Below are 72,089 nucleotides of genomic sequence, written 5' to 3'. Positions count from 1 at the left end.
CATTGCAAAACTCTTTTGATAAACCTGTCTATCTTTTCCAAGGGGGGAATACTAATTTTTTTTTAAAATAAAAATAAATAAATAAAAAACTCTACACTTCCTAGTCTTGCCCAATGCAAAACCCATATTTCTTTCTTTCTTTCTTTCTTTCTTTCTTTTTTTTTGTTTTTTTTCTTTTTTTTTTTAATTTATTTATAAAAAACAAAACTAATACCATTAACTACTAGAGGCTAAATCAGTTGTAGTACAAAAAAAAATGTATAGCGATACATTTTCCATCCAAACGAATAAATCAGAGGATAAAAGCAAAGCTAACTATATAGTCTAGATACCTAAAAGAAATGAGGTTTGAGATTATAAAAAGTTTTATATAAGCTTAAATAAAAAGACCCTATGATTATTGGTATTAATATATAGGAGAGTAGTTTTGTACTCAAGTCGATGTCATATATGCATGCATCATGTGAAACTGAAAGTACGTGGCCATTAAAATAATAATTAAAAATACCACGTCAGCATTTAAATTAAAAAAATTAATTTATTAATTTTAACTAAATAAAAAAATTAAAAACAGAATTAAAAACTAAAAATCATATGAATTGAGATCTAAGTGTGTGTCTTGAACAAGATCACAAGCCCAGAAATTATTAAAAAAAAAAAAAAAAAAAAACCAAACCCTAAGATCAAGAACACAGTTCAAGATCTAAGAACAAACAAAGAAACAAACGCCCACATACACAGACTTTCTTTCCTTCACTCAAACTCACTCAAAAAAACAACACCTAGATCCAAAGTAATGTCGATCCCGGTCCAATTCGTCGAGTCGGGGCAGAGCATAGTCTAACTCGTCGGCGTTGAAGATCCAAAAGGTGTTCCGAGGGTTTCAGGTGAGGAGGGGCGTGAAGAAGATCGCAACGATTAGGAGAGAAGTCAATGAGGTGGAGAGGCAGATCTCGAGGGAGGTGGCACTGGAATCGATGAAGAAGGACCCAAAGGAGAGGCTGAGGGTGAACGAGACGCTGATGAGCTTGCTCTTCAGGTTGGATTCGATGAGAGGCGTCGATTCGGGGGTTAGGGATTGCCAGAAGAGTGTGATCAAGAGGGCGATCGTGTTGCAGGAGTTTTTGGACTCCATTGTTGCTGATGGACAAACCTTAACCCTAGGAGGTGAGGTTGATGAAGCTTCCGATTCCTCCGAAATCGGGGAAAAGGAAGGTAAAGTCTTTGAGTCTGAGGTTGAAATTTCTAGTGCTAATTGAGCTAAATTTGTATTTGAGCTAAATTTTTTGGGTTTATTTTGTGTTTGTTTCCTAAGAAAATATAGGTTTATGGGTTTGTTGGAGATTGGATTGTTTACTGGGTTTATGGGTTTGATTTGCTGGAGAATTCGGTGTTGTATGGTTGATTAGTTATTCAATTATGGACTTTGTGAAAATCATGAGGATTAGTGATTTGCTGGAGAATTCGGTGTTGAATGGTTGTTTGTTGGTTTTTTTTTTTTTTTTTTTAAATAAATTTCAAGGTTTGTGTTCTTAGATGTGGGTTTGTGTTCTTGTTATTCTTGTTCAAGACACACACTTAGATCTCAATTCATATGATTTTTAGTTTTTAATTCTGTTTTTAATTTTTTTATTTAGTTAAAATTAATAATTATTTTTTTAATTTAAATGCTGACGTGACATTTTTTATTATTATTTTAATGGCCACGTCAGGCCAGCAGTGCATGCCGTTTGCCAGCTGTGCAATTTCCATCTTGATGTAACGTCAGGGACAAAAACAAGACGCGTTTTCTAGGAAAGGGACTAAAATCGGTGGAAAAAAAAGTTAGGGACCAAAGTGGAAATCGTGTGAAAATGTAGGGACTAAAATGGGTTTTTCGCCAACTTTAAATTGTATACACCAAAAACTAATTAATGTCTTGAACCGATGATAAAGAATAATAATTTTGGGACAAACAGTATAGGTTGGAAATGCTATCATATTTATAATAAAAAAATAAAAAAAGGGTAGTGAGCAATTTTTTTTTTTTTTTTTTGAAAAGATTTTTATTTTTAATTTTATTGGTTAGCATGATTGGAATTTTTTTTTTTTTTTTTTTTTGGGTAAAAAGGAAAATTGAGGAATGGGGATTGTCCATAGAGACAAAAAAAGATGTACGAGATTGAAGTTCAAGTTTGAGTGAAAATGACTGAAGTTTTGGTTTCTTTGGTCAATGGTTGGTCTGATTTGGGCAAAAAAATAATTTGGCAAGTCGACATTGGATTTATATATATATGAAATAGGTTCAAGTTACATTTTTTAAACCATTAGATTTAAGTAAATCCAATGGTAAAAAAAAGATCCTCATTAATGCTAATATTCTAATTGATCTCATTTATTATCCCCTATTTAATACATTTCATACTTATTTCTAAAAATAAAAATGAAACCTCATTAATAATTATTACTTTAGTTCTTTCCACATGCATAATGGCACAAAAAAAAAATTGGGCTTTAGTAATAATCATTTTTGTAGTCGAAAAATAATGAATCTAACTATTAAAGTATAAAAACATGTGTGATGCTCACAAAAAGACACCAACAAAAATGTCTAGAATATTGTTAAAGGAACTACGTTGCCATTATTACTGAGATTTTATTTCATGAGACAAGATCTGGAGTGTTCATGTTGATGAGGCAAGGAGCATGGTGGTGAGATTGGAATTAAGCAATGGAATTGAGTTGGAGAAAAGCAATGGAGGAAAAAGAGAGAGCAGAGAAAAATGTGATTATGGAGGAGAGAGAGACATAGACTTTTTTTTTTGGGTTTAGAGATAAGTATGGAATGTATTTGTAGGGTCATGTTTTTCAGCCCAGGCCCAAGATGCATGGGACCTTAGACCAGTAAGTCTGGTACAATGAATTTGTAGAGAGTGGATCAAAGAGCTGGGCTTTAGTGTATGGACAACGGTTAACAAGGTGTTCTTCACGATCAAGCTGAGGTGAGCTGAGTTTACCAAAGAAGATTGGTCATCGGCATGGTCCGAGGAGCTTTTTCTGATGCCTCTCTGGTGTGTTAGGGGTTTCAGCCCCCTTTTCTGTCTCCCTCCACCCCCTTTTTATAGTAGTTTCCTTCCTCCTGAATGGGGTTCCTAGGGTAGGTACTTGTCCCATCAGCCCTTCCCTCCAGTTGTTGGGGGTGGTTGTAAAGGCAGAAAAATATGGCTATGTTAGGCACAAGCCACTGAATGTAATAATGACAGTCTTTCCCTTAGACATTTCCATTTTCTCCGTTGTCCTTTTCTGCTTTAGTACTTTTTCTGTTCCGTGAAATGATCTGGAGCGTCACTACCAGTAGCAAGTTGCTCCCTTTGTCCTTGGCTACATCCATGCCGAGGAGGGTTCTTCCCATGGCCGAGGAGGAGTTTTTCCTAAGACTGGGCCCTTGGCCCTATGTAGACATTGACATGGACCTCCTGGTCTTTTATCCGCCACAGTATTAAATAAAGGATAATAAATGAGATCAATTAGAATATTATCATTAATGAGAGTCTTTTTTTGACCATTGGATTTACTTAAATCTAATATTTTAAAAAATGTATAACTCTTGTAACTTGAACCCATCTCTCTCTCTCTCTCTCTCTCTCTCTCTCTATATATATATATAATTTAAAATTATTTTTCACGTTCTACGATAATTCATCTTGAGAAATAATATGTCTACAATATTTTCACAACATTTTCACAACAAATCTTAAGTGGTAGGTTAAACTAGTTGTTATTGTTGGAGTAAAAAAATAATCTTGGTGTTAGGTTCAAATTTGAATCAATAACAACTAACCACCTATGATTTGTTATGAAAATGTTGTAAAAATGTTATGGACGTAGCACCTCTCATTCATCTTTATCATTTAAAACACCAATTTTTCTCATTAAAAAAAAGTTTAGATGAAAAATTTTACCTGTTAAAGTAATTAGAACTCATTATTTTTAGAAGTGTCATGCTAACGAGTGCCCTTAGAGTACTGGTTAAGAATCCAATTAAAGAAAATTTTTATGGGAAAAGAAAAAAAAGGCAATAAATGTTTTGACAGTTTTTTTCATTTCCCATAAAAATGATGTCAAAACTTCCTTTAATTGGATTCTTAAACAGTGCCCTAAAGGCACTCTAAGCATTTCCCTTTTTAGAAATATTTAAGTCATATCTTCATAAAAACATATAAGTATTAATGTCTGGCCCACTTCATACTATTAAAAAAAAATTGTACTCACACTCAATTAATGTCTTTTTCTCTTCTCAAAAAAAAAAAAAAAAAAAAATTGTTCTCACACTCAATTAATGTCTTTTTCTACTTCATACTATTAATGTCTTTTCCTTTTCCTTTTTTAATTCTAATATTCTTCACTTTTTCTTTTTTTTCTTGAGAAAATAATATTCTTCGCTTTTGTTTTGTCATGTGTACTCATGTATAACACATTTATTTTAGGAGTAGTTAGACTTAAAGCATTTGTTCAAGAAAATATATAATTAAGTAAATTTTTTTAGCAAGTGTCTCTTTTTCTTTTTTACTTACATATCTTTTTCATTTTACATTTAGAGTTTTTTTTTTTTTTTTTTTTTTTTTAGAGAATTTCAATTATGACGTCTGTTCTTGATGATAATTCTTTATTATTAGACCAAAATACCGATCGGTTTTTGGTGTAGGTGGGAATTGAATCTCAGATCTCTTATTTAATCATCAGAAACTTTACCAATTAAATTAACTAGAACTCATATTTTACATTTATTATTTTACATTTATTCGGGCATGTGTCATCTTGATCAGACTTGCATTTTATGTGAATACAAATAGTAGTGCTCTCTTTAGTCTCTACACTCATGTAAATGATGGATCCCATCATTGGGTATCAACCTAGCTAGGATTCGTTTTTTATTTTTAATAATTAGGAATCGGATTTACGTGAGTATAAAAAGTATTATTTTCTAACCTCAAAAAAAAATAAAAGTATTATTTTCTTTAAAATTAGGGATATAGGAAGGTTCTAGACTTCTAGGGATCATACCAAAGTTAGGTAAAACACCAAAAAATTAGTTAAAATTTTTTAGATGACGTGGCTACCTCCCTCCCTATGTGGTACGCAACTGCATGTGCATCGCTTGAAAGAAAATTCAAAGAAAATGAAATGTAGAAGAGTTTCCAAAAAGTTGGGCTTTGGAAATTGCAAAGAGCTTGGAAGAATAACCATTCACAAATAAGGTGAGGAAATCCAATGCTAATTTCCATGTGGAGGAAATTAATTTTCTTCGGATAAACGCGTGTTCTATCTCCTCAACCAAGAGAAAATATGGGCAAGTTATTGAGACATTGAATTTTCAAATAAGCAGACAAAATAGACAGTAACTATCACAATTATTACTGGCTGCTTCAATGTGGCAATTTGGCAAATGAGAATATATATGGGATAATGTGGATTCTAATTAATTCAATTGATAAAGTCTTTTATCGTTTAATCTAAAAATTGTTTACATCAAAAATTAATTAATATATTAGATCAATGACTAAAAAAAAATAATAATAATAATAATAATAATAATAATTTTGAAACAAATTGTATAAGTTGGAAATATTATCGTATTTATAATTAAAAAAAAAAAAGATGGGACAGTGGTTAGAGATTACCAAGCTCTGGTTGGATCATGTAATTAATAAATAAATAAAGATAATGGAAAGGATATTGAGCAATTTTTTATTTTTAATTTTTTTTGAGAGGATTTTTATTTTAAATTTTATTGGTCAGCGTGATTGGAATTTTAACTTTTTTTTTTTTTTTGGGGTTTGGAAAGGAATTTTAAGTTTTAACATTGAGGAATGGGGATTGTCCATAGAGACAAAAGAAGACGTACGTGATTGAAGCTCAAGTTTTAATGAAAATGACTGAAGTTTTGGTTTCTTTGCAGTGGCGGCTCTACTTGCAAGCCAAGGTGGTCACATGACCACCTTGACTTGAAAAAAAAAGAAAAAATGTATACATACACTTGTCAAAAAAATGTTATAAATGTTATATGCTAAACTAACTTATCGTGACTATCCTAATAAAAATTTTGAACACCTTGACTTGAGAATTACAAAAATTTGAGTTCACAATATTTTTACAATAATTTTACAACAAATCTAATGTAATAAGCTACTACTAATTCTAATTTAGGTCAAATACTAATATTATTTTTTTACCCACCAATAACAGCTTTTTGTATAAGATTTATTGTAAAAATGTTGTAAACGTAGCATTACTCCAAAATTAATTCTACATCCAAACATAATTCTTAATCCCTTTTTTTTAAAGCTTAAATAACAACAATAAATATTAGCTCAAATAACAACAAACATAAACCAAACAAAAACAAGACAAGACCAAACAACAACAAATGAAAAAATTATTCAACAAAAAGCCTATTATAAAACAAAAAGATAAAATTTGTAATTCGTTCAACCTATTCAATAAAAATAATTTCTAATTTCATTTTTCATTTTTCTTTAAAAAATTATACCAATTAAAATATTGTGGTAATTTAAATTTTTTAGTGTTCACCCTAAAAAAATTTCTAATGCCGCGGCTGTTTCTTTGGTCAATGGTTGGTCTGATTTGGGCAAAAAATTAATTTGGCAAGTCGACATTGGATTTGGACCTTTGCGATATCGTTCTCTTGCAAAACTGTTGGCCCTTATTTATTTATTTTTTAATGGGCGTTCATTTAAACATCTGGCATATTACAAAACACAACACAAGGTTTCAAAGAAACACAACACATGATGGACCAACCAATAGCCAGACGAAAAATAGATACAGCTAGTAAGCCGCGTTTTTTTTCTTTTTTTCTTTTTTGGTGAAATACAGCTACGCAAACCTACAAATCCACACGCACACGCAAAATAAAAAATAAAAAATAAAAAATAAAAAGTTTTAAAATTGGTGTAAACAAAAAAACATAGAATCATACTCACAACTTCACTTTTTAACTTTATGAAATGTATCTCTGTTGGATAATCTTAAAATCACTTAGTAAAAAAGAATAAAAAAATTTACATGACATTGGTCCGAACTACAATCTAAAAAGTTTCTCAAAAAAAAAAAACTACAATCTAAAAAGGGAAAAAATTTGGTACTGGATGCGATCTATGAAAAGAAAGAATGCAATGCTTCATTTACTAGTTACAATCTAGAAAGAAAGCAAACTTACATTAACATGGAATCAGTTTATAAACCCAAGATTTAAGTTCAAAAACTAGGTTATAGAATGGATCTAAGCCTTTAAAATCAAACCATGTTAACTCTCTCTCTCTCTCTCTCTCTCTCTCTCTCTCGTTTCAGATCGTTCATATGGATAATTAGACCTCCTTTTGTTTCCAATGAAAACGTTCAAGATTCAAATCTCATTTCCTTCGTTATTATTATTATTATTATTATATAATCTCTTTTTATGTTTCTTTGCTTTAGGTCAGAAGCCCTATCAATTGTGTAATCTAGCTAATCAATATGTAACGTAATATTGCATGCGCACTATGCAACAATGAACCTTGTGCATGTAACATTATAATTTTTTTATAAATATTTTAACATTTTTCTACCTTTTTGGCTGATACTTACTCTTTTTAAGTTCTCATTGACAACTAGAGGTTTAAGTCGTTGGTGGTACAAAATAAGGTGTTTATATATAGTTAGCCTTGTGGGCCAAATCACATTAAAACTTTGATTTGTGTCTCTCTTTGTATCTTTTCTCACAAAATTGACCTCAAAATTTCATCTTAAATTGGAGGGGTTTGTCAGAAATATTTGTATAGGTTTATTGTGTAAACCTAACTAGTGGTACACCTTAAGATTAGTATCTGAATATTTCAGAGCCAGGCTAATTGGCGCATTGGATAATATAGATCTCAATAGTAAAGATGTAGCATTTCAAGCTATACTTGTATGTAGGCCTTCAAGGCCGAACCATGCTAATGATCTCTCTCTCTCTCTCTCTCTCTCTCTCTCTCTCTCTCTCTCTCTAATTAGGCAAACAAATTGCACTGTACAAGTGAGATTATTATTGTGAGAATTGTTACTTTCGAAGTCCATATCACTGAATAACTGTAGCCTGTACGTGGCCAAACTCTCTATTAGAAGTAAAGCCCAACTTGTGGGGCTAAGTTAATTCTAGTAAGGTGTTGCTAATTTGTATCCTTCCCAACTTCCAAGCAAGCTTGCAGTCAAATTGGTGATAGTCATTTGCCTTGAGCATCTCTTGAAAGCAAAGTTCATAAAAAAATGACAGGTTTATAAGAAATCAGGCTTGAAAATTGTTGAACCCTATCAAGGAAAAAAATGTAATGACTAATAATGAGCACAATCACGTACGTGCAACAAGGATATGGAAAATGTGGTGTGATGATTTCTAAGTGATAGAAAATAGCTTAGAATAACAATATTACGTTTGTTCTTCTCAACCAATAGAGCCAATTAGGGCACCAAGTGTGAGAGTTTCTTAGCCACACCAAATTTAAGAACAAACAAGAAAGCAAGATTTTAAACATCACACACTATTGATGGCTTAGTGTTATCGCAACTTGGCAAGAAGAGGAACATATTCATGGAGCCATCGAAATTTATAATCTTGACTTGTGCAAGGCTCCAAACAAACACTAGCTAAAGTATGTTATATATACTGTCAAGAAAACTGGCAAAAAAAGACCGACATGGGGCTTTCACTATCTTTTTCCTTGGACTTGGATTGGTTTGTGTGAAGAGATATTCGGATCACATTGCAGAAGTCTCCCAGTACACACATGAATAGCCCTATTCTTCTTGCCATATAATTGGATTTGGCCCCCCACATACCTTTTTATGGTGTGCGAGTGAACACATATGTTGCAATTCAGGTGGCAAAGTGCTTGGCTGGGTAACTAAATAAACAAAAGGAAAAATGTTTTAAGGTATTGCAAATTGACATAATTTTTTTTTTTAAATTAATAAATATGATAAGATTTAAACCACAACCTACAATTAACATGGTTGTTGAGTTGTCACTTCTCATTATGTTATCATATATATAAACTGTGGGGGCCAGTTAATCAACAGGCCCATTAAGGTCAGGATCATTGGGCTTGTGGCTCATCCGAGGATACATATCCGTCCGAAGAGGCCAAGTCAAGTCATAAGGGTAATTACCGAGGGGGGGTGGTAGTTAATATCATGAAAGTAGAGTTCCGTATTCGTCCGAGGATACCATACTCCTCGGCAGTATGCGTCCGAAGACGATCAGGACGTAGTCCTGTTACAACCGGACCTCAGAATTATGTCACCACTGAAGAGGGGATAACAAACCAAGGGTAAGAAAGAAAAAGCAAACAAATATCTATAACTACAGCTGCCTCCGCATTAATTACCTCTCAACCAACTCTCTGGCCGCATTAATGTAGAGGTGATACCTGAACAGTAAGGAGGCAGCCTCACAGCTGCCCATAGGAAGTTCCAGGAGGCGCTAGATGGGACAAAAAGAAATCCCTCAAACCTAACCTACACGTATGTGGTGAGGATAGAACACAGAGGGTGGTATATAAACTAAAAGAAGAACATGCAAAAAAGGGATCGGAACATAAGAGAGAGAAAAAAACATAGACTGAGGAAGAAGAACGTGAAAAGCAAAAGAACTGTATCGATTACCAGAAAAAGACCAATTGTTGTGCCAGCTCCGAACCTTCAATATACGTAAGGGTGAATTTTTTTATTCCACAAAAGTTAATCTAGTTCTTAACACCCACGCTCTACAAATTATATTGTTTGGGCCTATTTACGTGCGAACCCAGTATCATTTTGGGTTGTTACAAATCGAATCCTTACATAAACCAATCCATAAATTGGAATATATAGTGTGACCTTCTCGCATATTACACCCTATATATAACTGTAATTTCCTAAATACAAATCATCTTGCTCACATGTTGTGCTCCACTAAGATTTGTATTATAATCTTTTTATCTGCACTCCTTTGTAATAGGAAATACTTTGATAACAATTGAATTCAATAAGTAACAGCATTCAAAGCAAACACTTAAGCTAGCTACAAGAAATAAATTACCGAATTTTGTGTGGGGAACCGTTGCCCTTTAAATTATTTGGGATCTTTGAAAAACTTAATACTAAGAAAAAATATATATATTGAAGCACACCTATGACTTGTTTGGATTGAGGGGGGAGAAAGGGAAGGAAAGTAAAGTTGGCCAAAAATTAGGTTAATTTTCAATCAACTCAACTCTACTCTTCTCTACTCTCCATCCCTCTCTCTCAATCCAAACGGACCACTAATTTCCTAGTGTTTCATTCATACAGTCTCTAAGACTGTGAAACATGTTCAAAAGGCTGATTTTTTACCAAGTTCGTGTTTTGCTGTAAAACTTTTTTAATAGACGTAAAATGCAAATATAAATGGCTCATGATATCTTTTCCTTTCCTAATGGTGGATTCCATATTTCCAAGGATCAGCAAGCAAACATTGAAGATAAAATCAAGCACAAAGTCCACAATTTAGGGAAAAAAAAGTCTTTAGTCATGAAACACTTCCTTTTTTTTTTTTTTTTTTTTTTTGTGGTGAATAAGAGGATTCATTGAAGAAAAAAAAAATTAAATAAAAGTGTCCAAAAGACCGGGGAACCTTGCCCATACACACAGGGCCTGATGCATCCCACCTTCTCATACAAAAGGGCCCAGTGGGCCAAATAATGGGCCAATCCATGAGTCTCTCTGAAAACATGATTTACAAACAAAAGGGGAAGGACACGACAATCTCTCTTAAAAGAGTTAAATCTCTAGAGTAATGCTCTCAATTGGATCGGTTAGAAATAAACTAGTGGAACACTTCAATTTTTAAACCAGTTGAATTGGAACTATCTGGATGATAACACATGGCATCATTCAGATGGGTATAGTACAACTGGACTCTAGATCCAATCCTTACCATTAATAATATACTAACTTGTAACTTCATGCATATACATAAATGTAAATTGTCCATATTTTTTTAAAATTATTGTGAAGCACCTTTTTTTTTTTTTTTACGATTTATTTATTCTAGACTTTTTGGTTTTTGTACTTAATAACTTATTTGGATGAATATTTATGATACGGTCCTACATTTTATTCTAAAATTAAGTAAATAAAACTCTTTAAGAATAAATAATTTAGGACGTGCAAAATTGGAATTAAAATTTGAGTTTTTCAAAACTTTATCTATTATTATTATTATTATTATATAGACTAGATTGAATAAAGCTTAAATTATTGTTCAATAAAAGCAAATTAACGAGTTTTGATCTAGTTTCATCAATAAAACATTAAAACAGCTAAAGAAGCAACCTCTTTACTTTGGTCACTAAAATCTCAAAATCTTCTTGCATTGCTTCTGTGCACATTGCCTCCGAAGCCCCTTACAACTTCAAGATACAATTTTCTAATAACAAATTTCTTTTTATTTTTTGTTTGGTCTCACACTTGTAGGCAAAATCAAATAAAGAACAAAAGCAGCATAACACCAGAGGAAGCATGTAAACAAGAAGTTCCTGCTAATTTGGATTAGAATCTAGAAAGCTTAACAAATTTCAGATTTATTTAGCATTTTAAAGTAAAGTAGCATGGAATTGGAATACTATAAAATGGTGCCCCTTGCACTCTTTACCTTTGGGCAGTGATTTGAGTGAAACTGAATTAAACCAACAAATGAATCTTTGTTCTCCTCCCCCAAATGGCTCTTGCTTACCAAGTTTTTGTAGGGAATTTAACCAAAATTCCCAACCTATGAGGAACAAAATAAATAGAGAAAACACACGCCAAAGAAAAAATAATCACACGCACAAGACAATATTTACGTGGTTCGGCAATTTGCCTTCGTCCACGGAGTTGCAGGGATTTCACTATTATCAGGGAAAATACAATAGTGCACAAGAATACTCTCAAGAAACCCAAGTCCCAATTACACCCTAGCACTCTCTCACAGAAAAATTAAGAATAAAAGCTGACTGCCTCTCTTTTCTCTATTTTCTCTCATGTGGCTTGCTCACTAGGTTAATTGGGATTTTTCTTGAATCAATTCTATTTAATCTCACGGCACATGGCTGCATTTAATACAATATATATATGTATATGTTAAAGTCGGCAGGAGCATTCCTTTTACAACTAGGATTCTATTTACGTCTATTGGTTTTCTCTCGCTAGTGCTGTCTCTGGACGGCGCTCTCGATGGTGAAACTCTAGCACCTATCAGTGGATAGGCCCCATTTCCCCTCTCTGGTGGAAAACCGGTCCCACCCCATCCTGTACCTCCTCACCTTTTTCCTTACACTCTCTGCACTCATACCATACCATTGACCCGACCTCTCCTTCTATCCTTTCTCCTCACAATCTCTGCACACTCTCTGCACTCACTCCATACCTTTGCCCCGTCCTTTTCCTTCTTATCCTTTCTCCTCACCGACTGCACTCCCACCATGGATGACCTGGCTGGCAAGTGGGCCCGTTTGTCGCTCAATACACAAGAGAGTCAAACGGTCCCACTGACACCAACCACAGAAGACAATACCAGAGTTCTAATCGCAAAACTCTTCACCAAGCGCCGAGTCAACATCGAGGCGCTGTCTAGAACACTCCGAAGCATGTGGCGTTCTATCCAAGAATTCGAGATCCGTGACCTTGGCTCCAACACGGTTTTACTTCTCTTCTCTGATGTGGCGAATGCTCTCAAGATCCTGGCGCAGCAACCATGGTCTTTTGACAAGTACCATATTGGTCTCTATAAACCTACGGAGCATGAATCCGTGGAAGCCGCCACCTTTGACTACGCTACATTCTGGATCCAACTGCACAACATACCCATCACACGCATGAACAAAGCCAACGCAGAGGCCATTGGTCGAACCTTGGGAAGAGTTGAACAGGTTGATACCTCTCCGAATGGCGAATGCCGAGGAAAATATATCAGAGTTCGGGTCACTCTTGATATACGCCAGCCCCTCTCACGTGGCCATTTCGTCGACATGGGAAGCTCTGAACCTCTGTGGATTTCAGTCCAATATGAAAGGATGCCGATTTTTTGCTACTAGTGTGGCTTATTAAACCACGACGAGAAGGACTGTAAAGCCTGGCTTGATAGTAACGGCACTCTGAATAAGGATGATCAGCAATATGGTCCTTGGTTGAGGGCCAACACCACCAACATACAACAACCTCAGGTAGTAAACAGTAGAACCTCCCACACTCCACCGCCTCCTCCAAACCACCGCCCCACACCCTCACCACAAACAAAACCGTTACCTCTGTCACCCATAACCGCTGTCCCATCACAGCAAACACCATCATCAATACCACCCGAGAATCACGCTACACCATCATCAATACCACCTGTAACTCATGCAACACCCCAAAAACCGCTGCTTACACCATCATCAATACCACCCGTAACTCATGCAACACCCCAAAAACCGCTGCCTACAAATAAGGAAATATTATCTAACCCTGATCTTTTCCATGCACACATCACGGACATTGACCATGCATTAAACTCCTCTCCAAATCAAAATCCCATGACCCCAACAACACAGTTGGCACATGACCCTAAACCCGAAACTCATGCCCTCTCAAATAACCCCAAGTCAACTATACCACACAAGGAAAGCTCCAACTTTGAGGAAACCTCCCACCAGTACGACCAGCACACAATCATTGCGCCGAAATCCCATGACTCACAACACGACACCAACACCTCCACTCACCTCAGCACCATACCAACTCTGGGCCCAAAACTTGCAACCTGGCGTAGGATTGGCCCACCCACCCCACATGCAATGGAATCCTCAAATGAACCCATACTGGGCCCAAAACGTAAAAGTCAGGCTCTTGATACTCAGAACACCATTCTCACTCAGAAAAAACACAGGACCTTGGAGGATGAAACAAAAGTTTTGGGGAAACTCATGGCTGACAATCTGGGATCGGCGGTGGCTGCTAGGCAGCACCGCCGGGAACAATGAGTGTTTTAAGCTGGAACTGTCGGGGGCTTGGGAACCTCCGAACAGTTAAAGCTCTTAAGAGAGCAATGCAGCAAAAAGATCCCATCTGTGTCTTCTTGATGGAGACAAAGCTCACCACAGAGCAACTATACGACATGAAGCAAGAATGGGTTTACAACCAAGGTCTCATAGTCTCCAGTACTGGCCTCAGTGGCGGCCTTGCTCTTTTATGGAAACCCGGAACTCAGGTACACGTCCAAAATTTCTCCCGATGGTTTATTGATGCACATATAATTTGTGACAATACAGGTACAAAGTGGAGACTTACCGGTTTTTACGGTCACCCCGAAACATGCAAACGTGAGGAAACGTGGACTTTGCTTGAATCTTTGCGGCACTCCACTGACCTTCCCTGGCTTTGCATTGGCGACTATAATGAAATTGTCAGTCGCATGGAAAAGAGTGGCGGCTCCTTACGCCCTACCAGACAAATGGATCGTTTTCGCTCTGTCATTCATACATGCGGCTTCATTGACTTAGGCTTTGTTGGCCCTCCATACACCTGGTCTCGAAATCATCATGTTGAAGGCAGAATACACATTCGCCTTGATTGAGCTTTAGCCACAACTCCATGGAAAACTCTCTTCCCGAATGCCACTGTCCACCATATCTCCATGTCCACCAGTGACCACTCCATGTTGGCTGTCCAATTGCAACCCCACAGACACCTCCCACAGCATCGAACCCAACGACCATTCCGCTTTGAAGCAATGTGGCTAAGGGATCCTCGGTGCGCAGAAGTTGTCCAGGAAGCTTGGAGTGAGGGTCTATGCAAGCCTGTAGGTGTGCCTATCACCAATTGCCTTGACAGTTGCAAAGCCCGTTTAGCACATTGGAACAAAACAGAATTTGGCCACGTGGGAAGGCAGATCACTCGGTTGGAAAAAGAACTACAAGCCCTTGAACACAACCCGCAACTTAACTTTGAACAGATACAGAGTGTTCGTAAATCACTCAACTCTTGGCTGGATGCTGAGAACACTATGTGGCACCAGAGGGCAAAACACATGTGGATCACTGATGGGGATCGCAACACATCTTTTTTCCACCAGAAAGCATCGAACCGCAGACAGAGAAATACCATCCACGGCCTCACTGATGATTCTGGAGTGTGGCAAGAGGATGGCCAAATTGTGGAGAAAATAATATTAGATTATTTTTCTAATATTTTCAAAACAAACGGGCCCACTGACACATCTACAGTTATTGATGCCATTCAACCAGTGGTCACTGCCTCCATGAATAGTTTTTTATGCCAACCTTTCCGAGCTGATGAGGTCCACAAAGCACTCAAACAGATGCACCCAAAAAAATCACCAGGCCCTGACGGTATGCCACCCCTCTTCTACCAACACTTTTGGTCTCTATCTGGTGAGTGTGTCACAACAGCTGTACTTGACTTTCTCAATCTAGGCATCATTCCCCCAAAGTTTAATGAAACTCATATTATTTTGATCCCAAAAATAAAAAACCCCACCAAGATAACACAGTACAGGCCTATTAGCTTGAGCAATGTCATCTCCAGGCTAGCCTCTAAAGTCATTGCTAATAGATTAAAACGTTTCCTCCCAAAAATTATCAGTGAACATCAAAGTGCTTTTATGTCTGAACGCCTTATTACTGATAATATTCTTGTTGCTTTTGAGACCATGCATTATTTAAATCAAAAGAGGACTGGTAAAAATGGGGAAATGGCCTTGCAACTTGATATGAGTAAAGCTTTTGACAGAGTAGAATGGGGCTTTCTTAGAGATGTAATGATAAAAATGGGTTTTGATGATAGATGGGTAAACCTTATGATGCAATGTGTTACTTCTGTTACTTACTCAATCAGGTTAAATGGCAGCCCCCGTGGCCACATTGTCCCATCTCGGGGCCTGAGACAAGGAGACCCCATCTCCCCTTTCCTCTTCTTATTTTGTGCAGAAGGACTCTCATCTCTTCTCCAACAAGCCACGTCAAATGGCACACTTCATGGAGTCGCAGCCTGCCCACAAGGCCCACGGATCTCACATCTCTTTTTTGCAGATGACAGCATCATTTTTTGCCAAGCCACAAGGGAAGAATGCACCCATCTTGAGCAAGTCTTGGACACGTATGAACAAGCTTCTGGCCAAAAAATAAACCGGGACAAAACTGCTTTATTCTTCAGTCACAACACCACACAGGACATTCAGGAAGACATCAAGCAACGTTTTGGAGCCGAGATCATAAAACAACATGAGACATACTTGGGACTACCTTCCCTGGTGGGTAGATCGAAAAGGAACACCTTCCGGGCACTAAAAGAGAGACTTGATAACAAGTTGTCTGGCTGGAAAGAAAAAATGCTCTCACAAGCAGGAAAGGAAATACTCATTAAGGCGGTAGCTCAAGCAATCCCAGCCTATACTATGAGTGTCTTCAAGCTTCCGGATACACTTTGTGATGAAATGACTGCCATGATCCGTGCTTTTTGGTGGGGACAATCCAACGGAAAAAATAAAATGGCTTGGCTATCTTGGGACAAAGTCTGCACTCCTAAGGAAATGGGTGGCTTAGGTTTTCGTCACCTCAAATCTTTCAACTTGGCACTCCTCGCCAAACAAGGATGGCGACTGCAAACCAACACCCACTCTCTGGTGTCCCGTGTTCTAAAAGCCCGATACTTTCCACACACTGATTTTCTACAAGCTGAGTTAGGCCACAAGCCATCCTTTGCATGGCGAAGCCTTATCGCAGCACAGTGTGTGGTTAGAGAAGGATGCAGATGGCAGATAGGTAAAGGTGACTCTGCCCGGATTTGGCATGACAAGTGGCTCCCACGACCATCGTCTTTTCGCCCCACAACACCGCCAAACACCTTGCCTGGAGATGCAAGGGTCAGTTCACTACTGGATAATCTTACAGGCGAATGGCGGAGTGACTTGGTTAAGCAGATTTTCATGCCCGATGACTCCAATGTGATCCTAAGCATACCACGCAGCCATAATCGAGCCAACGACCGACTGGTATGGGCATACACTTCAAAGGGCACCTTCACAGTTCGTAGTGCCTATAAGTTAGCTCTTTCATTATCAGATCATATCCATGCAGCAAGAGCGTCCAATGATGAGTCCCAACACTTGTTCTGGCACACACTATGGAGCCTCAACGTCCCACCAAAAATTAAAATTTTTGCATGGAGAGCCTGTCGCAATATACTCCCTACCAAAGGCAATCTCTGTCATCGTGGGGTTTTAGATGATGCCACGTGCGAAGCTTGCCGCCTGGGGGAGGAAACTAGTGGACACATGTTCTGGGAGTGCATCAAAGCTTGTGACACATGGACAGCTACGGGTCTACCACTGGACACTAGAGGCGTGCGCTTCAGGGAGTACGTAGACCTCCTATGGCACCTTATCTTCATTCAACACGCAGGTAAGGACATGCTTGAGTTGATAATAACGATCTCATGGTGCATGTGGTACAATAGGAACAAAACTCGACTTGGCTCTCCTCGGCAGTCCAGTCAAGACATCATCATGAAAGCCAGATCCATACTAAATGACTTCCACCTTGCCCACTTTCGGTACTGCAATCCCAGTCCTGCAGAGGAAGTTAGGTGGACCCCTCCTGAGTACCCACTCTATAAAGTCAACATGGATGCAGCGATTTTCAAAAGCACGAAGTCGGTCGGCATTGGAGTCATTGTCCGGGACCATGTGGGTGACGTGCTTGCTGCTTTGAGCACGCAACTTCTGCTGCCACTGGGTCCACTTGAAGCTGAAGCCAAAGCAATGGATATAGCCATCTCTTTCGCAAAGGACATTGGCCTACAAGAAGTCATTTTTGAGTCAGATAATTCGGTCCTAATTGGAGCTCTCTCGGACAAGTCAAAGACACCCCTCAGTATTGAAAATATCATCACGGGTATCCACACCAAGCTACAACACTTTAGACAACACCAAATGCTGCACGTCAAGAGACATGGAAACAGACCAGCTCACTGCTTGGCACGTCACGCCAAAGGCCTTGATAACTTTGTAACTTGGATTGAAGAAACTCCATCTTTTATTGAATCTGTTGTGATTCAAGACGCTTTGTTATGTTTTTGAGTATTAATAATATCCACGTATTTCTCATCAAAAAAAAAAAAAAAAAAGGATTCTATTTACGTTGACTTGGGCTTGGCAATTAAAGTCATACACACGGCCCATTTCAACAGGTTTTACGTTTTCATTGACACTCTTTCCACATTCTTCTTCAGAGATTTGTAACACGATACAATATAAGCTTTACTAAAATAATTCCCTAGTAGAGCCAAGGGGCTTGACAGCTGATAAAAGAGCTGGTATTTATTTATCTTTTCTTCAATCATATCCTTCAATATATGCCACATTTCATCTTACGCTCAGTGTCAGATTAGATTTTGAGTTCAAATTCTTTTCGTGTGACTTATGTTAGTATGGTGCTGACAATTTGATAAACTTTCTTGCAACAAAAAATTTACAATTTACTAAGATAATTTTGTTTTGATAATTCACCCCTAAATTCATTGATATTATTTTTAAGCTAAATTCCAAACTACATCCCTAAATTTTGGAAGTGTTTACATTTTACACTCTGAAATTTCAGAATTTAAAGGTGTAAAATTCAAACACCTTCAAATTTTAAGAGATAAAATCTAAATTCCAAAACTTCAAGATATAAAATCTAAACACTCCTAAATTTCAAGAAGTAAAATCCAAATTAAAAAACTTCAAAACGTAAAAATTGTGAAATATTATCTGTAAGGACACGTTTTGCAGCCCAAACCCAAAAATATATGAAATCTAGGCCTAATGAGCTCAGTACAATAAATTTGTAAAGAGTGGGTCAAAGAACTAGGTCCTAATAAATTGGACAATGGCTAGTATGAATTTAAATGATGATCAAACAAAAACAAGGAGCATTAATCTGAATTAATGTATTGTTCGAGGAGATAAGTCTTCATATAAATCAACTAAACCAAATACAAATATAATTTTGATGGCTACAGTGTTCTCTCTCTATTTTTCCGATTCATTCCTCATGGAGGGTCTCTTACATTATATAACTCCCTTTTGACCATCTTGATCCTACACTTATTGGTCATCTGAGCCCTTATTTGAGTACCTGTCCCATCAGACACCCTCTTTGGCTTTCTGTGAGTTGTGGTAGCCAAGGTAGCACTGTTCATAAGTCTTCTCCACATAAATACGGCCAGAAAAGTAACTGCAATGCATTCAATGCGATGATAGCAGTTTTTCCTTAGATATTTTTGAGTTCCCCTCCTTCTCGTATGTTCATGATGCACGTCCATATCACTGGAGTTTCATAAATGGTCACTCTGATCATTGGAATACATATTTGAACTGTACTTATCGTATCCGAGAAGATATTCCTCTTCGGGCAACATTCCCATTTGTATCTTACTCATTAAATCCTGAATCTGAATCATTCATTACCATTGATTTCTCCTCGAACCACTCACGCTCTTGGCCAAGGTTTAAGACCCAATATATAATTTGGGCCATTAATCCTACATTATCCAATAAACAAAGGATTGTTAATTCGTTATATATTTATCTAGAAATAAATGAATAATTAAACAAGGGATGTTATAACAATGGGAGTCTTTTTTTAGTTTTTCTCTTCTTTTTTATTTTTTATTTTTTTGATGGAGCATTTTTGCACTACCATCACTATGACAGAACTGAAATTATATATGTCATTGTACAAACATTTTTGGCTAAATTGCAAAGTACACCCCTAACGTTTGGGGGTGATTGGATTTTACACCCCAACGTTTCAAAACTTTGATTTGACACCCTAACGTTTGATTCCGTTAGCAAATCACACCCCCGGTTAGATTTTGCTGTCAACTGCCAAGTCATCTTGATGATGTGTTTTTTATTTTTGCCAAATAAGCTCAAAACGACACAGTTGCAACGGAGATGATGTGAGGACTTGGCACCTGCTAAACGCACCGTATTACCCAAAGAAAAAACCAACAGAAAATCTGAAAATCCTAAATCTAAACACACGCACCATCCCTGAGCTCTCTAACCCACGCACCATCCCTTAGCTCAGCAACCCAGGAAACCCAACCCTCCCTTCCTAACCCTTATGAACCCAGAACCAATCGGCTCTGACCCCATGAACCCAACCCTCCCTTCCTAACCTTTATGAACCCAGACCACCCATCAGCTCTGCAACCGGCTCCGCAACTGGCTCCTTGCATCGTGAACCCAGACGGAGTAAGTTCATCTACGGCTCCAGGTCAGCTCCAAGGCGGTAGCAGCGGCGGCGACGGGTACAGCCAAAAATTCTTTGGGATTTCGTTGGGTTTGTTGAGGTTTTGTTCAATTTTTTTTGCTTGGGATTTCGTTGTTGGATGCACAGAGTGATTGGGGTTTTTGTTAATTTTTTTTGGGTGATGGATTTGTTGAGTTTTGTTGTTTGGGTTTGTTGAGGTTTTGTTCAAATTTTTTTGTTTGGGATTTCGTTGTTGGATGCACAGAGTGATTGGGGTTTTTGTTAATTTTTTTTGGGTGATGGATTTGTTGAGTTTTGTTGTTAGGGTGTCAAATCAAAGTTTTGAAACGTTGGGGTGTAAAATCCAATCACCCCCAAACGTTAGGGGTGTACTTTGCAATTTAGCCAACATTTTTACAAGAAGATCCCAAAAGAAGCCAAACGTTTTCTTTCACGCTTATAAAAACCAGGCCTCTTCCGTAATAGCCTCTCTGCTCTTCAGCCCAAACACTATACCGACGATACACAGCTCTGACTCTGTCTCTTCCTAATTTCATTTTATTTTAGTTTTCCCTATTTTACTTTCATTTCCCATACACCATTTGATTGATATGCTATAGGAACTAAAATTTCCTTCCCCAAAAAAAAAAAAAATCACATTTATCAAATCGTTTACTCATATAATTCCTCACTATCACTGTGTAAAAAAAAAAAAAAAAAAAAACCCAAAAAATTAATAAATAAATAAAAGAAAATAAAGAAAACCCTTTTCTTCAAATTTCAATACAGCTTTTGACAAATTTTTGTGTAGCTAAGCTGTGAATCTGTGATTCTCGTTTTCTTTTGAGTTCTAGAATTGGAACCCATTGTTTTTATTAGCAAGAAGATTGTGTTTTTCTTTTTTCTTTTGTGGGTTAGAATATTCTGTAACGTTTCTGGGATTGTTGAACTTTGTTTCTGAGAGACTAAAAGAGATGGAGAAGAAGAAGGTGGCGGTACCGCTTGTGTGCCATGGCCATTCACGACCTGTCGTCGACTTGTTCTACAGTCCGATCACTCCGGATGGGTTCTTTCTCATCAGTGCCAGCAAAGGTTTTTATGTCTCATTTTGCAATCTCTTGCTGTGATTTTTGGATTCAAACAATTTTTCTCATCTTTGTTTTCTTCGACTTTCTGTTTTGCTGTGTGTAACTGCAAATTTGGATTGAAACCCATTGTTCTGAAATGGGTTTTCTTCGAAAAGGTTGTTCTTTTAGTAATCGCTGGCTTTTTGATGGATTAGGACTGTTAACATTTTCTTAATTTGATTTGTGGTGAACTTGGTTTTGTTTTGTAGCACTTTTTTTTTAATTGGGTTGTCTCTTTTGTGTGGTTTTGAATTGTGACTTTAAATTGTAACACATTGTTATGAAAATGGGTTTGCTTTATATTTATTTGTATTTGTATAATTAATTACTTCCTATTGTGTTGGTTTATGACTGTAAACTTTCATGACTGGCTAGTAGTGTACTTAATTTTGGTTAGTTATAGAGCTCATGATTCTTCAACTGAAATTGGTGCTGATTTTGAAATTTAGATGGTAGTCCAATGTTGAGAAATGGGGAGACTGGGGATTGGATTGGGACCTTTGAAGGACATAAAGGTGCAGTGTGGAGCTGCTGCCTGGATACTAATGGTCTACGAGCTGCATCTGGCTCTGCAGATTTTACAGCGTATGTAATTGTGCTTATTCATATTGAAATATGTTATCCTTTTCATTAGCTACATGCCTGCTCAATTTTGGTAGTTCATATATATATATGTTAGCAATAGATTCTATTTGAAAAGTTTGTGTAAATTTAGGTTGCGCAGAATAGGTATTGATGTTATGTGGTACTTGATATATAACTCAAGTGTTACTCAATATCATTCTGAATGATAGTGCTACATATCAGTATGCAATATTCATTGTACTGAATGACACATTGCAATATGTACATGAAAAAATGTTTTTTTTTTTTATTAAACTTTTTCCTTAGACGATGTAATTCTTTTAATTTAAATTAAAGTATTTGACTTGTCATGCATGGTATTGTATAATAAACAATATAGCAAATACATATAGATACACGGCATTACAATTATGATGTACCATCTGGCAACAACATACCTCTGAATTATATATGTGGACAGAAATCTCATTTTTCAAGTCTGTTGTTTGCCTATGAAGATTGTTGTTTCACAAGTGTGCTTATTTAAATGGCATCACTAGGTAGATTTAATTTCTCCATTAGGAGACATCAAGATGTTTTACAATTAAGATCATTATCATACCCCTTCCACCCCCTCTCTTCTTTGTCTCTCGCTTTTTATCATGCTTCCTTGCAGCAGCAATTGTTAATATGATAGCATTTGTAGCATTATGGAGATTCCTTATGCTTATATTATACATGCAGGAAATTATGGGATGCATTGACTGGGGATATATTGCATTCTTTTGAACACAAGCACATTGTTCGGGCATGTGCATTTTCAGAGGTAGACTTAAATTTTGATTTTTCCCCTGTATAGAATATCTCTGTTTGTATTTGATCTCTGGAGAGTATTCCTTTTTGCTTCTTTAAGATTTTCAGAAGGGGAAATTTTGCACAACTTCTTAAATGACTATAAAGATGGATTTTTAAAGATCAATTCAATATAAGGCAACAAAGGGATATGAGAAGGGTTATTATTATTCTAAAGGTTTTTCTTTTTTTTGGTGGTGGGTGTTTTGGGGGTGGGGGTGGGGGGGTGTTTCGGGAAGGGAGGGTTTAGGGAAATGGAGCATTATTTTGTAAATGCTTTGATAATGACTAAAATGCGGACATATTGGTAAGGATATTTATACAACTAATAGGAGCAACTGTGCCTTCTCCCTCAATGTTTAGTCTGAACTAGAATTCAACTGAGTTGCGTTTGTACAGGATACACACCTTCTACTCACTGGTGGATTTGAGAAGACACTGCGTATTTTTGATTTGAATCGTCCTGATGCACCACCGAGAGAAGTTGATGATTCTCCTGGTTCAGTTAGAACTGTTGCATGGCTTCATAGTGACCAGACAATATTAAGTTCTTGTACTGATAGTGGTGGTGTCCGGTATGCCCAGTTGTTAATGATTGATCAATGTTAACACATTTCAATTTGTGTCTGTTCTTTATTTCCTAGGTTGCTTAGCGTGAAGTTAAGAGATGCTTATATGTAAAGAAATGGATCTAATACATGTCACATATCAGAAAATTTTTAAGTTCTGAAATTGATGCTTTGTAAATCAAGACAAATAAATGAGATGACATATAATGTTTAAAATGTAAGTCAGTTCTTTATTATATAATGGAATTCTTTAGATTATATACTATTTAGAAGTAAATCTTGGATTATTGAAGAGTTTATGTCAAATAGACTTCTTTTGAAAGTGTTCATAAAATTCACTAACCTCCTTGACACATATTTGACTGTGTATCTATGATACAAAGGAAGCCACTAATGTATGTGTGCATCATAGAGAAGGTCATCAAACAATGCTTAACTGAAACATAAGGGAGGAGCAGTTTAAGCAATTTTCTCTTTGAATTTGAGTTGGCTGTGGAACTCCAGTAAGACTCCCAGCCATGGTTCTTTCAGTTGGGTGTGGAAACCTCAGCTATACTTTTATAAATAATTCTTTATGTAGGCACAATGAGACCTTTAGTTCTAAATTGCAGAACCTGTATTTTGTCATGCTTGGTTTCTAGCTAGTGGAATTTTTCCTCGTCTACTGCCTTGATCTTTATTTGTTTCGAACCCTTACCCTTATAATAATGGTAGAAGACAACCACCACATCCTCTTTCAATTGTAGACTAATTTGATTGCAATTGCAGTTTATTTGCAACATTTAGTGTGCGTTTGGATACCGCTTATTTTGCTGAAAACTGAAAACACTGTAGCAAAATAATTTTTAAATGAGTAGAGAGACCCATTTTTAATAAAAGTTTTGTTGAAAGAAGAGGTTTGTGGGTCCCGTGAACAGTGCACGGGACCCACTGCCAGACTTGAAATGCGCTTCTCCCAAAAAAAGAAAAAAGAAAAAGAAGCCAGACGCAGACGCAGACGCGCATGGGAGAAACGCAATCCAAACGTGCCTCTAGTCTTGCAGAGATAACATTAGTTTGAGATTATACTCTTCTTCTGTTGAGTTGGATCTGTGTTTAAATTTTTGTATCACTAACATTATCATCTTTATCTGGCTCTACAGGTTATGGGATGTAAGAAGTGACAAAATAGTTCAATTACTTGAGACCAAGTCACCCGTAACTAGCGTTGAAGTGAGTCGGGATGGCCGCTATATAACTACCGCTGATGGGTCGACTGTTAGGTTTTGGGATGCAAATCAGTAAGTTTTAAATTGGGTATTTAAATTTTTGTAATGCTTGTGATTCTGCATGCTTGCCTGATAACTTATTTGCTTGTTAATCCATCAGTTTTGGATTAGTTAAGAGCTACAACATGCCATTCAATGTGGAATCAGCTTCATTGGAACCAAAGCTTAGCAACAAATTCATTGCTGGAGGAGAAGACATGTGGATTCATATGTTTGATTTTCATACAGGAGAGGAGATTGGTAGTTTATAAATACCTTTATTCAAGTTCTATTGTCTATCGTCTTTGTGTTATTACTAAGAGGGCTATACATCATGCCTTGTCCAAACCTTTTCAACTTGTCAATTTCATTTTGCTTCTGATTTATGGTTTCTATTCCTAATTTCTGCTGCATCCATTTGGGAACATGCATATCTAATTGTTGAGGGTGTTTGGATACTGTGTGAAAGTGCCTAATACGCTTTTTTTCTTTTTTTTCATTTTAAAAGTATCATGCACTTGCAGAACAATATTTCATAAACCACACATATTTTGTTGTCTGTGAAAAATAGATAATTCAGATTTGTAAGTAATAATTTTTTTTTTCACCAAATAGCCGGGGCTATTGTCAATTTAAGGGTAGTGATATTTGTTAATTTTCCTGTGTTCAAAGTAATGGTCTCCATTTATAATGAGCCTTTTCACTAATTTAGGATTTGCATTGTGGTTGTAGGATGCAACAAGGGTCATCATGGTCCTGTCCATTGTGTTCGCTTCTCACCTGGAGGGGAATCTTATGCTTCTGGATCTGAAGATGGAACCATTAGAATATGGCAAACAGGCCCTGCAAATCATGATGAGAATGATGCACTTCCTGGGAATGGCCCAGCTGGGAAAGTGAAGGTTGGGGATGATGAGGTTACTAGTAAAATTGAAGGCTTTCATATTAACGACAAAGGGAAGAATGAAGAGGAAAAGGCGATTGATATCTGACTTAGCCTCAAGATTGTCTGGAGCATTTACCATGTGTTACAGCATTTTGCCATGATTCTATATGCATTTCAGTTTTTGGTTCTTGATCAATGTACACTGCATGTCATTTCCACTGTAAGCTACATGTGGTTCCCATGTAAAGTATATGTTGTTTTCCTGTTTGGTCAGTTCCATTTCAGTTTTGGTCATTGTGAACCTTAATCAATTTTTGTGTAAAACGTGCATGTTTTCGCCTTTTGAATACGTGATACATGCAGGTCCTTTTTTTTGAACTACTTGTCAATCTTATCTTATCTGGTTGGTGATTATAAACCGCCTATTGGAAGAAGTGTGGCTTATAAAGGAGGGGTGTACTGATTGCTATATATACTGGAATTCAAATTAGCAATTAACAACTGAAGTTAAGTTAGTTACTAGTCTTTTAGGCAATTGAGGGTGGACTTCATGTGTACCCGGTAACTGACTGGTCCTAGAGCAAAAAGATACATATCCTAGACTGATTCTTCTTTGTTTTGTCACTTGTAATTCACTAGTTTTGGGTTTTGTATTAGGTGTTAATGCAAAGATGTTGATTTCTATCTGTAGTTCTTTTAATTAGAGCTTTAGTTGTTATATTTACTTTTGGGGGAAAAAGAATTTTTCCCCTCTATGTTAGGGGTAGTTTACAACTTCCCTCCTTATTATTGAAACCAATCAATTTCCTCATCTTATGTTTGGAAAATGAGCAAATATCTGAAATCCATAACTTTTTTTCAGTTGAATTCAATGAAATTACAAATGCATTCTAAGAAAACAATAGTGCAATCTTCAACTTTTTCTCTTCTGGTGTATAACTAATAATTTCCTTTAAAAAATTTGTTAAATTTAATTGAGAAAATACCAAATTGGAGGTATTTGCTTATTTCTCAAACATAGAGGAGGAAATAAGTTAGTTTAAAAAATAAATTAGGGAATTGTGAACTACCCAAACATAAAAGGGGGGGGGGGGGGGGGAATGCTTTTTCCCCTTTCTTTTTTTATGTATAGAAATGGTATTGATTGCTTTGAATTTTAGCAATTTCATTAATTTTATCCTAGCACAGTTTGATGCTATCAACACTATTGTCAATTTAAGGGCAGTGATATTTGTTAATTTTATCCTAGCACAGTTTGACATAAAGTACTTAACGTAATTACCATCAATAAAAGTCCTATTTGTTGAGGCAAAACAAACTCGTATAGTTTTAGAGATGAAGTCAATCAAGAAATCGAAGGCTTAACAACTAGGAACATGGAAACATAGAAAGCATTGAGCAATGAAGCTCAAAATCGAAGGCTTAGGGCCCGTTTGGTCACCCTTTTCAAAACATAGTGTTCAGTGTTTAAACACTGAACACTAGTGTCCAAAATTTAAAAAAACATGTTTGGTCACCGTTTTCTGTTCAGGGTTGTTTGAAAATTATTGTTCAAAAACTCATGTTTGAACAGCGTTTTTTGGAATCACCTCGGAGCTAATTTTAAACAACAAACACTAGTTTCTAGTGGCACTTCGGTAATTAAATTGAACACTCTTATGGGGCCCACGTGGTCAGCTTTTTTGAATGTTTGTCTCCTCTCTTTACTCTCATCTCTTCACGCCCCGAATCCTCTCTACCTGGTACGAAGATCACACAGTAGTGAGCAACCCATAACTCTCACCCACCTCCATAACTCCCCTCACCCAGCGCCATTCCACTTCCATAACTCTCCTCACCGACCCAACGCCATTAATCCTAACCAACCCATCATAAACGCGTCTTCTACACACACCGCATCACCAACATAGTGTCAATCACATTAATCCCTTTCTCAGAATTAATTCCTCACCTACGAAGCTTTGTTGCTAATGAAAAGCCAAACTCACACAGTCTGAAGGGCTTGGTCAGGTAAAGATTTTAATTTTCTTAATTGCTTGTTGCAGCTTTCTTTCACATCCCAATCAAATTCAGATCAGTTCACATTAATCCAGGTTAGGGCTTATTTTAATCCCACATCTTCTTTTAGATGGAAGCCTCACTCTCATCCTCATCCACCTCTCTCGTACTATACAGAGCATCTGCTTCCTCCTCTCATCGTGTTCCCTTACTAGTAGGTCTGTCTAATATAGTGAATCATTTTTGCTTGTTCTGTTATAATTTTGTACCTAACTCATGTATTTTCTCTTTATTTTGTAGCCTCTGTGTTGTTGCTGATATGAACTTGAGATCAGTGTAAGTTTCATTTGACAAAATTATAGTGAATCATGTGTGCTTGTTTTGTTATACTCTTGAGCATGGAAACAACTCGTATACTCTTGCAAACTAATAAATTATTCGATGTAATTTTACATCTGTTTAGAATGTTATTCAAAACCAAGGCATTGTACACTCATACTTTTTCTTTGATTATACTAGAAAAGCGGCTTTGTAATTTCTATTTCTCACTCTAAAATCTGTAATTTGATTTTTTATTTATTATTTTCTGGTTTTTTTTTTTTTTTATGTCTTAATTAAAAAACAGCAACTCCAATAATGTAAAAATCTCAATTTAGGGGGTAAAATATATATTGCTAGTAACTTACAAGGCTACAATTCTAGTAAATTTAAAAGGAGTTGCTACTGAATTTTAAAATGGCAGTGAGTCCTAGATAAATTTTGTTGAATGCCACCCAAAAAATTGGGTGTAAAATTACCTACCAATCACCTATTTTGAGATAAAAGTTTTGTACATTGGGTACAATCTATTATAGTTTTAAGTTATCATTACATATTCCAGCTTACTTATAATCATACAATAAGAAGGCTTTCATCAAGAAAATTCAAGGATGAGAACAAAATAAGAAAATGCGAACGTGGTATCATTCTATAATTCAATACTTTCATTTCTTTATAACCAATGATTTGATAAGACCTGATGATATGAAAGAGAGTAAATTTAAACCAAAAATAGAAGCTCCAATTCATTTTATCCTATGCATGTGAGGGGCTCCTGTATCTGTATGCTGTCCAAAATATATTAGAGCATTATCCTTTTGTATCTCTCACAATTTACAAATACAAAAATTTCCTCAAAAAGATGATTTTGTTCATGTAAGTTCATTGATTTCAGTTGATTTCAGCTGGCTCCTAAGCTCTTGCATCTCCTTCGCTTGAGCCTGCATAAACAGAAGGGAAAATTTTAAAATCTGAAGACAGTCACAACATACAGGGGGAAAATAAAAAAGAAAAGGATAAGTCACATAAAAAATATCACTCTCTGCAATATATTGTAAGACTTTTCAAATTGGGACTTGCATCCTCAAGGTTTGTTCCATTGCATTTTACTGTAAAAACAGATGAAATGTGCAATCGTCAAAATTCACACCTAATAAAAAGATATTAAGTACAGATATAGCTTTAGGCTACAATCAAGTTTGTAGCTAAATTTTGTCCTAACAGAAAAAACGTAAAAGATTAAACCCGAGTAGGACAAGATGATGCTTCCCAAACCACATATTGAAATTAAACTAACCGTACAATATGGCATGATAATATATTTGAAAATTAGATTGAAATAGATTTTATACGTGCATGCACACATTTATATTCTAAATCTTCTCACATTTTAAGAATAAAGACTTTCTTGTATCAAAAAAAATAAAAGAGTAAAGACTTTAATAGTGTTAGACATACATGAGAATAGATCCTTCAGTATAAAGGCATGGCCTATAAAATTCCTTAACTTTCTTAATTAGTAAAAATGTGTGTGAACTGAAGCAGGTCATCCTTTTCGACTTCCATATATATCTATATCCATACAGTTAGTATGTCAAAATTCCTTGACACAAGCAGTGAATCCTCAATGCCTTAAAAAGAGTAAAACTTCTAGATAAGAATATTCTTGTTATTTAAAAAGAAGGAAAAGAATTGTCATAGTAACTTATCTTATAAAATGAAAAACAGTTTAATATAAATTACCCATTAAAATAATTTAATGTTTTTTTTTTTCCTAAATAAGAATTTAAGAATTTGTAAATAGTCAAGGAGCAACAAGCCCTTGTTTGAATAAAAAATTTAACTTTATTGGGAGTATTATGGGTAAAATGCAATACACCCCTTAACTTTGGGTCAAAATCAAATTGACCCTTAAGCTTCTAATTTGAGAAATAATTAAATTGATCATTCTGTCTAAATTTTTGTCTCTCTATGTTTCCCTTAAAAATAAAAAATAAAAAAAATAAAACTTCATACTAGACTTTATTTTAATAAAAAAAAATCTGTTTAAATTATAATTTAATTAAAGATTTCTTTTTTTTATTTCTTGTGCTTTTTTCTCAATGAAGGGAGCTTAATTCAAACCAAATGATCAATTTGGATATTTATCAAAGTTCAGAATTTTTTTTTTTTTTTCATTTTTCATTTTTCCCTTTTATTCTATATATAAACTACCACTATGAAACATAAATTATCAACACACAATGATCCACCAGTGACACACATGCTCTAAAACATGAAGTAGCAAAACACAATAAAAAGAGTTTATGACAATAAAGCACCTCAAATAATAACCTCCAGCAAATATCTGTCCATTCCTGTAGGTGACGCCACTCCATGGCAAAATCATACTCAATTGTATTTGGCTGCGAAGAGTGTGATGTTGCTACTGCATTTCTCTTTGGAAAAGAAAAAAAAAATCCACACATAAAAATCATGTACCTAGTGCACTAAACTCCCACACACATAAAATGTTTGAATCGAAGAGAAAAAGAAACGCAAAATCAAAAGAAATTGGTCGGCAGGATTAAGTCACCTTCTCATCACGTTGCCTTTGACGCTTGTTTACATCAAGAACCAGATGGCCAAAAAATTTGGCTGGTTCTCCCTGCTGTATTAGAGTTCCTTTGCAACCAACAACAGGCCTGGGGTCAAACAAAGCAACAAGAATATCAGATACATGTAAAATTGATCTTGCATAGAGTTTCATAATATTCTTCATCCATAGCAAGTTATTCATGTTCCTTTGTATTGGTATAAGAATCCTTTTGAGTTAATATAATTCAAGTACTCCAACAGATAAGTTTAAGTTTTAGTTCTTTGAAATACTAGAACTTCCTGACTTTCTTGTCTAGGGAGAAGAGACTTCATGGCTAGAAAGCACGGACGCGGCTGGGAGGGTGCCGCACCCGAGTCCGACACGGGACGCGGCATCCGACGCGGTTGCCTGTGCGTCAGTGCCGCGTCTGAGTTTTTTTTTTTTTTTTTTTTTTTTTTTTTTCGGATTCGCGCCGACTCGCGGTTGCCCGTGCGTCTGAACCGGGCTGATTCAGCCAAAATCAGGCCGTATCGGCCATATCAGGTCGTATCAGCCGGCGACCGATATGGCCGAAATATGCCTTGAAACTCGCCGGAACAGTTGAAATTATGACCTCAAAGGCATAGTAATGTGTTTCTTGCCTTCTTCTTTCTTTGTTTTGTGAATTAATGCATGGTAATGTGTTTTTTAAGAATATTTTAATAGTAAAAATATATAGAAAATATAAATAAAAATATTTTTAATAATTTTTTAATTGCCGAGCCCCGCCGCACCCACATCCTACTTTTTCAAAAATTGCCGAGTCCCGCACCCACACCCGAGTCCCGAAACGCACCCATGTTTCATAGCTTCATGGTGATGGATCATAAATGGTATTTTGAGAACCATGGAAAGCATAGCAATCATTATATATTAAGTTATTAGTATTTTACTTTACTAGTAAAGGTTATTTTTGTAATCCAATAATTAAGAATTTCTCAAGTCATTAGAATTAGGTTTCATAAATCAATTGGAATTAGAGTTTACTATGTCAGTCATAATTAGGATTCAATAGTCTACATGAGCATAGTATTGTACTCCTATGGAGACATTATTTTTTACGATGAATAAAATTTAACTTAGAATACTCTCAATGGTATGGTACTGACTCCAACCAACCTGAGGTCATCACTCCTAGGTCAACTATCCTTTATTTTTCCATTCTTCAATTTTATTGTTCCATTGATTTGGTCTGTCATGTGCCAAGTATATATTAAAATCTGTAGTGATTTTGATTCCCTTGTAAATCTCCAATTTACAATATTCATGGTATAACTACTCTTATTAGTATACTAAATACCATCTTAAGTTTCAAAATGTAGTTGTACACTTCGCCATAAAGGACCGGAAACTCTAAAGTCTCCAAAAGAAAATTCTAAATGCATCAACACTAGAATAATTAGTACAATGCACAAACATAGAAAATAGAAATATTGATGGTATAAGTACCTTCCATCTTCTAGAATCAAGCATCCACTCTGCAACTTAGATATTGCATCCTCAGCTGCATCGTTTGATTTGAATATGACCAAAGCCTTACCTGTGAGCACATGAAAGTTGAAACAATAAGCATTTAAGCTTATGAGTTTGAGTTTTCACCGCATGCCAATCAAAGATTTAATACTAAATAAAATCAGTGACTATTTGGTGAATGCAAAAGGAAAAAGCCAGAACAAGCTCCCATACCATAATGTGGGTGTGAAAAAGTACCCTGTTGTATCATCTTTGCCTCAACCCTCCTATTAAATGCATGCCAGACTAAATCCTAAGGAGGACAGGTAAAAAATGATAAGGATCAAATAGGATGCTATAGACTAGGCTGCATAGATTCCACGAATGTAGCAAACATATCAAGATTAACTATCACTTTGTTCAGGATTTATTCAAGAAGAAATAAATTGTCACTCCCTTTGTTCAATCAGATGATCAATTGGGTGATCTACTCACAAAGCCGTTATCATTGGGTGATATTCTCACAAAGTTGTTATCTTGTGACTCATTTCAAATGGAATGTAGAGTGGAGATACGGTTCAAACTCAAGACCATCTGCTCTAGTATTAATGACAAATTACCAATTATCCCAAAACCTTCAAGTTCTAGGAAATAGTGAATTTAATCATTTAACCACTATTCTAACAAATTTAACAGGGGAACCTAAGGTATAATACTTAAAAGAACTATACCTTTGTTTTACCCTTTAATTATTTATATTAGGTAACAATGCTAGAAATAATGTTCTATTAGTGAGGAATAGGTCTGTAAGCTTTTCTTTTCTATTAAAGTACATCCTGTAATGTAAAGGATGAGATGTACTAGATTACCACATGTGCATCTATCATTCGATTTTAAGGATTGGTTTAAAGCAATATTATCTTTGAAATACAGTTAGGTATGATATTTCTTCAAGGACATATTATAATGTTAGGTTTAAATTTGAATAGATTCCTCACATAGCTTGTCTGGTATTCTGTATAAAAATGTGACAATTTGCATTTGAATGTAATAATAAAAATATATAAGGTTGGAGTTGGACAAGTTTGCTTCTTTGTAATCAAGTCCCATATCATTAACTCCTATAAAAATCCTAATTTTTGACATATTCGGGAATCTCTTTTCCAAGCATGGACCAATTCTTCTCTAAATCAAGGAAATCATGTGAAATATGACGGCAATATGCAGCTCATACGCAGATAATTAATTTTGCAAAATCATACAGCAAGGTTTTGTCTTTTTCCCCCTTTTTGAGGGGAGAAGAAAGCAAGAGTTATGAACCTGGAGAACTATTAGATGTACCTCTACTTCTAGTGATGTATATGATGGATCTAGATTATCCAGTAGGACCAAGGTGCCCATTTCTTCAGCTGTCTGCAGTCTTTGATCCCAAGGCTGAGAAAGTCAAAAAGAAAGAAATATGGTTAAGATATGATAGTATCATTTTTGCATATCATAAACTATATTTTCATTTTTCTTCAATTTGTAGATCATTCCTAAGGTATCTATGAATGAAATGATGATAAGCTCTTCTAATGAACTAATAACTAGTTTATCTACTCCCCATAGCTAGATGGGGAGTACAGGAAATATATTAGAGATCCTGTTACTGCACATGGAGGACAGATGCACAGACACCCAAGAATGGAGCAAGGTCCTTTATGTATGTACACAGGATATCATGTTGGACCCAGCACCCAGGTCCCACCCACAAGAAGTTTAGTTTAATAAGCTTGTCCACCAATCAGGTTTCTTGTTTTAGTTAAAACAGGAAAATTTGTTTCCAAAGAAGGATAAGTGAGGCAGTATATTACTAACTCAGAGAAGAAAATACATTTCTGACTTGGAGAAGAAACTGTAGGCAGCATGGGTTTTTTATATAAACTAGTGCATATGTGGGAATTCAGCAGACAGTCTAGGTTCAAGAGTCGACCAGCCAATCAGTGAAAAGAAATAAGTGTGACAGTCACTGCGTGAGAGCTATCAAAGAGAAAAGAAAAAAAAAATCCAGCGTGTGAAAGCAACAAAAGTAAAAGGTTTTTTTGAAAGGTTTTTACACATAAATTTTAGTGTTCTTGTGTGGTTGATTTATTTTCTTATTGGTTTGTGATATTTGCTTGGTAGTTTATTGGCCCAACATCTCACAACATTCCAACAACAAACTCTGTCAAGCATTTTCTTGAGTTAAAAGTTGTCTAAATGAATTACCTGAAAGCAAGGATATATTTAAAAGGTGCAATGTAGGGAAGAGGGAACCAAGTAATATTGGAATAGGTATGTGATTGTCGCTCTTTGCAATATTGATAGAAGGTGGTCTACTAAGACCAATGACAGAAGGCCGATTGAGAAACCATCTTTGCGACATTCTTATGCTACAAAAACAAGGGAAGAATAAGGACGTTTCACGCATTATTGAGATGGATGGCTACCAGAAAAAATAAAACCATTTAAACCAAAGAAGGAAGCTGCAAAAAAAGAAAAGTCTCATTTCAAAATACAGGAGAATTATTCTATTCCTACGGAATATCCAGATTCCCCTGACTGACAACTTATTGTAAAGGTTGAATATAGGTTGAAATCATCGAATAGAATATTTGATCTTAAATCAAGTACCAGAATCTTCATTCTTTTATCCACATTAGAAGTTTAAAGCAGCTTCCCAGAAAAAAAAAACTCAATGCAAAATTAATTCGTGTAAGCAAACACACTGTAAACTAGCAATTTCATGGTAAAATAGAAATATGGAAACTCACTAGTTTCTTGAACCAACTGCTTCTATCCTGCAAGCAAGAAAAGAATAGAAATTAGAATAGTACTTAAACTCAGAATACAAAACTCAATTGAACGTGCTCTTGTTTGTAAACAACTTCCATATTGTGGATTTAGAGACCATCCAACACCAAAACATAAGATTCCAAGTCACACCGTTATATACATCAGACAGTTATCAAATTTCTCTATTGTTTTTTACTCAATGTTAATGAGTCACATATGACCCTTCATCTTCTTATGAATAATTGAAATTGAAAAAAATAAATAAATAAAAATAAAAAATTAAATTATGAAAAGTATATATCTTTATCAACCTTTGTCTATTTAAAAAATACAACATTAACTTAAAACACTCAGGACTTACAGCATCTGGCCTTCTAGTAACCTCCAAGAATTGGGCATGAGTTTTGGCACCCCTATTCCCAGCAAGTTCAGGAACCATTTTATCAGAAGCATTGCCTGCCTTCCCATCAATATCCTCCCCCTTTTTGGGTACCTTTTTCTGGCCATCCAGAAGAAGCTTCCTCTTTTTATTAGGCCTGGTATCTGATTCGTTCATAGGTAATAAACTATCAGAAGATCTCACATTAGCTTCATCCTGATCTTGTCTGAATGATATTTGACCAGGTTCAGTCCCATCTTTGTTGATAGTAGCCTTTGGCCTTAATGTGGAATTCTCATTTGACATACGTCTGTTCTCACCCATGCTAGTCATGGCCCTTTTGGATTCTGCTCAAACCATAAACAAGTTTATTTCATCCAATAAGTTAAATTCAGATGTAACACATACAAAGTAGGCATAGAATAAGGATTAAGTGATCAAATTCACCATTTTCTATTAGGTTAAGCATTTGGGACAAATGTTAATTTATCATGTGATCAATGTATGTGATCCTAAGTTCGAAACCTGTCTCCACCACCCAACCTTCCATTTAAAAGTTAAAACTTTCACATGTTGGGCCCCACTTATTGAGGTCAGAGTTTGGGTCTACACATGAGAGGGAGTGTCAAAATAATTGCAGTGAGGAATCACCTAGCAGCACTGGGCTTACTCCATTGCCAGAATTGTCAGTGTTTACAGCACTGCCCCCCTTCTCAACCAAACCAATCTTTGATGACAAAATTGATCTCCCTGCTTCCGTTTTTATATTCCTTTTAAGATTGGAAGGACTAATGAGCTTTGTATCTTTCCTCTTGTTAAAAAAGTACTCCACTGCAATGCATACAAATATTTGAAGAGAATGAATGAAAATTAATGTCAATTCAGAATTAAAGAGATAAGGAAAATTTAGTTATCAGAACACATGAAATTCTAGTGTATTAGGGATTTGGATCATATTGCCTTCCAGTTTCGAAATCAAAGGAAAATCATTATTAGTGCACATTTTAGAAGAAATGAAATTGAGCCACACCTAATTATTAATGAATATGTGCAGGAACAAGATATATATTTAGATGAACATATACAGAAGCATTCTACAGCAAGACTCATTGTGCAACTCAAGACTGTTGTCCATTTAAATTCCATAAGAATTGGTCAAAATTTCAAGGGATCAACAGGAAAAATAACTCACAAGAAAGATGAAACATTTCTTAGTCTCAAACGACAAGATCAAGATATTTTCCTGATCATAATCCTATATCTTATAAAAAGCATCATTATCAATATTTGTACCTTTAATTCCAGCTATTTCATCCTTAAACTTCTCTGATATTACACACTTTTCAACATCAACAGTACGGTAAAAGAAGTAGTCAGCCCATTTCAACTCTGTTTTAGATGCTTGAGGATTTCTCTCATCCTTCGATGTACAAACAACACTGCACTTTCCCACAATAACTTCCTGAAATAAGGGAGAGAAAGAAAATGGACAGAGCTCTGTTCAATGAATTTTGAGATACGAGATGCAGTGATTAAATAAGGACAAAAGATGCCAACTGTTAATCAAAATGATACAAACTCATTTCTATTATTTAAAATCAGAAAAAGGAGAGAGTTTATGTAATAAAATTAGAAGTCACTCCTTCACCAAAAGCATGGAACATAATCTATAAGGTTAGTAACTCTATTTATGCCTCTTTCTGGCTTTCAGCCCCTACCTAGCCAAACCGTCCCACCTAAAATCCATATAAACAAAGAACCCTTCATTCTACATGGCAGGACCCCTTCAACTCCCCTTATTTCACCACCTATTAGGCACTAATCCAAGCAACTCTATTCTGAAATACTGAAAATCTCACCTTTTCCGAGTTACAAAATTTTGGCCCCAAAAAGTTAGACTCTCTTTGAACAATGTATGGCCCACCAACACTAAACTTCAAAATTTTCTATATTATACTTTTCTTTCTTTTTTTAATTCGATAGTAACAACCAGTTGAGATACAAGGCTCTTGGCAACTTCTATATTATACTAGAGCTACCTTTGATATGACAATACATACGGTTGTCAGGTAAAGAGTTGGTCAAATTCCCCTAACCGGAATAACAGTCAAGAAGATAATGTGAATACTACATCTACGTACAAGAGAATTCTCTAACCTGAATCATGATTCATGAAGTCAATATGACATTATATAGTGTAAATGTAATGGGTATTATATATAACAATGAAATACTAAGAATGAAACAACCTTACTGAAAAATTTTCGGATGCCTGATAAAGATGAATTCTTGAATATTTAATAGATGAATAGAAAACTTATTAAACGGTACAAATTCAATTCTAGATGTAAAACTGTTGAAGAACACTTCAACTTATCTTTCCACTCTTTCTCATGCTAATAATATTTAAATTTGGTTCCCTGATTTGACTGGCTGTTGATGTTACTTGCAAAATTATTGCTGTAATCGAGAGTGTTAATATATAACCCTGTTTACAGATTTTTTAACCTAATGATATAGGTTTTTTTTGTTCATTATTAAAGTCCTAAATACTTGCGAGTATTGGTAGCTCCTACCCAGATCTCACCATCAATCACTTCAACTAGCTTCCAAGACTGTTTCTTCTAATCTTTCACAGAACTTTTCCAAGTCTAAAAGAAAGATTTTCTGCAATATGCAGAATGATAGCATAGAACATCTATACAAACCTCTGTGGTAAAAGAAAAACATAAATATAAAATTAATTAAATAGTAGCGAGTAGCTAACTATGCCCATGATACTTTATTGCCAAATCCTTTTACGTTGGGTTGACTGCCAATGTAAAACTTTTGTCACATCTCATGAACATTGATTTGGTCTTAAAAGGATATACCATGTAGCCTAGTTTTAATTCTTAGTTGAAAATGTGATACAATAACAGTGAGACAGTAACAGTGAGTGACCAGGTCACCAACTTCAATTGGTTAATTTTAACAGAATGACTCATAATCTAAGTTAGAAAATGGCATATAAGGTAAAACTTGTATTGAACTGCTCTTTCCTAAGATAAGTCTTAACTTATCCTACTTATCCTATTATTCTTGAGAACATTTCTTTAGTAATATAAAATCAGACAAACATCATAATACTACAGTATATGAATAATAATACCCGTAGGTGCAATGCACAATTGCCAACTTGGCCTGTGTATGCAATAAAATTGACAGGATGCAGTATTAGAGATATATAACTTTACTCACAATATCTTAGCTCTCTTAAGGTATATTTTAACCATAAGAGCCCTTCTTTTTGTATAAAGCCCAACTAAATGCTTCACTAAAGTTCCAAAGCAAGAAAAAATTAGAGGACATGAAAGAAGTATGACTTACCAGAGGATTGATGTAATCCTGACATCCTACACCCTGACCAGATGCTAAAAATAGCTCATTCCATTGTGGATTATGATTTCCCAAAATATCACGTATATCAATAGGACGACGAAACCACACAACCTTCACTCTCTTTGCATGAGTTGGAGTCTCAAACATTTTGACAAGCTTACAAATAGAGGTCTCAGTGTCACCTTTGCAGTAAATGTAAGCACAGTCGTAAACAAAGTATTCCACATCCTCGTAAGTAAATGACTCATAGAATTGAATGCGCTCATCTGTCTTGCTAACTCCCTTCTTCCTACCCCATTTAAATTTCATGTTATCTTCAACCTTTTTCACTCGAAGATGTGACATACTGTATCTTCTCCAAATATTAATGATGCTCAGCTCAATCCATCTTTAAAAACCTTGAAACCAAAAGAAAATAATTATATTGATATAATTTAGATAAAACCAAAACAAACAACCTCAAAGAAATAATCCACTATAAACTATAGTCTATATTTAGACACCAAAAAGTCAATTACAGCTTTGGTAGGGAACGACTAAAAAAGTAGTTTTGAAGGATTAACGCAAGATAATATGAAAGGAAACAATGACATGGGACTTCCAGCTGAAATTTACACATCAATAGTAACAAAAAGTGTGACGAAAAAAAAACGGCTAGGTTGAATCCAGGAAAAACCAGTATCATTATCAAAACAACAGCTAATTACACACCATTTTTAAGCGTACATATTGATGTAAAACTAAATGTTAGACTCGCTATGTTTTATTCTCTTTATAACTTCTACCACCTTGGACCACATGGCTTCCAAAATGTTATGCCATTCAACATAACCCAAAACCTAAAGAGAGAGTGAAATCTAAGATCAAGCTCGTAGTAACTAAATAATTGCAGAAATTATCCACGAATAAATAAAACATACAAAAATAAATAAAAATCTCATTTTTACCAAACATCAAACATAATATACCAATCAAAAAAGTTCAACGAAAACAGTGTTATACAGAGGATTAGTTTAAAACCTTTAACCAAACCCAAATAGTGTGGTGGTGGTGGCAAAAGCCAAAAGGTGACTAACATGGAGGAGGGCTCAAAAATTAGACTCAAAAACCATATTGGCCAAACAAAAACAGAAACCAAAACCTTTAGTTCCAAAATTTTGGGACCAGCTATGGAACTAGTCAGGCACCACACACTAAGTACTAACCCACCAAAACTAGAGTTAAACAGAAATCCCATGAACCACATTTGTAAATGGGAACTCAAGAGTCAAGACATAAATGTTACAGTATAAGCAATCATAATTCAATGCATTTGGACTCTCAAATACATGCCACATGTCCATATTTATGTTTCTATTCAAACCCATTTTTTTGCTTTTTCGAATACATAAACAAAGTTGGTGTTACAACTAACGATGATTGTAATTTAAAAGTACCATTTTTGATACAGAATCGACCATAGCAGTGAGAGAGAGAGAGAGAGAGAGGCTTATGAACTCACCATTTGTTCTGGGCCGTTGGATTCGCCGAGACAGTGAGGTGCAGAGGTAGAAATAGAAGAAAGAAGAAGAGCAAAAACAGAGCAGAGTACGTTTTATATGTATATTTGGTTATTACAGAGGAAGAAAAGGAAAAGAAGAGTCAATGTAAAGTGTGGTAGTAGGCATAAGAACAGAGAAATGAATGGAAACAGAGTTTTGTGAACAAAAATGGAAAAATGCTCAGAATTGCTATATGCATATGTAGAGAGAGAGAGAGAGAGAGTTAGAGAGAATATTGACTATTGAGGTGAGGTGAGAGAGACAGGTTTGATTTGGCGGGGCTCAGTAGACGTGCAGTAGTGTAGCTAAAAGAAAGGAAGCCGGGCCTGGCAGTGTAGAGATGATGTGAAGCGCGTGTGGTTTTCTTTTGAAATTTTGGCCACCTCTTGCTTTTCTCTCTCTCTCTCTCTCTCTCTCTCTCTCTGTTTTTTCTTTTTTCTTTTTTTAGTAATGTTACACATATAATCATTTTTATAATATTTAATTAAGAAAAATACTAATGCTTTTACTAATTTTATTATATAAAGTTTATAAAGTTACATGTAGAGTGTCAATGTTCGACCTAACCCGTGAACACGATACGAACCTAACATTAATTTTTTCGGGTTAGGGTTGGACCTTAATGGGTTTAAGTCATAAACGGGTCGATCCGAAAGCGACACGATAAGAAACGTGTCATAAGTGGGTCAACCCGTGTAACTCGCAATAGACACGTTTGACATGTCAATTTATTTGTGTCAACCCAAAATGACCCACTTAACACAATCCGTTTAACTCGTATAACAAATAAATATTTATTTTATTTTAAATTTGTCAAATACCTTTTATATCCAACATATATTTTAAATTTAGAAAGAAAAGTGGGTAATTATAAAAATTTACAAGGGATATAATTGGAAATTGAAACTTTCAAACCCTATAACTACTAATACTTTTTTTTTTTTTTTGCATAAAACTTGTACAAATAAAATTGGATGAGCTTGTGGAAGATGTTATGAATTTGGACATCAACAAAGAATCTATGGATTATAATCGTGGTCATAGTCAGGATTAGTCTATTATTTGCTCAAATTTTTTCAAAATTGATATTTAGCATTTGATGAGTTTCAAGGATATTATATTTTTGTTAAACTATGTTATTTTATTTTTGTTAAATTTTGTTATTTTGAATTTGGATTGAAGTGTAAAAAACTTATTTCTAGATGAATGTTATATTTCTGTTGAACTATATTATTTTGAATGTAGGTTGAAGACTTGAAGTGTATGCATTGCTTTTTAAGATGTAAAAAATATATATATATATATATATATATATTTATAGATAGATATTATATTTAATATTATGCAGGTTGAAATGGGTTGTGTTACATTCGTATCAACCCAACATGACTCTTTTATTAAGTATGTCAAATGGGTTGGGTTAGGTCAACCTGCCTTATTAACAGGTCGAGTTAGGGTTGAGTCATTTAGTCGAATACCCCTACCTCGACACGACATGAACCCGACACACTAACCCGAATTGACACCCCTAGTTACATGTCAATAAATATGATTAATAGGTTTCAAGTTTCAACTACTTAATAAATATTTTCTAAAGAAATCACTTAGTAAATAAATAAATGTTTATTTATTATTTTATTTTTTTTGTTATTTGGTGATAGATCAATTTTTAAACTTATGTAGTAATATTTTTAATATAACTCTTTTACTAGTTCTTATTATATCATATTTTTACCTAACATTAACAATTAGTCACCTCAAAAATATTAAAAAATTTGTGAAATCTTTTTACTCTATATTGTTCTTTTGTTTTAGTAAAATAACATCATGGTTTGAAAAAGGAAAAAGAAAAAAGAAAGAAAAAATGATGTCTCTTACAATGATTATTGTGAATAATAATGGGAAAAAAATCAAATTATTGTTGAGATGGTGTGTTTTGATTGATTTCTTTTTCTTTTATTTTTTTAATAAAGGTGTCCAGAATTCTCTAAACTAAAGGTTAAGAGTTTTGGACTCATGAAGGCCTTAGAAATGACTTGGCCAACTTTAGGGTTTAATTGAAACTTATTGTATTTTTCAAGTATATAAACAGGTCAATATATACCTAATTATTTATTTTTAAAAGTTAAAACTGACCATAAATTACAAATAAAAATAATTTTCATACTCTAGTAAATTTTTTTCTTTACAAAATTAAATTTCTTTTAATAATTGGCCAAAATTAAAAATGAACATTCACGATTTTAAACATAGATACAAACTATATATATCTTCTAATTATTATTATTATTATTATTATTATTATTATTATTCTTTAAGTGCACCTTAGGGTAAGTAGGAATTAAATGCTAATTATATAAATAAATAAGGTAGGTTAATGAGTTTTCTTAAGGCATTTGTTAATTGGCTATTCTAAAAATGTTTTGATACTGTTTTATGAAAAATATTAAAAAAAAAACCGTTAAAAAATCAATAACTTTTTTCTTTTCCTATAAAAAATTTCTAAAACTATTTCTTAAATCAATACCTCTAAGACATTTGTTAACTTTTTCCAAATAAATTTAGCAAACGAAGTGTTAAATACTTGTCCAACATTTTTCTATATACTCAATGTCATTTAATCACATGATCATCGGATAGTTTTGATATATACTTTAAGTAATCTATTCCCATTTGAAAGGAAGTCATATCCACTCTAATGAAATATTTGAAATCATGCAAATCTTTCTTCTTCCTCATCATTTATGCATGTTAATTTCATAATTATGAAACTAACAAAATTTTTTTTTTTTTTTTTGAGAATTGAAACAAACAAAAATTGGTTGTTTGCAGTCACAGCCTTTTGTTTATCATGTAACACCTCCTTTAGCTATTATGGAGTTCTTAAACTTTGATGACTCTACTGCTTTTTTTTTTTTTTTTGATAGGGACTCTACTGCTTTAGTAACTCGTTATCATTGGGGAAGTTATATTAATAATAAATATGATATGACCCATATTTATTATAAAAAATAAAAATAAAAATTATGAGTTATGATCCATATTTATGCTAAAATGATATTTAGGTTATGTTTGGATTGGGCTGAAAACCCATATCTGTGTTTGCGTTTTTCCTTTTTTTTTTTTTTTCACGCGTTTGTGAGACTTGTGGCTACTGTTCATGCACTGTTCAATAAACAGTAGCTGCAAAGTTTGACTTTTCTTATTTTTTTCAGCCAATCAGTACACATTGTGTACTGTTTATGGACCCACAAATTTTACTTTTCAGTAATTTTTTCATTAAAAATAGGTCCCATGATATTATTCACACATTTAAAAATTATTTTACTACAGTATTTTTCAGTTTTCAATTTCAATTTTTAGTTTTCAGTTTATCCAAACAAACCTTTACATGCAAAGGTGGGTTGTTTTCAGTCAGAATGGGAGAGTGAGTGCACGTCCTTTTGGTGCAAATGGTGGAGGGTTTAGTCTGAGTTCGAATGTACGATAGAGAGATAATGAATAAGGATGCACCGCCATGTGGTTGTATTTAGTGTTCATTTAGAGCGTGGCTTACACAGGTTCATCATTAAAAGATTGTGATTTGAAGATCTGCAAGTGTCTTTTCATTTATTGCGAACGTCTTGTGGTTTCTTCAATGAGATTTTTTTTTTCAAGAAATCCTTTTTGTTATCTCACCCCTAGAAAAGAAAAAAGTGATTATTAATACCCTTAAGTCTATAGTCTAGGACCCCAATATTTTGTACAACCTTCTTTCGTAAAAATATCATTTTGTGATTTGAAGATCTGCAAGTGTCCTTCCACCTGTTTCTTAAAATAAATAAAAAAAATTGTATTTTCCTTTTTTTTTTTTTTATAACCAATTGTATTTTCCATTTATTGCGAACGTTTATGGTTCACTAAGATTTTTTTTTTTTTTTTTTTTCTAAAAAAATCCTTTTTCCTATCCCACCCCTAGAAAGGAGGAAAGTGATTATTAAGGGCATTTGCAATAATAAAGTTAAAAAGTTATAATACTATTTTAACTTCACCAATATACCAAAAAAGCCTTGCAGCAGTAAAGGTAAAGTCATAATTTTTAGCTAATTCGCTACGGTACACATCTATAGATTGATGTGCACTGTAGCACACATCTAAAAAAAAAAAAAAAAATTATTCAACCTCCTATTAAAATAATTCAACTTCCTTTATTTTTTTTTTCATTTCTTTTATTCTATCTCACCGTGCTCTTTCTTATCAGTTCTCTCATCAAGCTCTCATCACTTTCATCTGTTAAGCTCTCATCTCTCTCATCTCCTAGCCCACGCCGTCGCCATCCCACGTCGTTTGTCAAGCTCTCATCTCTCTCATCAAGCTCTTATCTCTTTTATCTCCCAACCCACGCCGTCGCAGTCCCAGCCGTCCCAGCCCACACCTCAGCCCACGCCGTCCCCGCCGATCCACTTTAGGTCAGTGCTCTCTCTTCTTTTGTAGTGAATTTTTTTGGCTTAATTTTTCTGGGTTTAGTGTTATTTTGTGGTGAAAAATGGTGTTGTCGCTATGTTGTTTTGGGCAAATGGTGTTATTTTTTTGTTGTTTTTGCTGGGTATAACATCTGAATGGATGAATGTATTGGGAATTTTCTGTTTGCAAGAATTTTTGTCAAGCTCTCATCTCTCTCATCAAGCTCTTATCTCTTTTATCTCCCAACCCACGCCGTCGCAGTCCCAGCCGTCCCAGCCCACACCTCAGCCCACGCCGTCCCCGCCGATCCACTTTAGGTCAGTGCTCTCTCTTCTTTTGTAGTGAATTTTTTTGGCTTAATTTTTCTGGGTTTAGTGTTATTTTGTGGTGAAAAATGGTGTTGTCGCTATGTTGTTTTGGGCAAATGGTGTTATTTTTTTGTTGTTTTTGCTGGGTATAACATCTGAATGGATGAATGTATTGGGAATTTTCTGTTTGCAAGAATTTTTGGCGGCGGCGGCGGTGGCGGTGGCGGTTGAAGTGGTTGTGATTGTTGTTTATTGTATAGGATATATTATTTTATTGTGGTGTTTATATTATTTTATTGTGTTAAAAGCTAAAATAGATCCACTGCTACAGCATGTATGTTGGTAAAATAGATAAAGTAACTTTTGGTGGAGCTAAAAAGCTAAATTTTTAACTTCACTGCTGTGGATGCTCAAATGCTAAAAATACAAAGATAGGATTAGGATGCTATCTAGTTCAACGCATTTTCACATTTGGGTTAACTATAACTTTGTTTGGTTTGAAAGGAAGAAAAGGGAAAGGAAGAGAAATTAAATCTATGTATATTAAAGATTAGATTGTTTATAAGACCACCAATATTCTAATGTCCTTTTGTTCAATGCTAATTGAATTATTAATGCACACAACACATTAAATCACTTTGTATTTTAAGAGAAGTGCAATTTGTTTCCCTTTTCTCTTTCAAGAAAGCTTTTCGTAATTAAGGGTTTTGGGGAAAAAAAAAAATTACCTCAAGTTCAATGCTTTAATGTACTAAATTCATCATCATGATGACATATGACCACTTTTGACAATTTTCACCAACATGACAAATTCAATGTGTTGGAATAAAGTACTGGATCTAATCTTTACTTCTGGAAAAGTGATGCTATTTCAATTACTTTTAAGTTGTAATCTTGTAAAAAAGATTGATTTCAAGATGAGCACTTTTTTATTTTTTAAATTACTCCTCTTGAAATCAGTCTATTTAAGACCAATTTTAAGTTTTTTCTTTCTCTAATCTTTATTTCAACTTTATTTATTTTATTGAATTTTTAGTGAAAATGCTTGAAATTTCAAACCTTCTTATATAATTTTTTAAATTACTCAACTTGAAATCTGTTTATATAGATCCAATTTCAAGTTTTCTCTCTTCTTTTTTAATTGTTATTTCAAAAATTTCTTACTGTTTTATATATATCAATGAAAAGCTTGAAATTGGGGAGACCATTTCGCGATTTTTTTTCATTGTCTTTAATCTTCATTCAATTTAATAATAATAATAATAATAATAATCATGTTTTATTTTTCAATAAAAGAGCAATTATATTTCAAAAAAAAAAAAAATGTTACAGCAAGTTATTACAGAAACCACTTCACAAATCTTGTTGGGATAACCAACACCCCAAAAAAAGAATTTCTAAGGCTTGCAAGAGAAATGCCCCAAGAGCAGCACAATGCTCCGTTCAAAACAGAATTGCAGAAATAGCCCCTGCTTTCCTCCCTATTTATAATTATAACTTCCCATTTGATAGTTCTAATAATAGACTCTCCAGACCTTTTTTTTCTTTTTTTCTTTTCCTAAGATAGTTACAATATATTGTTAATCTTGCAACTCAAACTATTTCTTCTTAGAGCCCCAAACACTTGTGTACGGAGAGGTGCCAATTAAGTTACAACCTACAAGGCTCTTCACAACCTCTACAGACTTGATACTGCCTTCATGAGTCACACTATTTACATGGGTTGGGAAAAAACCCACAAAGTTTTATCTAGTTTTATTGATTCAATTACATAAGTGGTCTAATTACCACTTAGTAAACAATTAGACCGGCTTGGATACTTGTTCACTAGGTTATCAATTCGATTGGCTGGGCTAAAATGGGTTTATTTAATTGCTACACAAAACTTAAAACAATTTTTTTTGAAGAACCTAGCTTTAACTTTCAAATTTGAACATGTGATCTGCTAGTTTATTCATTCAGTAATTGTCTTACGAAATGTCAAAACTAAGGAATAAATAACTAGTAAAGGTTTGGATTCAATCACCAATAGAAAAATGACATGTGTCCCGTCATGTGCAATGCATATGACTCACTTGATTGGTTGGATTAAGTGAGTCGTGCAATGACAAGATCAAACGTCATCTTCCTATTGATAATTTGAGCCAAACTTGGTCCCTACTAGGCCTGAACTGGCTCAGCCAACCTTGTGAACTCTAAGCCTATGGTTAAAACCATACTCATTTTCAAGGTGACCAAACCAGCTTCAGCTCAATTTACCACCACCTTCATTGCAATCCCAACGCCATATTTGCTCCTACACCATCTCTTTTATGGAAATATGCCACTTCTTCCCAGTTAGCCGATTCTGAATTCTAGTCCTATATATAACTAAAGCCAATTGTTGGGTTTCGAGGACAAAGGAATCCAGCATGCATTGGAAAAACCAAAAATAATTGAAGAGTGAATTTTTTGGGACAAAAACCATGCCCAATTGCATGAGTTCCCATTTGATAGTTGATACATGTACAAATATATGCTATTTTCCACTCCTTTAGTAGAAAATAACTATCTCTTTTAGCAAGTATTTTTGAAATGAAAACCTGGAAAAGAAAAAAAAAAAAAAAAAAAAAAAAAAAAAAATGAAAAACACAAGTGAGAGAGCTTTACAACCCTGGAGAATAAGGATTAGTGCAAGGCTCCAAACTAGCAAATCAAAAATGCCCAAAAGAAAGAGATGGCATTTGTCTCTTTCTATTGAGTAAATTGATTGAAAGAAAAGAAAACGATTAGAGAGAGAGAGACAAAAAAAAAAGGGGTAAAGCAAAACAAAAGGAAACTCCCCTACCCTATTTATAAGTTAAACAAATGAATCCCCCTATTGGTTTTGCAACTCTGGATTAAATAAATGTCTGCTTATGAAGGGTAATATAGCTGCAAGTAATGCCTTGGGGCACTCCTCATGTGGAAGATGGCCACATCCAGATATAGCAACTATTCTCTGCATCGCAAAATAAATCATGGTAAAGATTAGATCAATTAGAGTAGAGAGGAAATTACTTTTTCATATCCTATCCTTGCGAAATAATATTTATAGTATTTTCTAAGAAGCAAGGACTCTATTTCAATGTTTTTTCTCCAAGAGAACCAGAAAAGAGAAGGGTTTTTTGCTTAGGATTTTTGGGATGGAACCAAGGTTTTTTCTCCATGTGTAACAACATTGAGAGACTAAAAGAGACAGGAATGAATGTCTCTTAACTGCCTGGATTTTCCACACAATCATCAAGCATTTGCTACCACAATGGGAATTGATACAACAAGATTTATCATCCCCACTCCCATGTAACATTACCTCAATAAGACTTTACTATTAGTAAGTAATAGAAAAAGGAAATCGTAGAACAATACTTACAGAATTTACAAATTTTGAAGACATGGCTTGAGAAGAGTTAAGAGAAACAAGGGCATCTTCAGCTCCGGTAATAATCAACATCGGCATGTCTTCAACTGCTTTTACTAATGATTCTGCATTTTGTGGGGAAAGGACCATCTCAGATGACAATCTACCTATCTCATGGAGTGCTTCATCCCAACCTTCTACATATAGGGGCGCCTGATTGCATTACACAACAGTGATCCAACTGACTGTTAACATACTGATATATTTATAAAACTGTCTATGATTTAAGGAGGTGCAGGTGTACCTTATAAAGCCTTAGAGTCTCTGTTGTTAGCTTGGAAGCGTCATACCATGCACGGCGATTTATCACTTGAGTGATTTCTGTTCGCAGTAGAGGACGAACCAAGTGCTTTTTCCCAAGTGAAGTATGCAGAAGAATCCTTGCAAAGGCTGGAACCACTTCTCTTGACAAACTAACACTTAGCAATACTACTCCTCGAATTGCAAACTGAATGATGCATATAAACAAATAAGGTGAAAATTTTAGAATTTGTTGGAAACATTTGCATAAAATGACTGAACAAAAAGTTATTTATACAACTTTTCTGACTCTTAGACATTATGTTAGAATTAGTTTGATTCTATAAATTGTTAATTAGCTTATATCAGAAATTCAAGAACCCAAAAGCTGAGTAGCACTCTCAACATAATAGTGCAAATAAAATTCATGGATGAGTAAGGGACGAAATAGCACTCTTATCCTTTGTTTGGGAAAGGTTGCAGGCTGAATTTTAGTGCATCAAAGAATTCCTTGTTTGGCTTGAGCAAGTGAAGAAATTTCAAATATCTATTGGAAAATTTTGGCAGAAATTCAAGAACTTCCATCTACCGATGCTTTATTTCCAAAATCCTCCCAATAAAATGCACACACCTTGTGCTAAACCTGCCCAAAAAATGCCATTTACATAGAACACCATCACCATTATCTGCCGACCATCATATGTCCAATAACATCAAACAGCACTAGCAAAGTGAACATTGCCAACTAGAGCCATGCCTCCAGACAAAATGTCCATTACAATTATTACAAAGTCCTCTCTCCACTTTCATTCTGCTTAAGAGTCGTCAAAGAATGTGCTCAACAAAGGATGCAAATTTATAGTCCCAAGAGCCTAGATTATTGATCTAGTTTCCATCTTGATTTCTCAAATCTTATAATAGAATTTCCAGAAAATGGAATTTCAATCCTGAGAGATTGAGAAAAATGGAAACTTCCTTCAAATGGAGTTTCACCCAATTTAATTGGAAGAAGTCTCTAGAGAACTAGCATCGACCAAAAAACCCAGTTGTTTCGTTGATACCCAACAAGCAAATAATTATATTTAAATACCAATGCTAAAAGGAATGAAAGCCAGTACAGTGGTATTCCATGGATCAGACTACAGAGAGAAAGATTGTGAAGCTCAAGATCATAACTGGCTATGGTCAAATCCATTTAATCATTTACTTGTAAAGTCGGATGGAATTTTTGGTGATTTAGATGAATGAGATTTTTTTATTTATGCTAAACAATAATTACTAGACAGGATTTACATTTTCAATTCTCCATGAAAATATTAATTACTTCATCCAAACCCAAACACAGTGTTAAGGTATTTGTATTTTGACATTTTAGATCTCACACCAAATGATATGATCCTTTTTCTGCCTGAAAGGTGAAATTAAAATATTCGTTTTTTCCCCTTTTCCTTTGGCGTGTAAAGATTTAATCAGCATAGAAAAAGAAGATGGTTACTCACGTTGTAAGAATTCATTGATGTTTGAACCCTTTGTGCAGCCCTTAAAGCAAGTAGGCCTCCATCATCATGACCAACAAGAATTACCGAAGTAAACCCCATATCTGAGCAGAAAGAAAGAAGCAAGTCTACCTGAAACATCAGATAAAATATTCAGACCTAAGTCTAAATTTGTTCCAGACATAAAGGGTGAAGATAATGAGTACATAAAATGAGTGGGAGAGAGACCCAAAAAAAAAAAAAAAAAAAAAAGAGCAACCACAACAGAATCATGAGATCAACAAATGTGGTAATGCCCCCAGTACATGTTAAATGTGCTTTGGATTTACAAATGGATCACTCAGTTTGTCACACTTGATGCTGCATTTGGCAGCAGAAATTGTGCTTTGGATTTCAAACTGGATTCCTATCTAAAACCATGAAGTGAGGACTCCAACTTCAATCTAAGTCCAATTCCAAAACTCCAAATATATTGACAAATCAAGTATTAGGGACATTTAATTTCACTTCCCATCCTTCCATACAAGACTCTTAATATCTCTTCACCTTCCCAACAAGAGAGATAGATTCAATTTTGTTGAGAATTAAAAGAGAGATACACATGAGTGGGGGATCTTCTCCATTTCCTTTGAAATGTAGATAGTCCATTTCACAATTAAGATGTTACCCTAGATCTAACAAAGTACAAAATGCCATATCATTTAAAATTGTAATTGACGTGGCACTGGATGCACTTTTAAATTATATTTAATCTGAACCATAAGATAAATCCATTTCAAATGGAGAGGATCATTTTCCAGGTAATTTATAGGAATATGATTATAACAATCAAATCTTAGTCCCAATTACCTGAGTATCAAGTTTATAAGGATTAGGCAATTCTTTTTCCTCCCAATCTTCCCGACGCATTCTTGAAGTTAATCCCCAACCAGGACGATCAAAAGCAGCAACAGTACAACCCACTTGCCGAGCTAGCACCCCCATCACATGCCTCCATGAAAAGACTCCACCCCCAAATCCATGCACCAGAACAACACCGAACAAGCAATTTGCCTCCAAGTCCCTCTCTAAAGTCCCAGAGTTCAATTTACCAACTTCACCCTGCTCACCAGCATCATCTAAGCTCAAGACAGGGATTTCTTCAGGAAGAACAGGAGGAGTTGTGGAACCATCCAATAACGGAGCATATAGTGAAGAGCTGTGAAATTGATTGCTATAGCTCCGGTGCATTTGATATTGGTTTTTTGACAACACACTTAACGCATGCCTCTCAAATTTTGGCCTTCCCACAGCCTTTTTTGGGGAGCTGCAACTAGGACTGGGTTCAAGAAAGACAGTGGAGGACAATGAACGAGGTGAAGAACCAGGAAAGCTGAGCTTGTAATGGAGAGTAAGCCCTCGACATGTTATGAATAAACTGTCAATGTCGGCAAGTAAACTGACGTGGAGTTCCCCTTCAGCACGAGGTGACCCTAAAGGCTTTCGCCTCATTTCACTGTCACTTTTTGGGGTTTTTCCTCCACAAGGAGTGGGAGATCGTGGGACCTTCTGGAAGCCAGACAAAACACTTTTGCATGAAAGGACCTGTTAATTTAATTGAAAGAGTAGTCAGTAAAAACAGTAGAAAATGACCATATAAATCCATATAGTGCTACCAAAGAACTGACAACAATTAAGTGAATATAGTTGCATAACCAAGTTTTATAAGATCAAGAACATGCACCAACTTCAAGGTCTAATTGGAATAAAAACATCCTCATGTAATTGAAAAGAACACATTCAGTCTTAATCAAATAGGCATTGATAACATTTATCTCAAAAAAAACAACATTTACAAGCATCTTACTTTTCAATAAGCAAACATGTATTTCAAAATTTGCAAAAGCACAGGACAAAAACTATGCAAACTTACAGTATCTGCATCAACTCGGTGAAACAAGAGCTTTCTCCGTGCTCTGCAGCTCGTTCTATATGCAACAACAGTATGGCCTAGAGCAAAGACTACAGATGAGAGAAACAAGACAGGCATTCCCCATGACTTCTTCAAATGGAGCTTCTGCCTTGAGAGGGAATATGAAGCTTCAGCCTCAATTTGAGAATTTACAGTGAAAACACAAGCCTTAACTGAAAGAAGAAGAATTGAGAGAAATGAACACAAGGTCACAGTTCCAAGGTATGGACCGTGTGAGAGAGCAGGGGCATCACACATTGAATAAACACCTGTAGTCAAAAGACATTGGATCAGATTCAGCAAATACTTGAAATTGAAAATAACCAAGCCCAGATGATAAATTTTGAATATGGTATGAGGTCCATCAATTTCTGTAACATTCTGCCTACAAAATTCTAAAGAAATCTTCAATGGAACACCTTGGTAAAATCACATGGATAAAATTAAAGAGTAATGCTACATATACAATATTTTTTTACAATATTTTTACAAACCCAAAACAGAATATCACTTTTTTACTTTCCCAATAATTCCTCACCATATAAGCCAGTTTGTAAAATAGTTTTGTGGTTTTAGCATTTTCCAAAATTGAATAACGGCACCAGAAAAAATCAGGTTTCACAAACATTAAATTCTCTTTCATAATGTGAATGGAATCATACACCATATTATTTTGAATTTAAAAGAATAGCAAAAAGAAGAAAGAATACTAAAAATTCAGCGCAACAAAGTGGGAGTTCGTATTTCTTAGGTTCCACATGCAATGGAGAGAACTTGATTCCTATTTTTTTCCCTAAAAACAGAGCATCCACACTTTCTAGATTTCAACTCATAAAAGCAGTTGCCCACCATAAAAGAACGAAACTTGTACTGTAAGCTACAAAAAATGGAATCTTATAATTTCAGATTTTACAACCTCAAAATTTTCATTGTTTAGGAACTATAATAAGAATAAAAAGCTCCAGCTAGCTGAGCAAAATACAGCAAGTTTTAGATTCATAAAGGACTTTACTTTTTAAGCTTCTTAGTAATCAAAACAACGATGAAAACAAAATATTTAAAAATAAATAAATAAATAAACTTGTACAGACTGTAATCTCCTTTATCTAAACGTAAAATTCAAATATAGAAAATGAAGAAGATTAACGAAATTAATAAGTATTTTCCATAAAAGCATAGAAGTTATTAAGGGGAAAAAAACAATTAACAGTGATAAAAGCAGTTATATCTCACTGTAAATTAATTTTTGCCTTATTGTTGGATCAAACACCAGCTAAAAAAAAGGTTGTTTACAGAAGTCTGTTTTTTCCTGTACTTTCTCAGCAACCAAACATAGGTTGCAATTCATCCAAAAAAAAAAAACAAAAATCTTTAAATAAACATAATTTTACGAGGACAAAAACATATTCATAAAATATAGTTTTGAATTTTGATTCCTTGAAGAATCGGCAAGTAGAAGATCAAAATGTATTCAAAAGCAACAAAATTTTAAAATTTAAATTACAAAAAAAATAAATTAAAATTCGAAGAAAAGATACAAGACCACAAAAATCCGTACAATTTTCCATTTGAAAAAAAAAAATTCAATATATTTTAAATTTTGATTTCTCGAAGAATTAGCAATAAGAAGATGCCAATCCTTCAAAAACAACTAAAAATAAACAAAAGCTAAAAGCCAAAAATAAATAAATAAAAATCAGGAACCAGAAAATATAAAACTTAAACCAAAAAAAAATCAAAATCAAAAGCGTTAAAATCAATATTGCTTTGAATTTTGATTCCTTAAGGAACCAGCGAAACGAAGATTCCAATTCAAGAGCGAAAAATCAGAGAACATACAGATAATGATGAGAGATCTAACAACGGAGACGAGAGGAATATCGGTCAAGGAGCTTTTGAAAGCGTATCGTTGCAAATGCTCTTTGAGACCGTAGCATCCGATGCAGGTGAAGCTGGAGATGAGTACGAACGGCACGAGCACATCGCCAATGGCGACGAGCAAAGGCAGCGACGACACAAGCAGCGACACCACCATCGCCACCATGAAAAACAACGTCCGCGCGATCCTCCTTAATCTCTCTCCGACAGGGCCTCCCTTCGCCATATTTTCCAATCAACCAATCAATCCAACGGTTCTCGATCAATCAATGAATGTACGTTATTGGATTGAATTTTGTTAGTTTTTTTCAAATTCAATGCACGAGTTTCTCGCTCTATATCTCTCTGTCTCTCTCTCCGCGTGAGGGTTTTTATGTGGGAGTTGATGATGATGAAACCACCGGAGATGGTGGCGGAGGAGGCTCCTCGGGCATTTCTGTGATATTTCCGGTAGGGGGGTAAAATAGTAATCTCTCACTCAAAGCTTCATGGAGAGGCTAGGGTTTGAGAGAGCGAGAGAGCCGAGAGGAGAGGAGCTTTGAAATCAAAAAAATTTCAAAGGCCCTTTGCTTTGTTGCTGTTGGGAAGGTATTTGAATTCGCTTCCTTTTCTCTCTCTCTCTCTCTCTCTCTCTCTCTCTCTGTTTTTTGTGTTTTCTTTATTTATTTATTTTATTTATATTTGCTTAGTTTTCATCGCGTAAACAAAAAAAAGGTGGAATTGGCAGAGGGGGAAAATCCATTGCTAATCAGAATAATGTATGTATCTGACACCACTTGATTATTTTAGTTGCAAACCTGTCCGCCTTTTTTTTCTTGACAGAACTACCCTTTTATTACGGGATAACACTATTATTAATTATTTCTGTCTTCGCAATTCACCAAATTACCCTTCCTCTTTTCTCTCTCTGTCAAATTTTTTTTTTATTTTTTTATATAGCTTTATGGGAAACAAACTTTTTCAGGTTAATGCTATATGATTAATATGATTACCAAATATAGACTTTTAAAAAAATAATAGGCTAAATTTCAAATTACTCTCCTAAAGTTTGGAAGTGCTTAAAGTTATATTCTGTTTGCATTAGCAGTTATTCCATCCGTATTTTATGTTAAGTGCCACATGAATTTGTTGCGTGTGTTTAGTTTGTTCAATAAAATGATATCAAGTTATTTTTATTATGCCATGTTATTTTTTTTAGGCTACAAATATAATGTGATATCATTTTATTAGATGAACTAAACATGCGTGACAAGTTTATGTGATATTTAATAGAAAATATAAGTGGAAAGGTTACTCATACAAATGAAATAGAACTTAAAGTGGTAAAATCTAAACTTTAGCATATAAAATATAAACACCTCCAAACTTTAGGTGTGTAGTTTGCAATTTAACCAGATTAATTTTACAACACATGTTTTACCCCTTTAAGTAACTCATGTGATACGTTTAATGAAAAAAATTATACAATCATCACACGATTACATTAAGAAAACTCATTAATTGATTTGTGTTATTGGTCACGTACGTAATGGTCACATGATTCGTTCGTTTATAAGAGCAAACGAAAGTTAGTTTCAAGGGCCAATTTGATGGATATGGAAATCTCAATGAGTTATAAGAAAGAATAAAATACTAATGGTTGTTTTTGCATACAAAATTAATAATAATTGTACTTGTACTTAAATTTTATCCTTGTAACAAATTTTGTAGTGATTTTTTCATTTTCCTTTCTTTTTTGAGATGGCTCGTGAGTAATGACCAAGGAAATTACTTTCTTTCCTTTTCTTTGATTTTTTATATATTTTAATATAAGATATATTCTAAATTTAGAATCATAAGCTTGCAAAAGGTGACTGCTTCTTTCTACCACCATAATTCTAACTCATTTTCTACTACAAATTTAAAGTTTAAACCCTTGACCCAATTATTATAAATCTGAAAAGGTTGGTAATAATCAAAAAGTAATCCAACCCTTTATTTATTTATTTATTTTAGTATCCTTTTCTTGAAGTTAAAAAAAATAATAAAAAAAAAATAAAGAGAGAGAGAATTGAGTGATGTATCGAATAAACTTTACCAGTTTAATTATCATTTATTTACAATACCTTTAAGCTATTCTTATTAGTTTTCTTTTTCCCTTCTAAGAGCAATTGATTTTAGATGACAACTCAACTTTTTTTTTTTTTTTTTTTTGAGAAGAAAGATGACAACACAATTTTAATTGTTCATTAACTAGCCTATTTGATTTTTTAAAATAGCCCGAGAAGGAGAAGTCTTCATCAGAGGAGACTGTATTGATGAATAAAAAGGTGGGATTTGGTCATAATAGCTTAAGAGAGTGTGCTGAGGATGAAGGCGTCCTCGGCTAGACAAAGCCGAGGTCCTAATAGATGGTTTATTAGCGAGAGTGACAATCTCAGAAATTCATTTGTTGCAGACAAGCATTGCAGAGACATTAGATAAGGAGGAGTCCCAAAATATCTTAGGTAAAAGCTGCTGCCTCCGCATTAAATGCACTGCAGCTAACTCTCTGGTCGCATTAATATGGAGGTGATGCCTGAACAGTGGATTTTAGCCTTACAGCTACTACATAAGGACTTATGAGGAGTGTTGATGGGACAAGTATCTAAACCAACCGTCTAGAATGCATGTGGAAAGTAGAGATGAAAGGGAAATACAGTATAAAAGGAGAAGGAGTGAGTGAGAAAGAAGGGGGGAGAAAGGAAAAAAGAAACACTGTAGCAATTGAGAATCAAACTTGTAACGTCACCTAAGACTCTAAGAGCATTATATAAAAACTAGTGTCCTCGGACTTCACCAAGGACCTTTTTTCTTCAGCATACACTCATGTATTTTCATTCTTTTGACATCAAACCTACCTAGCTTGTTGTTCGGCTAACTAAAACCCAATTTTGCTAACCCATTCTCTACAAATTCATTGTTTTGGGGTTTTTGGGCCTAAGTCCATTCATACTTTGGGCTTGGATCTCGAATTTGGTCCTTACCGTAGTGGTTTAGTATCTCTTACGAAATGTAATAAATTAGCTAGCAAAATCGAATAAAATTAGAACCTTTTTATATAAATATTTCAATAATTAGAGAATGAGAGATTTGAAATCTAAATGTATTAATTAAGAAAAGTAAGAAGTGTCAACAAATTATTTAATTACTAATTACCCCCCCCCCCCCCTCCCCAACCCCAAAAGAAAAAAAAGCAATGATTTTGACACTTAGTTATTGCTTTAGAGCAACTTAAAATGGCCAACAGTTATGGTACTTGTGGGTCAAAACTCAAAATGCTACTCGTTTATTTTGTGCTTCATGCAAAACAGCAAAAGATGACATCTGTGATGCATTACTTAATTTCCTTTTCTATTGGTCACTATTGGGCTATTGGCTATTCCATCTATTAGACAATTGTAGTTATAAATTAACCAACATTAACCTCGTATATTTCGTAATATTTAAGTATAAAGTACACAAATTTCTAACTTTAAAAAAAAAAAAAGGTACAAGTACACAATATTTAAATGGATGAGGTCAATAGGTTAATAAACATTCTTGGGGGTTGTCTTTCTTGTATCTTGGTACAGGTGCCATTGCCAAGGTTAATCAAATTGCGATTTGATTAGACAGAGATTCAAACTACTCGTTTGTTTATTCCGCAGATGTATTCATGTATGCAACTAGGATAATTTCATGATTAGTTAAATAAAAAACAGAGTAAGTTTGTATAAATTAACAAAATTGACTAAACAAATTTTTTAAATACATTTACACAACTTTCAAGATGTATTTTTACAAATTTTATAGGACAAATAAAATAATAAAAGGAAAAAAGTTAATAGAAACCCAAAAGTATTAGTTTAAGAAATATTTTAAAAACATTGCCTTGTTCGAAGGTGCCATGTGGTTTGAGCTCGTAACAATGTGATTTGTGATCTCATGGTGACATTGCATGCAATTTTATGGCAGCGTGATGATTTGCCATCTAGGTGATGAATGACAACTTTGCGACGCTTAGAATGGCTAAGATTGGCCAAATTTGACACAATAAATTGGCCATTGAATCATTTGAACAATAAAATTTTGTTGGGCTAGTAGATTTGACTGCAATTCAAATGACCTGTAAAAAATTGGACTGACAATCAATTCTCAATTAACCCAATTCAATCAACTAATCTGGGCTAATTCTCAAAACCATGGTCATCACCCCATCATACTCTCTCTACTAAAATTAAAATATAACCACATTAGAAGTAAAATAAAAGCATTACATGTTATTACTCAAACAAATGCACTATAATTTGTTAGACTTATTATTTGTTGCATTTCAAATTTGTTAGTTTGATTTCTTTATTTTTATATCTAGATCAAATTGAAATATTAAGCTAAATTATATAAATTGTAATTAGTTATTGAGTTATGAGCTTAAATAGTTGAACACATATCTAACTTTTTTCATTATAACAAACAAAATGTCCCCAAATGATCCCAATAGTTAGGTTGGGTTTGAAAAATTACCTTAAACCTAACCTTATCAGGACCATTGTCCCCAAAAATAAAAATGAATTATTTTTAGCCTAAATTGCAAATTGCTTTCTCTAACACAATTCTTAAAATTTAGATAACTAAATTGAACAAAAATGAACTTACATGATTAAATTGAATTTTAGAAAAAGAGTGCAATTTATAATTTAATCTCACTTTTATTTTTCTTGATCTTAAAAAAAAAAAGAAAAGAAAAAGGAAATTACTTTCAAAGAATGAAAGGGTAATTTGGGAAGAAATAAAGGAAGCAATATTAAATTAGTTAACTAATTGAAATTGGTTAGATAGGGGCGGCCTTGCCACCAACAAAGTACAACGAATTTAAAGGAAGCGAGATCCCCAAGAACGTGACCGTTAGACTTAGACGGAGTAGAAGATCGTGGTCGGGACCAGAAATTAAAGTATTTTACTATTTTTAAATAATAAAAAAGATCTGTTTAATATGTGCCCAATAAATCTTTTATTTGAAAATTTTTATTGAAATCGATAAATTTCTTTAAAAAATGGTATGCTGTTGTGTGTACTTAAGGTACACGTTTATAAAATTCATAAAAAATTATAAAATTAAAATAATTTTACTAATGTATAAGGCACACAATAATAAATTAATTTTGAAAAAAAAGAAAAATTTTGACAATTTTTAATAAAATTTTTCTAAAAAATAGTGGGCACACACAGGATCCAAATTAAAAAAATAAAAAATAAAAATCATACCCCCCACCCAATCAGCGGCCCCGACTCTGTCACCCGAAAGGTCACGTCAACGTCACCACCACAATTTCTCCTCGCACAGCGAGCCAATGGGTCCCATTTCCTGTCCCTCCTACTCTGTGTTCTTTCATCCCTGAATGCCACGGGGCAATACTGTACAGCCTGTAAAAGTTATATACCTTGCAGTGTCATTTCTTGGGGCCCAATCAGAATGGAGTACGCAACGGTCAGATTGAAAATTAAAAAAGGGTTGAAATTAAAAAAAAAAAAAAAAACTAGCTTGAGGTTTGCCAAACACTATCAACACCTACACGTTTTAAAAATGAGAAGTGTTAAAGTTAAATTTATAATTTAAATTATTTTTTTCCCACTTATAAGAGTATTTGTTGGAAAAATATTGTATGCATAATATTTTTCTTTTAAAATTTCTATTTTCCTTTCTAAACGAAAGTGCAGATGACTCTTATAATCCTAGTATTTTTTTTCTTCTAAAAAACTAATTTTTGATTAGTTTATTAAGTAAACACAAGTAACTTTAAATTAAAAGGGTTAAAATCACAAAAAATATAGCATGAACCTCTTTTAAAAATGTCTAATTTGCTTCCTAAAGTGACTCTTAAATCTTAATACAAGTTTATATATATTTTTTTATAGTGTGTGTTTCGAAACCTTATAATTTCCACTAACTTGTTTATATAGTGTTTATCAAAGATATAATTTTTATATTAAATGTGTGAAAAAAAAAAACTGGTCTATTTTCAAAAAAAAAATTGTTATTTTTTGTATAAAAAAAGGGAGGTAAGGAAAAAATTTAAAAGCTTTTTAGAGCATTCATATCTATTTGTGCAAAAATTCATGTCTATTTTAAAACACCACATATCAAAATATCTATTTTTACACTACATTTTATTAAAAAAAATTTCCTCTTTCTTTATACACAATAACCACCATCCACCATTTTCATTTATTCTAGGGATATGTAAAGAAATAAATAAATAAATAACTAAATGCATATTGAAAAATGCTAGTGTGAATTTACATTGTTACCGAATTAGCAATTATGTATTTTATACAACTTTGCATGATTTGATATAGGTGAATTTTGGATAGCTAAAATGTGATACTTATTCTATTATATAAGCACTGATACGAGTGCTCTTAGCCTAATAGACTCTAATTGTGTTACTCATTGTATCATGACACCCTTTCTTTAAACTTGATCTTAAAAGAGTTTGAATTGAATCTCATAATAATTAAAAAAAAAAAAAAACCTTAGACACCTTTGAATATGCTCAATAATATATTGTTGATCTAAACTGCACCAATCTTTAAAAATATAATTTTTTTCCTTTCTTTTTGAGGTTCTCACAACAAATTTATTTTGGTATAATTAATTATATGTACGAGAGACAAAGGATAAATAGACAACAATCAAAGATGGAGAATGAAACAAATAATTTATTTATTTTAATAATAATATCTAAACCTCTTTGAATATTTAATTATTCTCTTGTCTCACACACAACAAATTACTAAAAAGATGAATTCCTTGAAAGTGGTTTCAAAATAATGATAAAAAGTTTTAAAACCAAAATCTCATAAATATCAAATAGAAAAATAAATACAATTTTTCACCATTTTCATATTCAACCAAAATGAGGCAGAGAACTTGAAGGAGAGAAGGAAAACATTCAAATAGTATTTTCGGTATTCTGTGTCATTATTAGTATATTTTTGAAAGTCTTAACATGTGTCCAACACATTAATTTGTTTTTTTCGTATTTTATCGAATTAAAAAAGAAAAAGAAAAGCGAAATAACTTCTTGCCCTTTTGTATGCAGTAGCTGACAATGGAGGTTTCGGTTCGGCCGAAAATATACTGGCATCGATGAAACAAGAAATTTCACGAGAGTAGAAAATGTCGTCGTTTTAGCGTAGAAAAGAAAAAGAAAGATACCTGAAGCATTTTTCGAATGAAATAAAGTATAGTAACAGTAAAAAAAAGTTAAAAAAACACAGAGGTGGTAACTGGTACTGTCAGTTTCTGCTACGTTGTCAGATTACACAGGCATCACTTTTTCACTTTTTGTCTTATAAGTTGGTGAGTTACCAGTACCACAGCATGCGCAAAGTGAAAAAAAATAAAAAGGTTTTTTTAATTTTTTGTCTTTTCCCTATTCCATTTTTTAAATTACTTTTGAAACATACAGTGTATTTTTTTTTTTTTTTTTTTTTACATTTTAATATTTGGGTTTTTGATAGGATCGATATAAAAGGGTCTAAAAAATAAAAGTCAGTCAAGAACATGCGAGTTTGATTGCATATGTTTTTTTTTTTTTCTTCCATGACCTAAGGGATCTTCACATGGACCTAGCTAGCAGGTAGAGTACTCTTTTTTTGTTTGTCTTTTGTGTGATTTTTTGAGAAGCTTCAACGTTGTCTTGGAATTTGGAAAGCATGATGTGAAAGTGAAGATAATAAAAAATTAGGGGAGGCTACTATGTATCTTTATGTCCTTGAATTATTTGAAATTTTGAAATTTTCAATGCTTTTTTTTTCATACCATTCCAGAAAAAAGAAAACATCACAAGAGGTTCGGATTTACAGAACACTATAACAGTTGATTGGCATTTTCGTTGCCCATTTAGCTAGAGAAAAAGCACTAGTAGTTACAACCCTTGGGACAAACACAGAGAGATATACAAAATCAGCAGCTAAGAGATGAGACCAATCACTGTCAGACATTAGGCTCTTCTCTTGCCAACTAGAGGTGATTTGGCTGTTATTGACTACTTGCGCAGCCCCCCTACAATCACTGAGAAACAAAACGTGCTTAAAACCCAAGTCCCTACTCCCTAGCCTTGATTGCTTTGCTGCCTCCAGCATTGCTCCCTGGATGATTGATGACTGGAATAGGTTGATCTGTACAGCTAGACATACCTTGTAGGATTTGATTTCCATGTGTAGTCTTGGCTCCATGACTGAAATTTTCAATGCTATTAAAAAGGTATGTATAAATAAATGATACCTTAACCACAACATATAACAAAAGTTGATGGAAGAATTTTAATTGAATAAACTTAAAAGTTAAAGGATTGAAATGAAAATAAACGCAAAATTAGAGGACGGAAATGAAATCTGATAAAACTTAGATGGTCAGTTTTGCATGTTACCCTTTTTTTTAAAGGTGATACATTGTCAATATCTAATAAACATAGATGTAAAAGTTTTCAAAGGAACTCATATTAATGTTTAATGATTTTATAAATTGGGGGAAGATATAATTTGCACCCTCTAAATTTGTGGTCGCTTTTATAGTTCTAATTTAATTATTTATTTGAATTTCAAAACTTATAATTCACATCATTGGCAATTTACGCTAATGTGTCATTTCCATTATAGTCTGATACATTTTTGCAATTAATCCACCTAAAAAAATGATGTTTTTATTAATATATATTTTTTATTTTAAGTTCAAAACGATGTTGCATTTGGCTGAGTTGACAAAATGGACATATTGAAATTGTTGAAATATTTGAGGATCGAGGGTATAAATTATGGACAAATTTATGAATGCCCCCAAATTTAAAAGAGTTAAATGGTATTTTATGTTATAGGAAGCTTTTTTTTTTTTTTTTTTTTTTTTTTTTAAGAAATTTTAAAAGAGTTAAATGGCATTTTATGTTATAGGAAGCTTTAAGGTTAGGGCAACAAGATTAAATCAAAATAATTTCATGTACATTATAGATTTACAACTAGTATTAAAAAAAAAGAAGAAGTCTGATTTCAAAAACTATGCAATAGTTTAGCATTAGGTCTATATACTGACAATGATAACGATAACGTTGAAATTTGCACATATTATGATAACATGTAGGAAACAAAATAAAAGAAAAAGAATAGATGACAAATTAAAAGGTAGAGTCAATATACCAACTGACCACAATCATATGAATATATATATAAATTTGACTTCTAAATTCTAATAATAATTTTTTATTTTTCTTTTGGGTTTGGTGGGGAAAGTAACTTCTAAACTTTGTAGACTTGATGCCGGTCAGGGCGTGATTATATATAAGTTGTATATTCGATTTCATAAACTAACAAAAATTGTTGTGTTCAATGTGTTTCCTAATCAAAGTAATTTTGTCACTAGTGATTCCCAACATGTAGTTTAATGTAAAAGAGAAAAATATATACTGTATTTTTTAGTTTCTCTCTCATACACATAGTTGCACTCGGAAATTGACAAATATAAGCATATAGAAACGGTTTGGCCATTTGGGTATTTATAAGTCCCAAATTCAAACGGTTTGATAGTCAAAATTTTTTAAAATTATCATGGCTTGTACTGAAGGTCATACAGGACAGTCACATGCTTACTAATTAATTGTTTATTAGTAAGTAAGAAACATGAGGGTATAGTTTGAAAATTTGTCTTTCACATTACTAAAAGACTGAGAATTTATCAATAATTGTGAGGAAACACGAAATCTTAACTAAAATATTAGTTAACAATTAAATCACGTAATTTCATGATTCCTTAATTAAATTAATTAATCTTTTTTCTTATCGTCTCGTTTGAAATTTGAAACATTGAGATTGAGAAGAATAGGAAAATGGAGTGTAGGGGTAGTAGGCCTAATAGTGCGTATCTATGTATATGTTGGGCTGGAGGCCCAATCCGAGGACATTAGGTAGTCCAAGGACAGGGAAATACTATCAAAGGAGTATGCGTTAGTGAGTGAAGAGGTGAGGAATGGTCATGAGAGTCCAGGAAGGTGATTCGAGGAGGGATGCCACCTCGGCTGACAAAAGCCAAGGTCCGAAGCTGTGGTCTGCCATTCAAGGTAATGTTTCAAGAAATTCTATTGGTAAGGATACACATCTAGAAGGTACGAGATAGATGAGGACTATGAAATATCTAAGAGAAAATGACTACCACCACATTGAATACTCTGTAACTAACTCTTTGGCCGCATTAATGAGGAAGTGATATCTGAACAGTAATTTTCAGCCTTACAGCTACTACTAGAGACTTCAGGAAAGTGCTGATGGGATAAGGATCAATACCAGTAATCTACTCTACTCGTGGAGGGTAAAGATGAAAGAATGAAGATAGTATAAAATAGAGAGAAGACCCTAAAGAGAGGGGGATCAAAGAATTAAGAGAGAATTACTGTAGTAATAAGAACTGTATTTGTAACCAACTTCAAGAATTATATATAATAACTAATCTCCTCAGACTTTGCCGATGACGATTTTTATTAGATACAACTAGTTTATTTTACTTTATTATCATTTGTATCCACTATAATTGCCACCCAACTCATTAGAGCCTAGTTTTCTAACTCATTTTCTACAAATTCAATGTATTGGGCTATTTGGGCCTAGATTCTTTGCATTTTTGGGCCTAGGACTAAAACCGTGTCCTTACATGGAGTATATGGTGCAATGAAATGGTTCTTCGTTAATTTTTTTATATTTTAGAAGGCGAAATAACTTAGAGTATTCACAACAAAAATTTATATCTATTTTAATATAAAAACTTACTTTTTTTTTTTATTTTACATACTTATTTTTCAAAACACTTCCCATCAAATTATCTATTTTACATTATAATTTATTAAAATATCAATTTTTCTTTATTTTTTAATTGTTTGTCTTTTTTCATATACAATAACCACTATCCATTCTCTTTTTTCATTATCGAAATATATAAAGAAAGAACAAATAACTAAATGCAAAACAAATAGTATCAGTACAAATTTATATGATTACCTTAATAAACTTGTAAATATACACAATTACACACAGACAGATGTTGGTCAATTTTTAGGAAAAACTTAACAAATTAAAGCTGGAAAATTTTGAATACCCATTCCCAATAAAAAAAAAAAAATGATAGACATAAAGTTTGGATAGAGATAGGTAATTTGGTATGGCATTGGTGGTTGAGTCTTTTCGTTGCTTGAAGAAAGCAATTAATACATTCTCAAAAAAAAAAAAAGAAAAAAAAAAGCAATTAATAGAACATAGGGATAGGGTGTGTCTCCCAAGTTATTTGCCCAAATAAAGGTTATTGATCTTCTTCTTACATAATTTGTTGGGAAAGTCAAAAGAATTGAAAGGTTTTTCCCGCCGGTGCAAGGGACAAAAGGGTGATCTAATTAGATATGAAAATGGGACACAAAGACAACCCATAGACGCATGATATTGAGTCACCATGTCAATTCATCTATGCTGCTGATGTTGAATGGGCCCCAAATGTTCCTTCCCAACCAGATATTCACTTTATCCTTTTCTTTTGTTTGAAGGTTATTGAGAAAGTGGGAAGTTTTTTTTTATGACAATGGAAACTTGCCTACTAGACAGTTTGGACTATACATGGCCACTTTGAACGCAATACTTTGTGCGCAATCATCAGTGATCAATCACTAAAAAGAAGAAGAAAAATGCTACACATCTTTTCTTTTTTTTTTTTTCTTTTTTTTTTAACTTAATTTTTATTTTTGCAATTCATTGAGCATGTGAGTTCTACTAATTAAATCATCAATAATCACTTATATTTTGATGGTTGACAATTTCTTAGCGGTTTCATTTTAATCCCAAAATGGATAAAAGGTGATCAATCAAGCATCAACACTTGCTAAATAATCAGTGTTCAACTATTGCATTATAAAAAAAAAAATGAAAAAAAAAAAAAAAAACCCCAATGTTTGAGGGAACTAGATAAGAATGAGGTGTCATAAACACTTCTTTATTATGTAAAAAAAAATAATGTAAGAAAGGACAAATATAAAATTTTAACATCATTTTCTTACATATACATTTTATAAGCTTTTGGTGAAAATATTCATGTAAAAAATAAAAAATTTAAAAGCTCATTTTTGGAGGGTGTTTGCATTTGAAATAATGAAATTAAAAGCTAGGTTTTTCATGGAAATGCAGCTAGTCTTTTTTTTTTTTTTTTTTGAGAAAAAAATAAATAGTAGGGGAGGGCATGTGGGATTTGAATTTTGAATTAGAGACTTCGGGGGACCCTATAAACTATAAAGGATGTCATTAAAATCAGTTATATTGTTCCTAAACAGCATATATATGTAGGAATATAATCCGAAATGCTCCTGTTTTTTTGTTCTGTTTTTCGTTCTTTTTTTTCTTTATTTTTTAACGGAGAGAAATGCTCCTGGTTTTTACTTTTTACTCTCTTTGATTTGATATGATGGGAGTTAATTAAATCTTTGCACCTACTTGTTAATAATGATGGACATTTGAATTCTTATTGAGCACTAATTAATTTGTTGACCATTTAGTTCTTTTCAAATGTCAAAATCCAATTTATTGGGCAAGGATCATGTTTTATGAAGCATCCTAGTGGGCACCATAAATGGTTGATAATGTTTACGAGGTGACTAATCTTATTGCGAGATCTACATGGATTTCTCTGTGATTGATTTCTTGATAATAATAGGATAATTCAGCAACAGATAGTGACCCATTTCACCCTATAATTAATTTAATTCTTTTTACTTTTTTTTTTTGAAAGAGAATTTAATTCTTTTACTCAGTATTCTTTTTGGAGAAGTTACCGAGTATAAGCATTATAGAAATATACCAAAGTTCCACGTAATAGCATTCATATCAAGAGTTTTAAAATTTTTAGTATTTAGCATTTAAAAACTCAACTTTATACTATTAAACATATTATTTTTCAATATATCTAATATCAAAATTTCTATTTTTTTACCACTTTATTAAAATATTATTTATTTATTCTTTTTATTCTCATCACCCAAGCCACCACAAACCCATGGCACCACCACAGCACAACCCACATCATCATCCACGACAACACCCACAGCACAACCCACTGGCCTCAACCCACAATACTACCCACAGCACAACCACAACACACCAACCCACTTTTCCCTCTCATCCTCTCTCTGCCTCAACTCACGGCACACCAACCACAAACCCACCACCGTTACCCAACCAACATCACCCACCACCCTTCCCTTGTTCTTCCATTCTTCAAATTAGTTTTCTACACCCAAAACCCACCACAAAACCCCAGCCAAAACCCACCCTAGCCACAAAAATAACCACCACCCTAGTGACCCAGCCTCTCCAATCTCAACTCCAGCCAAAAAGGCCCTGTCAACTCAAGAATGTCGATCATGAACCCAGAGAGGGAGAAGAGAGGCACTAGAGAGAGGAAAAAAAAAAAAAAGGAAGAAGGCTGAGACCGGATTGAGAGAAAAAAATGAGGGAGAAAGAGAAATAATAAGAAGAAAAGAAAGTGGACCCCATTGAATAAAAAAATATTTTAAGTTTTACAATTGGTGAATAGTGCAGTCTCAAATATGAGATTGCACTGTTCATCAATGCCAAATATTATGGCATTTAAAACACTTGATGGAGGTGGTTTTTTAGAGTTTGGTGTGTCTAATGCCAAATATTTGGCATTTGACACACTTGATGAGAACCCTCTAATTAAAATTTTTTTTTTTTGGCACAAAAACAATAATCTTTATCAAGATTGATTGATGCTTTTTGATATTTTTAACAAAGACATCTAAGTTTAAATTTTCCAATTATTGTAACTTGTAGCCAACGAATCATATATTAAAAAAAAAATATATTATTCAATTTTTGAGTAAAAGGGAGATGATACTATCTTAAACTCATAGCTCTCAAAGATCTAATTTGAGACGAACTTTTTATGAAGCCTTTTGAGGCCATGTGATTGAGCCTAACAACCTCTTTTTTGTCACCTCATCCTAACAACATTTTTGTCGCCCCATCGTTAACTCAATTAACGTATGATAAGCAAAGTTTAGGGTATATTTCTTTTATTTCATGCATCTTTAAGGAAATAAATTAATAATTAGAATAATATCAATTTTACATAATTACATATATATCAATTGCGGCTTGTGTTATTATTACATATGTATCAATTATAATGTATCATAGTTTTTTAGTGGAGTTATGGTGTGTCTTTGTGTTAGAACCCCTTTTTCTCTCCTCTGTGTGTGTGTTTGTTTCTTAAAAAAGAAAAAAGAAAAAAAAGAGACATATGTATCAATCACAATGTATCATATTAAAAATTGTAAAAGAAGTTGGGAAAACTTTAGTTAAGTTACGCATTACACTTTAAACCTTTTAATTTTGATAGGTTTTCGAACCAGTCCTCTAATTTTATATATTTTTTCATTAATGAAGTGGACAGAAAGTATTGAATTGACAAGAAATAAAAGTTAAATAATTAAAATGAACAAGTACCGACAAAACTTTTATCTATGAACATGGGTAAATCGTTGGAGTTGTACCATGCATTTCCCCAAAAACTATGGTACCATCATCCAAGCTACCCCGCCTGTCAAGAGAAAAGGTTTTTCAGAAACGATAACACAAGTCGTATTATTGAAAAAAACGATCATGTCTCATGTCGTTTAGTATAAATAGTACCATAAATTGTTCAGCAAAACGTATGGTGGAACTTAGAAGTCTTTCCAGACAAGGTTTTGTTATTATACAATTCAACTAGTAAAGATTATTTGGTGTAGACATGTCATGTGTTACAACAGACATTTCCTTTAGAACCATATATGTGCTAGATATTGTTTTATTTGTGTATATATATGGTACTAGTGCTACAGCCTACAAAACTTTTATATAAGATCTTTGGAAACTTTTAATTTTCCCTTATCCTTCATCTTTTACAAGTATGAGATTTTCATATGAAAGTTTGCACACCTAAATACTAAGTGCTGATTTAGACTTCCAAATTTTGATTACGTTTTTGATTAATTAAGAATAATAAACTATTAATACAGAATTTACATAATTAACCGATTAATCAATCAAACTACCAAACAATAGCAGGGATAAACATAAATGAATAATGCAATAATGTAAAGGGTAGTAAGCCAGTAAGTAAACAGGATGCGAACCAAAGATAAAGTGCAATGTGTTATAGAAGAGGAAAACCAAAGAATTTAATAAAAAACCTCTTTGTGGCTTTCAAAGTCGGAAATGATCCATTAGCGAATAAGTTGGAGTATAGGAATACACAAAAACCTTCCAAGCTTATGTTATCCAATGTACTCGAGCTCTTTAAGCTCTAAATACCAATGGACTTATAGAGTATTGTTTTTAGTAACTTTTTGGATCCCGCAACACTGCTTAGTTACACCACCAAGCCTCCATGGCTGAAAGTGCATTCAAGCTCCAATGCTTTCCAAAAGTCCAAACAACAATCTACACTCAGTATGGTGAAGAAGGTAAATGCATGGAATTACACCACCAAGCCTCCCACAGCACTGCTTAGTTACTCCTGAGTTTCACTAATCTGACAATTCTTGATAAGCTTTAAACCTAACCTGAAAACAATAAAACCCTACAAAATACAAATAAATAAATGCATGGAATTACAACAAAATTTGATACAGATTAAAGCCAACAAAGCGCACTAGAAAATTCACAACTTAACATCACCTAAAATTTTTTGGGTTAAAAGCATGCAGGCAACTAAATCCATGGGAATCATATAGTTAATGGTCCCCTTGATACTCTTTCCAGCTACCAACTGTGATAACAACCCTGCAGGAACGTCTCTGTAAAGTCTCTTATCTGTTTGGAATTTTCTCTTTGAACTAACTACCGATTTTAATAAATAATCTTTATAGAAACAAAGAAAATGATCTGGTTTTGGTAATGAAAGTCATATACAAAGTCCAACTTTTTACAACTTGGGGGACAATAATGTATTTCAAAATTCAAGATTGTTGTACGGAAATATCATATAATATACATTACTCTTCTGTGCTATATATATACACATTCTTATGCTATGGTGGCTCCATAATGATGATTAAAACTTAGTAGTTAATAAGCTGCTAATCTGGCACTTTTGTGTCTTCATCACCCACAGTGCATCTATACCTAATGACCATATTACTTTTACATTATTTTATTTTTCATGCTTATTTTAGTCAATTTTGTCATCTTAAATTAGTCTTATAGATAACAATAATACAGCCGTTACAATTGAAACTTCCATTCTAGAAGCTGACAAAAGCGCCTAAATGACGGCTCAAGGCACCTACATTTCATGTTATTGGGGAATGGTCGGACATTTTTGCTTTGTTGTTAAACCAAAACTCAAACCACACTATTAAGAGTAAGATCCGGATCGAGGTTCTCAAGGTGCAGTACGTAAGGTTGTAAATGAATTGAGATGTTTATAAATAACAAATAGCTAGACTGAGCTAGACTTGGAAAGAAATTTGTCAATGTTTGTTTACTTAATAAACGAGTCAAACTCAAATTTATGTTTAAGCTCAATAATTAAATAAGTTAATTTCAAATATAATAACGTGTTTGTGAACAATTTTATTAGTATGAGAATCAGTTAAGTATATAATATATTATAATATTATATGTTTATATATTATATATGTATACATGTATATATAAAAATGTATTTATATAAATTTGAGATTGGGTTGTGTAAATTTATATATATGTATATATGTATACATGTATATATAAAAATATATTTATATAAATTTGAGATTGGATTTTATAAATTTATAAATAAATTAATAAAATATCAAATTATTGTTTGTAGTTTATTGAGAATATCAATAATCCAATTCATACTATAAATTATATATAATTTGTAACACTACAAACTTGGTAATCTACATTTTATAAAAATTTTAAACGAAAATAATTTTATCTAATTAAGTCAAATAATACAATTCAACTCTAATTTAGTTATTAATATTTGTATTTTTTTTTGTAAGGGTAAAATTTGTATTCATGGTGTTTTATTATATAGAGAAATGCTATATCCACAATATTTTTATAATATTTTTACAACAAATCTTAAGTGGCATATTATTATTTGTTGTTATTGGTTAGTAAAAAAGTAATTCAAGTGGAGAGTTCAAATTGGAAGCAATAACAACTTATCACCTATATATGATTTATTGTGAAATATTGTGAACATAACACTTCTTTTACTATATATATGAGGAAAGAATAAATTAGTCAAATACAGAGTAACTTGTAAACAAACTCGAGCTTGTTTGACAAGAAATGAACAAACCTTAAACATATAATCTAATTCAAGTGGAGAGTTCAAATTGGAAGCAATAACAATTTATCACCTATATATGATCTGTTGTGAAATATTGTGAATGTAACACATCTTTTACTATATATATGAGGAAAGAATAAATTAATCAAATATGGAGTAACTTGTAAACAAGCTCGAGCTTGTTTGACAAGAAATGAACAAACCTTAAACATGTAATCTAACTTGATAATAAACTCTAATTTGACTTGTGTTTAAAATAAAATTAAATAAACCATTTAAAATTCTCATTTAAAGGCCTAGTAGAGCTTGAGCTTGTTTGACAAAAAATGAACAAACCTTAAACATGTAATCTAACTTTAGAAGAATTCTATTGCTTTTATTTTCCCTTAAAGTATTAGACTAAGAAATTTTTTACTATTAATAGATTTGTACCTCAACTAACACCTTTTGGTATTTCCAATAAAAACATCTATAATTCAAATTTTCTCATCCTAACTATCAATAAATTAAAAAAAAATCAAGTTTTTTACTTCCAAAGAAAACGAAAGGTTGAAAATGTCGAAATACCAAAAAAAAAACAAGAGAGAGAGAGAGAGAGAGAGAGAGAGAGAGAGAGAGAGAGATTATCAATAAAGTGAAAATAATTAATAAAAATAAAATTTTCTTGGCTCATTATGATTCTCCCCAATAAGGGCCCTAACTTGATGGGCCATTTTGATTTTGATAGAAGTAGATAGTTTCCGAAATGAATGGTTTCAATTGCTTTTGGGCCACAGAATCACCGTCCAGACGCCCACTACAAAAATCAATGTCAAAACGTAGCTAATGGTAGCTTTAGACCTTAATTATTGATTTATTGTTTGAGATAAAAAGATTCAAATCTTAGTTACGATCTCTGTGTTA

The 72,089-nt window shown here is 33.8% G+C and overlaps 3 protein-coding genes across 4 annotated transcripts; 1 reads left to right on the top strand and 2 right to left on the bottom strand.

Moving 5' to 3' along the window:
• Positions 1 to 20,733: 20,733 nt before the first annotated feature.
• Positions 20,734 to 26,028, top strand: LOC115991966 (serine-threonine kinase receptor-associated protein-like). The gene is made up of 7 exons (XM_031115979.1): positions 20,734 to 21,404; positions 21,889 to 22,024; positions 22,748 to 22,829; positions 23,255 to 23,430; positions 24,567 to 24,704; positions 24,793 to 24,932; positions 25,404 to 26,028. The coding sequence occupies exons 1-7, from the start codon at positions 21,287 to 21,289 to the stop codon at positions 25,661 to 25,663; spliced, it is 1,050 nt and encodes a 349-aa protein (XP_030971839.1). The 5' UTR covers positions 20,734 to 21,286; the 3' UTR covers positions 25,664 to 26,028.
• A 2,563-nt stretch (positions 26,029 to 28,591) lies between these two features.
• Positions 28,592 to 40,193, bottom strand: LOC115990269 (protein ANTI-SILENCING 1-like). The gene is made up of 12 exons (XM_031114117.1): positions 40,018 to 40,193; positions 38,505 to 38,914; positions 36,429 to 36,597; positions 35,787 to 35,966; positions 35,118 to 35,482; positions 34,735 to 34,761; positions 33,263 to 33,376; positions 32,177 to 32,255; positions 31,940 to 32,030; positions 30,449 to 30,557; positions 30,195 to 30,311; positions 28,592 to 28,814 (listed from the first exon to the last, which is right to left on the bottom strand). Exons 2-12 carry the CDS (start codon positions 38,859 to 38,861, stop codon positions 28,746 to 28,748), a joined length of 1,677 nt encoding a protein of 558 aa, XP_030969977.1. The 5' UTR covers positions 38,862 to 38,914; positions 40,018 to 40,193; the 3' UTR covers positions 28,592 to 28,745.
• Positions 40,194 to 47,224: 7,031 nt separating this feature from the next.
• On the bottom strand, positions 47,225 to 54,447 carry LOC115991714. 2 transcript variants are annotated; one of them, XM_031115577.1, is made up of 8 exons: positions 53,774 to 54,447; positions 51,896 to 52,203; positions 50,833 to 51,567; positions 49,987 to 50,115; positions 48,492 to 48,695; positions 48,200 to 48,400; positions 47,636 to 47,788; positions 47,225 to 47,390 (listed from the first exon to the last, which is right to left on the bottom strand). In XM_031115577.1, the coding sequence occupies exons 1-7, from the start codon at positions 54,036 to 54,038 to the stop codon at positions 47,666 to 47,668; spliced, it is 1,965 nt and encodes a 654-aa protein (XP_030971437.1). In that variant the 5' UTR covers positions 54,039 to 54,447; the 3' UTR covers positions 47,225 to 47,390; positions 47,636 to 47,665. The 2 variants fall into 2 exon arrangements, with proteins under 2 accessions (XP_030971437.1, XP_030971436.1); XM_031115576.1 differs by having other exon boundaries at positions 47,256 to 47,788.
• Positions 54,448 to 72,089: the final 17,642 nt, after the last annotated feature.

The sequence above is a fragment of the Quercus lobata genome, chromosome 5 (assembly GCF_001633185.2).
Source record: "Quercus lobata isolate SW786 chromosome 5, ValleyOak3.0 Primary Assembly, whole genome shotgun sequence".
Taxonomy (NCBI): domain Eukaryota; kingdom Viridiplantae; phylum Streptophyta; class Magnoliopsida; order Fagales; family Fagaceae; genus Quercus; species Quercus lobata.
Note: the sequence above shows the minus strand (reverse complement) of the source record. Positions and strands in the feature narration are given on the sequence as shown.

Coding starts and splice junctions, on each gene's coding strand:
- LOC115991966 (XM_031115979.1), top strand. CDS start 21,287: ATGGAGAAGAAGAAGGTGGCGGTACCGCTTGTGTGCCATGGCCATTCA. Junction 23,431..24,566: donor ACTGATAGTGGTGGTGTCCG/GTATGCCCAGTT, acceptor CTGGCTCTACAG/GTTATGGGATGTAAGAAGTG. Junction 24,933..25,403: donor TCATACAGGAGAGGAGATTG/GTAGTTTATAAA, acceptor TTGTGGTTGTAG/GATGCAACAAGGGTCATCAT.
- LOC115990269 (XM_031114117.1), bottom strand. CDS start 38,861: ATGTCACATCTTCGAGTGAAAAAGGTTGAAGATAACATGAAATTTAAA. Junction 34,762..35,117: donor TTACTAGAAGGCCAGATGCT/GTAAGTCCTGAG, acceptor TCTTGCTTGCAG/GATAGAAGCAGTTGGTTCAA. Junction 30,558..31,939: donor TTGATTCTAGAAGATGGAAG/GTACTTATACCA, acceptor GTTTGACCCCAG/GCCTGTTGTTGGTTGCAAAG.
- LOC115991714 (XM_031115577.1), bottom strand. CDS start 54,038: ATGGCGAAGGGAGGCCCTGTCGGAGAGAGATTAAGGAGGATCGCGCGG. Junction 52,204..53,773: donor TAGATCTCTCATCATTATCT/GTATGTTCTCTG, acceptor TTTTGACTACAG/GTGTTTATTCAATGTGTGAT. Junction 47,789..48,199: donor CTTCAAAATTTGTAAATTCT/GTAAGTATTGTT, acceptor TTTGCGATGCAG/AGAATAGTTGCTATATCTGG.